Below are 69371 nucleotides of genomic sequence, written 5' to 3'. Positions count from 1 at the left end.
GCTAATACCATTATAAACTATAAAATTAAACATCATACCTATATGCCGTCTGGAGATGTTCCATCGCTGTCCAGTCCCCAAAATGACCTCAGAATTCCGTACGAGAAAAACAAACACTGGAAATCCATATAAATCCGAAACGGAAATCCGAAACATAACCATATCGAAAATCGAAATGCCCATTGACTCGCAAACACTGCTAACCCAAATATCCGTAATACCAAAAGGTGTATCCATAATCGCCTCGATACCAATAAATTGGTATCGGATAAACTCAAAATCCAAAACACAAAATCCAACAAGTATCGCTAAACTTGGCGCTCGATACCATATCAATTGGTATCGTTATACCAACTATGCAAAATACGAAACAAAGATCGTAAAAATCAACCACAGAAGTATCGTATACCTGCTCCGATACCACTAAATTGTCACGCCCCAAGAGTCCTGTCAGAAAATTTTGACAGTCTCCATATGGACAATCAAAATTTTCTACAAGCACTAAATACTCAGCCACATACGGAATAATAACAATAATGAAAATCAATCACCACGCTTATATATATATATTCACCGTCATTAAACAGAAGAATAATACTCGACTGAAATCAACCCTACTCAACTACACTCAGAAAGCCCAATCCGATTTTTTCTTACCTCTTCTGCGCATGCATGTAGTAGAGTAAATCCAAATCATACGAAAAGTTCATCCAACGGAAAGATTCCATACAATATCCATATGTAAGTCCAAAACAAAACTAAAATAAAGTCCGAGAAAAGCTAAAATGAAACAACTCAAAACCGAGCGGAGTAGCACTACGTGCAGTGGGGACTAGCGATGGAACTCCCTCCGACAGCATCAACCCGAAAATAACAACAATGGAGGCGGGTGAGTCCAACACTCAGCAGTACTGATATGCAAAGTAAAGAAACAACACCTAGCACTAATCATGCGTACAGTCTCCTGAAAATAAGAATGCATCTGAAATAAACAGGAGAATACTGTACTAACCAGGTCCCGAGTATAAGGTCAAACGGTCCGAGGGATAGAAATCTCGTATGCATGTCAAACATAGATATCCAAACAATATGCAGAATATAAATGCAAACACAAACACAGCAATAAATGCATCATGCATATGATGCCAATGATGCGCCCTGGTCACCCCGACGCCAGTCGATCATCTCATACAAAAGTGAGGCCGAGTGGGTAGGGCTGTCATACACTCTGTCGTCACTACTCCCGATGAGTGACCGAGTGGACGGATCTTGTTTGAGTACACCTATCCTCCTACCCCAAATCATAGATGGGGAGCGCAATGCTCTCAACTCCCGGTACTCAAAGACGGGGAGGAATCCCTGCCGGATAACACGTTGTGTCACACTACCCATGAGCGGACCAACGGTGCCTAACAGAGTCCCTGCTGCAACACACTCAGCCTGAATCGACCACTAACCCATGAGTGGTGGTGTGTGCAGATCCATGTAACTGGCGATGTGCTCAACAATAATGGAGCGGACTATCGCACAGCATGCAATCATGCAAATGATGCATGGCAATAACCATATAAACATCCTGACCTAATCCATATATATAGAAAAGTGCACCCTAGGTCAACGAATCATATCGAATCAAAGGTACACAGAAGGTATAAAAACCTAGGTCCTGAACATGGTCAAGCATGGCATATCACTACCCCTATAAGCATATATAAACAGGTAAAATATACCTGAGATGCAAAACCAATCAATCAATCAAGCATGTAAGATTTGGGTAGTGATTAACCGAAAACAGATAAGAAACACAATTAATGCAGCATGTTAATTTAATTACTAAGCATATCAAATGACATAAGTCAAAAGTACCCGCCTCCAAAAGAAGATCCAATCCGAAATAGATCCCTCGTCGAGACACTGCCTCGAATCAAAGTCCTGCAGACAACGTGATATACAATTTAGCTAATTTTATAAACAACAACTAGCTAAATCCAACCCAACTTAATTAGGAAAACCCTAATCGATCCATCATTAATTAATCCTAATTAATGATTAACTTGAATTAATCTCTTAAATCAATAATCCTCAATCAACACAATCATTTCCTATCGCTGATCAACTTATGATTAGCAATGTGATCATCTTTAATAAATCCAAGGATTAAATCTAATCCAACATAAATCAACTGTACTTAATTCATCACAACTACAATAGACTAAGCCTTCCATAATCACATTAGGTTAAATTAAACATGAATCCATCATAACTTACCTAATTCATCAATAATACAAACCAATTTCCCTACTTCTTACCTTAATCCACAGCCCAACAAATCCATAGCAAAGACAACTTGTTGTCGGAACAGAGGTAGCTGTTGGAAATCAAGAAACAGAGATAACAATTTCCAGAAATGACCCAAATTTTCCAACTCACCTTACCTTCTTCCTCTCCACTGGTCGGAGGTGATCCAAGACTCCAGCGAAGGAAAACTCCAACCCATAGTGTCGTGGTGGCTGTAATCTTGCTAAACTTTTATCTTCGGACACAAAAGCTTCCAAATCAATACCACACAGAACTCAAATGCCCATAGTCCACAATTAGGGCACGGTAGAAAGAAAGGATACCTGAGCCAGACCGGAAAGACAAGTTGCTGCCGGTGGTTTCTCTGTGGCGATCAGCGTCGAGGATAACTAAGGTTCGACTGACCGGCGCTAGGGCTGAGGTGCGGTTCTACTCAATGATCGGAGGAAGGGTCCTGCCAGCGGCACTGCAGGTGGTGACGCCGTCGGGTGGAGAAGACGCGGGACCAAGAAGATAGCTAGGGCTCGCGGTGGCCAGCGCTCAAGTGTCGACGAGGTCGGCGGGGCGGGGCGGCGTAGCAAGGTGGTCCGGCGTCGCAGGAAGGGAAAGAGTAGGAAATGAAGTGGCTTCGAAGGAAATAGGCATGAGGAAGGAACCGCTCGTGCGATTTTTGGGGAGAAACGACATCAGTGGAAGGAGTTTAGGGCACGCGGGTTTTCGGCGAGGAAGATAAAGAAAAAGAATTTAAAAAGGAAAAGGAAAATCAACTTTTCCTCACTTAAATGGGGTAGCCTAAACAGGCTTTTCCGGCCCCGTATTTATCCCCGTCAACTCGTCCGTACGAGCTCCGAAAAATTTCCAAAAATTCCGAAAAAATCCCTTATTCGTATTCGCCTATTTTCCGATATTTTACAGCCTCTTCCTTTTTAATTAGCTTTTTAATTTTGTTTATGCAAGTGTTTATTAATGTAACGATCACCCTTCTTACTACTACTACTATTCTCTAAGAGTGACCGTTACTTAACTACTAACTCTACTTAACCGGTATAATTAAAAACCACGAGAAATCTCTATCGAAAAATTTCGACAGAGTCTCCACTGTACCGATGACTAAATCATCAATACAAACAAACTATACTCAGCCACAGGCGGCTGGAACATATATCTTCACAACCACGCAGTATAATATCACAAATAAATGAAGGAAACTACCCTAATAATAGCAAACAACAATATCACTCCATCAATAGAACCCAACTACAAATGTGGAATAAACTTAATTACAATCTTGACTCATAATAGCATTTAAAGAAAACTAAAGAACTCTAAACAGAAAAGTCTTAACAATTCCTTAGCAAACTCTTGATCTCCCCATAGTCCAGTCATCACACACCTTCATCACCACCACCTTGTCGCCTTCCTTCCTAAATCTTTTCCTTTCCTTTATCTGCAGTAGGAGGAAGTGCAGTCTATAAGCATAAAGCTTAGTGAGCGCTATCTACTCACAAAAACTCGATATGCATGTATGTAAATAAAAACATGCTAAAACTGAATGCTAACATGTAAAGCTACTCATGCTCATAAATAGCAAAGGAATCATACTATCTGAAATACTAAACATGTATAGCTAATCATGCTCATAATCCAATGAAGGAATCATACTAACTGAAATACTAACATGTATAGCTAATCATGCTCATAATACAATAAAGGAATCATACTAACCGAAATACTAAACATGTATAGCTAATCATGCTCATAAACCAATAAAACTATAACTGCATGCTGAAAGCAAATAAAGCTAAACATGCTGAATAATCTAATAGCAAGAAACAAATAAAACTACTACTGCATGCTTCAAATAACAAGAAACTAAACTTTCTAATTCTAAACATATTTGAAGCTTGTTTCATTTGTTTCAAAACTTATACTTTAATACTTTAAAATAATAATCAACTTCTCTTGGGACCGACATTGTATCACTTTGCGCGCATTCTTAGTAAGAATCGAGGTAGCTAATCCCGAAACTACTAAGATACTTCTAGGCCTTGTGCCTAGGGGCATCTTGGAGCCCATCCCTTGGACCTTGTGTCCGGTACATGCCCTTTAAAAGTAAAATACTTATTATCTTAATTACTTCTTCTTTAAATGCCTTGGCATTTTAATAAGCACCTTGTGTGCCAAAAATCCCTAAAGTCTTGACTTTGGGATCTACTTAAGGCCTTGGCTTTTTTCTTTCTTTTCTTTATCTTTCTTATACTTGTTAATACTTCTAACAGAATACTTCTTTAAAGAGAAACTGAAATGTTTAAGCAAATTCTATCTTTGAAATGCTTAAACCAAAAACGCCTACTATGCTAATAAAATTCTGCATATTAAGCTTAATAAAAATCTGTCCTAAAATTGAAGTTCTGCATACAATACTTATCAAAATCTGCAAGCAATGCTTCTGAAAATCTGCTTATTAAAAATCTGCATACTATACTTATAAAAATCTGCATGCTATACTTATAAAAATCTGCTTATTAAAAGTCTGCATACTATACTCAACAAATCTGCTCATGCACATCTATTAGCAAAGGAAAAGAAATCTGCTCATGCTCGAATATTAGCAAAATGGTAAACTGATCATGCTTAATTATTAGCAAATGGATAATTGCTCATGCTTTACTAACAGCAAGGAAAAAATCTAAACGGCATAGAAAACTTTTAAAACATGTTGTGATAAGAGCAAAGAAAGCTAATCTAATCTTACTAATCATGCTACAAAATAGAGCAAAAAGAAAACTAATTTGATCTTGCTAAATGACACAAACATAACGAAAATGCTAATGTTTGCATGCTGGAACTTACGGCTGTTCATGCTCTTGAAATGCCAAGAACTGAATCTGTTCATTAATAAGGAACATAAGGAGACATGCTTGAAGATGTAATTAATCAGGCTCTTCAATGGCAAGGAAATTCAAGCACAAAACATAACTCAAAGAACTAAAACAGCAAGCCAAATGAATGCCTAGTGTTGTCTTGAATCTAATCCGAAGGCTTTTAAGTAAAGATTTCTCTCACAGCAGTATCATAATTCTAAGTGCTACACTTAGGTTCAAAACTGAACAGCAAGGGCTGTTCTTGCCCACTAACAAACTAACAGATCCAAGGATCTCCTAGAACAAGCAAAGCCTCTTTAAACATACTACAACAGAACATAAAGGAGCAAATAAAACTCGAAACTACTAGCAGATTCTATATAGCTTATTCCGAAAACAAAGAAGGATACTAAAGCCCTAAGAATCATCTTGTACAACATGTTCCGGACTATTAAAGAATCTGTTCATGCTCGGCAAGGAAAAGAAGAAGGCAAAAATCGCGGAACAACTCCTACTGCAGGTGAGTAGCAACTCACATCGTTGTTCTTGGACTTACAACCGAAAAGGAGGAGCTTCTAATGCTGCTAGGGTTTCGGATAGCTTGGATTTCGGCTATTCTTCGTGCTCACAAGCTCTCCTCGACGATGGTGGTCGCACACGGGTGAAGACCGGCTGGAAAAAGCCTAGCTCCGTCGCCCTTTTCGCCCGAACAGCGAAGTCGCAGCCGCCGTTCGCGAGAGAGGAGGAGAGGTTCGGGTGAGAAAAATTTAGGGTTCGGGAAAAACTTAAACCTCTTCTTATAACTAAGATTTTTATTAATTACTATACCTTAAATATAATACATTCTTTCCTTAATTAACAAAACTCGCTGGCACAGCTGGTCAAAAGAGTTTTAACCGAAACAAGGGGTCTCGGCTTCAATCCCTCAGCCGCCCATTTTTTTTTCCAATTAATTCCCTAATCATTAACTATGCTATAATTTTAATTCTCACCATATAAGGTTAACAAGACCGTGTAGCTCAGTTGGTTGGGGCGGTTTTGCTTGGGTTAGTCCGACCCGAGGTCGTGGGTTCGAATCTCACCTTCAACGTTTTTTTTTTTAAACTTCTTTCTTTTTGTAACCCTACTAAACGACCTCCAAAAATTACGTAAAAATTCCTAAAAATCTCTAGAATATTTTAAAAGTATTTCTAAATGTTTTTATGGACTTTTAGAACTTGAAATAGGGAAAATTGGATCGTTACAATTAAATTAGCTTGAAAAGTCGAGAAATATTTTTATTTTTATTTTCAGACAATTCACCCCCTCTTGTCAATCACAAGGGACCAACAATTTGAATTAACAATTTACAATCTATTCAACACCTTCTCGTCGGTCCGCCTGATCTAATAAGTGGTATCAGAGCTCAACCGCCTTAGAAAGACTAATCGTTGACTAAAATAACAAGAAAGATGGTCAGTTTAAGCATCCACCCACCAAAGTTTCAGGAAGAGTTCACGCTTTATAAATGTAAAATTGAGGTATTTTTAAAAATATTTTGAAATATTGTTAATTATTAAATATGGTTTTGAAGTACTGAAGGACGAGAACGAAGAAGAAAAGGAAGAGCACCAATGGAACAAGAAGCACCAAATCAAATTCATGGCAAACAGAAAGGTCGAGTTCCATCTTATAAGCATGTTACTGTCCCAAGAAGACACTGGATCAGCGCCTACGAGTCTGCCAAATAACTCTGGGAGAAGTTCTTAGAGCTGCATGAAGAAACCTTAGAGGCCAAGCTACCAAAAAGATATTTGCTCATAAATCAACTAAGCAACCTTTGGATGGAAAATGGAAAATGGAAAAAAAAAAAAGGTGACACAACTATGTGCCGGATTGAAGGAGATAGTCAACAGACTCAACAACCTTGGAGAAATGGTAATAAATAGGGATTCGCTAAGGTATTCATAAAATGCATTTCCAAGACTCTCGAAATGGATATCGATTATAAACTTCTATTATATCTCCAAGGACCTCGAGATAAATAAATTAAAAAATTTGTTGTTGACTTTATAACTTCATGAATCTCAATGTACAAATCTAAGAAAAGAACAAGACTCGAATCAGAACCTAGCACTTAAAGCTAAGAAGAACCAGATTCAAAGTTATCTCTCAATGAAGATCAGAAGGCTTATATGGTAAGAAAAATGAATCAATTTTTTAAAACTAATGGTTTTGAAAAGAAACAAGTGATAAAGCTACTTCGGAGGAAAAAGAATAGAAAATAAGATGCTACAATTGTGACTAAAAAGGACACGTCAAGGACAATTACCCTAATTGAAGAATAAAGGAAAAGAAAGGACAAAGGGTTTAAAAGGTCCAAGCAAAAGAATCTCAAAGTAATATGGAGCGAGTCATCATCAGAAGCGTCCAAGATCGAGGAATGCACCGGACTAGTACTAATGGCCAACTACCAAGAAGTAGACGATGAAGGTGCTTCGAAAGAAAGCAACGATAAAGGGGGAGTCTCAAACGACAAATCCGACATGGTAAGTGATGTAAAAAATTTACCCTCGGAATAAATATATGATGCAATAAAAATATTATCTAGATCTTTATGCAAATCTAAAGCAAGTTGCTTGAATTAAGAAAAGAAAAATTAATAGCAGAAACAAAATTGGAAAATGCATGACTAGGACTAGAAATGGTCAAAAAAAAATTTAAAAAAAAATTAAAAGATCAAATAGAAATGTTTAAAAAGGATTTTGCATAGTCAAATTCAATTTTTTTTATCAATTTCAAATTTTAGATATTCTAAAGGACTAAATTAGCATTTGAGAAACCATAAGGGTTAAATTATAAATATTTTAATAAATAATATTCCAAGAAAATTCTTGATAAATTTAGTAAATAGAAAGCTATATTGGGTTTTAAAATCATGTTTAACCTATTAAATTATCATTATTTGCATGCTCAAAATTAATTTGTTTGAATTATTATTATTTTTGACAAAATTAATTTTTGTAAACTTTCTATTTAATTTTCTTTCAGTTTAATTTTTTGTGATAAATAAATATGTTAGCAGAATTTTTTTAAAAAAAAATTCGACCATTACATAATTTTTTATGATTTTTTTACCAAAAATTAAAAATTTTCAGAGAATGATTTTTGATAAACTTGTTTTTTCTGTAGATAATAGTTATATTTTGGATGTTTAGAAAAAATTAGTAAGTTGTTTGAATGTAGAGTTCTATTTTTAAGAATTTAATTTCAAACATAACTATTTTTTTTAAAAAATATTTATTTTAAACATAAGAAAAATAATTTTATCATGATTTTTTTTATAATCAATTTGATTATATGATTATGTTTGCCAATAACATATTTTTTTTTAGTATTTTTCAACAAATATTTTTTAAAAAAATTATTTGTGATAAATGTGATGTTTAATTCTTAAAATATATTTTATTAATAAATTAATTACAGTAAAAATACACAACCTTAGGTACATCCCCTGGAAAAATTTTCTTTTTCAAATCATTCTCTGCTAATTTTCATTTGTTTTATATTTTTTTATGTGATTAAAAAAAAAAGGAGAGTAGTGTTATAAATTAAGGGAAGGACTTAATTACAAAACACTTATGTTATATAATTGTTTTTAATTATTTTTTTCATATACAACTTCTTGTTTGTTTAACCTTATCTTTAACTCGGGTTGATGTATATAAAAAAAAAAGATTGTAAATATCTCGGATTAATTTTGATGTTGATGAATCGAGTTAAGTTAGGTTATGTGTATTTGATGTCTTGTGTCTAAGTGTGCATGAACTTAGGAATACAAGAAGTCGAGCAGAAGATGCAGCGAGTGAGAAAGATTGCTCGGGAAGGGAGCCAATGAGCTCGGTGCATCCAAGGGACGAGGAATTACGGAAGAATACACTAGTCGAGTAAAAAGGACTCGCACGATGTATTTGAGAAGCCAAGAGGAAATCTGCTCGAGGATAAAGTAGGAGTTTGTTGGTTGCTACTCGGAAAACCTAATGGTTGCACTGTACAAAAATTTTATACAAAGGTTTGAACCTTTTCCTAGCTACCATGTGTTCTTTTAAATTAAACTTGGATCGCCTGCGGAACTTAACACGTTTGATCCAAAGTTTAATCTATTTGTTCTTTTAGGTTTTGACTTGGATCTCCTGCGGAACTTAACACGTTCGATCCAAATCTCCTAGGTTATTAATTCCATTAAATATTAATTTCCAAAATTGGCTTCCAGTACTGACGTGGCGAGGCACATGACCTTCTTGGATATGGGAGCAACCACCACCGACTAGGCAAAGCCTTTTAAGGAAAACTAATATTTAATTTCCTTAAATAACTTTAGGTCAACCGAAAAGAACAATCAAATCACAAGGAAAAAAAAATAAAAGAACACAACATCGAAAATAAATTCGAAATACTAGAATCGCATGCCTCTTGTATTTGGTATTATTTCCAAAAATAACTAGTATGATGCGGAAAAGAAAAATACTAGTTATACCTTTTAGAAAGACCTATTGATCTTCTACCGTATTCCTCTTCTAACCTCGGACGTTGTGTGGGCAACGATCTTCCAAGATGAGGACCACCTAGCACCTTCTTCTTCTTCCTTCAAGTTTTGGCCAAGCACCAAAATCCAAGGATGAAGAACTTTTTCCACCAACTAAGCTCCAAGGGATGCAAGTTTTCTCTCCTTCTTCTTCTTCTTCTCCAAGTAGTATTCGGCCACCACAAAAGCTCCAAGCAAGGAAGAGTTTCGGCCACCACAAAGAGGAAGAGAGGGAGAGAGGATGGCCGGCCACAACACCAAGGAAAAAGAGGGAGAGAATAATAGAGGTTGTATCTCATGAAGACACCCCAACTCCCTCTTTTATATTCCTTAGCTTTGGTAAATAAGGAAATTTAATTACAATAAAATTTCCTTAACTTTCATTGACAACAATTAATTAAGAAAAATTAAATAAAATTTCCTAATCAATTTCATCATGGCCAGCCACCTCAATAGGAGCAAACAAGGCAATTTCAATCAACAATTAAAATTCCTTATTTGTCTTCTGAAATTTTAAAAAAAAAAATTTCCCTTTAAAATCCCTTCATGGTTGATAAAAAGAAATTTCTATAATTTTAATTTTTCTACATGTGAATGATTTATAAAGAATAAAAATAAAATATCTTTCCAATCTACAAATAAGGAAAGAGATCTAATCTCTTTCTTTAATCTTTTGTAGATCCTTTTAAAAGAGATATTTTAATTTTTAATCTCTCCAACAAATTATATCTTTCACATAAGAAATATTTAAAATTAAAATTCTTTTTAATTTAATGGGGGCCGGCCACCTAAGCTTGGGTTCAAGCTAGGGCCGGCCACCCATGAACCAAGGCTTGGCCGCCCCTAGCTTGATCCTCAAGCTAGCTTGGCCGGCCCCTATATCATGGGTATGAAGGTGGGTATAGGTGGATATAGTACTCTATAAATAAGAGGCTACGATAAGGACCGAGAGGAGGAATTGATTTTGGTCTCCCGATAAAATTAAGCATCCCGTGTTCGCCCCCAACACACAACTTAATTTTATCAATAATAATTCATTCCACTAGAGAACTATTATTGAACTACCGCACCAATCCCAAATTACATTTTTGGGCTCCTTATTATGAGTGTGTTAGTCTCCCTGTGTTTAAGATGTCAAATGTCCACTAATTAAGTGAGTTACTAACAACTCATTTAATTAATATCTTAATCCAAGAATAGTACCACTCAACCTTATCGTCATGTCGGACTAAGTCCACTTGCAGGGTTTAACATGACAATCCTTATGAGCTCTTCTTGGGGACATTATCAACCTAGATTACTAGGACACAGTTTCCTTCTATAATCAATAACACACACTATAAGTGATATCATTTCCCAACTTATCGGGCTTATTGATTTATCGAACTAAATCTCACCCATTGATAAATTAAAGAAATAAATATCAAACATATGTGCTTGTTATTATATTAGGATTAAGAGCACACACTTCCATAATAACTGAGGTCTTTGTTCCTTTATAAAGTCAGTATAAAAGGAACGACCTCTAATGGTCCTACTCAATACACTCTGAGTGTACTAGTGTAATTATATAGTTAAGATAAACTAATACCTAATTACACTACGACCTTCCAATGGTTTGTTCCTTTCCATTTTGGTCGAGAGCTACTGTTTATAATTTATAAGGTACTGATAACATCATATTCTGTATGTGACACCACATACTATGTTATCTACAATATAAATTAATTGAACAACTACAAACAAATGTAGATAATTTGACCAAATGTGATTCTTTATTTAAAATAAATATTTACAAAAGCTTAGGCTTTCAGTATACATTCCAACAGAGTTGAGTTCAGGTGAGCTCAACTTCGGACGACCACATCATCATCTAGGCGAGCAAACCAAAGAGTCGAAGAATGGTCAACTATTGTGGCTAACCATTCAAGGCGCCTCCATTGACTGGAGGTGCCCTAATGACTTAAAGCGCCTCAATTATCTTGAGACACTTCAGAATCCAAACACTAGAGGCGCCTCAGATGGCCATGAGTCGTTGTGGTCTTATGGAGCGGATAAACAGTGGAGTTCATAGCATGCTAGAACAATTGAACATTGGTCATGATAAGGATAAAGTTTATCGAATTGGAGGCGTCTCCAAGCGTTTAAGGTCCTTCAAAGTGCCACGTTAGCAACAATCACTTTCGACCAGGAGATTATAAATAACGTCCTTAAGCTAGCTGTTAAGTAACACACTTTGTATTAACTTCTGTAATCTTGATTTGAGCTTCCAACTGCTGTACGGGGCTACTCGATCCGCCTTCAACCCCGTCAAAGAAGAATCTTGATAATGCTTTCCAAAGTCTTGGATTAACAACCATCCAAGTTGTAACAAGTAAACCTCCGCTTCTTATTTTAATTTATGTTATTGTTGTTTTTAATTAATTAGTGTGCTCTTGCTAAATAGAAAGCAAGAGAAATTTGAATTAACAATTTATAAGCTATTTGCCCCCTCTAGCTGATTCATCCGATTCAACACTAACAACTAGCTTATACAATTATAAAAGCTAGATGCTAGCTTCTACAACGTGTAGAATCTAACAACTAGCTTTTATAACATGTAGAAGCTAGTTGCTAGCTTCTATGACAATGACTTTATATTATTTTGATTTTACTTATTTGAGTGATGATGTGGTTAAAATAACATTTTAACAAGCAAAGAAATGATTGGGATTCCATGACATTTATTACATTTCAAATAAATATTATTTAATTACGATAGTCCGTGTAGAAGTTAGCATTTAACTTCTACAACATGCAGAAACTAGTTGATGACTTCTATAATATGTAGAAACTAGTTGATGATTTTTATAATGTGTAGAAATGGGTTGCTAGCTTCTACAATGATGACTTTATATTATTTTGATTTTATTTTTCTAAGTAATAACTTAATTAAAATAATATTTTAACAAGCAAACCAAACGACAGGGGACTCTATGACACTCACTATATTTCAAATGAATATAATTTAATCATAATCGAGTGTGTAGAAGTTAGCATGTAACTTCTACAATGTGTAGCAACTACCTGTCAACTTCTGCACATTGTAGAAGTTAGCCGGTAGTTTCTAAATTTAGGGATATTTTTGAAATAAAATCATAAAAGATATAGAAGGGTGCTCATTTGACTTTTTATAAAAGGGATATTAATTTAATATTTTTATTTATTTGGGACATCTTTGGATTTTTGTGCATGGACATTTTTTAATTTTCGACCCTTTTATTTTTTTAAAATATATGTATATATATGGGAAAATTTGCGTACAGTCCTCAATCAGAAACAAAATTTTACATGCAGTCCTCATTGATGAAATTCTTTATTTCCACTCCCTAGTCAAACATGATGAACACTAATTTACCTAATTATCCCTAATATTTTTAAGTATAAAAAGTCAAAAAATAAGTATAATTATTCTTAAATTCAGCAAATTAAACTATAATCTAGTATATTTTCTATCAAATTAAGCACAATTATTTTCCCACCTAATTAGATAAAAAATATACTAGATTTTTTTAAAATGATGCTTAATTGGATAGAAAATATACTATATATTTTTTAAACGATGCTAAATTTAGGAGGAATTATATTAAGTAGAAAAAAATAGTGCTCAATTTGATAGAAAATATACTCGATTATAATTTAAAGTGTTGAATTTAATAGAAATTATACCCATTTTTGGACTTTTTGTACCTAAAAAATATGAGGGACAATTTTGATAGAAAATATACTCGATTCTAGTTTAAAGTGATGAATTTAAAAGAAATTATACTTAGTTTTCAATTTTCTGTATTTAAAAAATCTAAGGGATAATTAAAAAGTCGTGCTCAATTTGATAGAAAATATACTCGATTCTAGTTTAAAGTGCTGAATTTAATAGGAATTATAGCTACTTTTAGACTTTTATACCTAAAAAATATGAGAGACAATGTTGATAAAAAATATACTCGATTCTAGTTTTAAGTGCTGAATTTAAGAGGAATTATACTCATTTTTTGATTTTTTTATACCTGAAAAAAATCCGATGGGTAATTAGATAATATATTTGCATAAAAAAGTTAAAGCAAATAAAACTTTACAAATAGAGAGTGGAAATAATTTTTTTTTAAATATAGAAATTACGTGCAAAGTTAAAATTATAATAGAAAATTTTTCTCTAATCTATATCTATATAAATTCAATAAAAAGTAATTTAATAAATACTTTTTAGAAATTAAATGTATTTTATTATTATTTTTAAAATAAAAATAGAGTATAACATCATCACTCTCGCTTCCACAGTTCAACCTCTCGTGCCTTGTGGCTATAAAACGATCAATGGCGTCCGCCGCCTTCGCTCTCTCTTCCCTCCGTCTTCGACCTATCTCCGCTGCCGGAGCTCGACCAAACGACAGAAACTCTAGGAGAACTTCTCGGCACAACCCTAACCTCAAGTACCGCAAGCCCCCCGACACGCCTCCCTCCTACCTCTCCGCTGGCGGCGCTGGGGAAGCTACCACTTACACTCGGCTCCCTCCCAAGGACGATTTCTCCGGGGATACTTCCGTCTCTGGGATCTCCTCGATTGGGGAGATCAGGTTGCGAGAGTCGCCGGTTCCAGCCTTGGACTCCGGTAAGAAGCAGCATTCCGATCGCAATCGCCGTGGAAGGCAAGAGAAGAAGGACAGAGGTTCCAACTTTGTGGAAGACATCGACGAAGACGAAGAAGAAGAAGAAGAAGAAGAAGAAGAAGAAGAAGAAGAAGGGCAAGAGCTTGAGGAGTTTGGGGGGTTCGATTTCAATCCCAATTCCGTCTTCGATCCATCCCTCGGTCCGCCCCAATTAATTTCGAGAGAGACGAAGGGTCAACGGGAAAAGAATCGTGCGCAGAATTCGACCTCCAATTCAAGCAGGAACGTCTATGGTGTGGGTGTTACGGAAGAGACTGACGATGAAGATTTTTTGGATTTTGAGTCGCCGGATGATGAAGTGATTTTGGCATATGAATCCAGTCCTCCCGAAATTGAGGCATCGGGGTTGGAGTTGGACTCGCAAGCCGATGGAGAAATGCAGGATTTTTTTGACGGGGAGGAAGAGTTTGGAGAGGAGGAAGTGAAGGAGAAGGGGATTCCTGCGATTATGAGGTGCTTTGATCGGGCAAAAATATATGTTAAGGCCGGGGATGGAGGGAATGGAGTTGTGGCATTCCGGCGTGAGAAATTCGTCCCTCTTGGTGGTCCATCTGGAGGAGATGGAGGGAAGGGAGGAAACGTGTATGTGGAGGTTGATGGCGCAATGAATTCCTTGTTGCCATTTCGTAAAAATGTGCACTTTAGGGCTGGGAGAGGTGGGCATGGGAAGGGAAGCAAGCAGGTTGGAGCAAAGGGGGAGGATGTCGTTGTGAAGGTGGCACCTGGAACAGTGATCAGAGAGGCCTTCAAAGGCGGCATGCAAGGTGAGGTTTTGCTCGAGCTAATGCTTCCTGGGCAGCGGGCACTTCTGTTGCCTGGGGGGAGGGGTGGGAGAGGTAATGCATCATTCAAATCAGGAACTAATAAAGTACCCAAGATTGCTGAAAATGGAGAAGAGGGTGCTGAAATGTGAGTGCCTTCTTTTCCTCTCATGTTTTATATATATATATATATTTTTAATTTTGGACTTCAATTAAATATATTGCTCCATCTCTGAATAAGAAAAAATTCTCAGTGATAGACTCTCAAATAAGTCGACCTAGCATTTTTCAACTGTGGGTTGGATAAAATCTTGAATAGATTGCAAGTTAAATTCTGTGCAGCTTCTAGTTCTTTTGTTTGAAAAAAATACACCTTACTTAAGTCAGTTCCAACATATCTTGGCCTATTCATGAGATGGTTAATTATGCACTGCAAGTGTTTTTCATAGTATTCAGTATTCCTTTGTTGTGGTCAAATACTTATAGATGTGATATTTGTCTTTATTTGTGAAAAAATTTGGAAGGGTCTTAATTTTTTGAAGGAATTAGATCGTTATGATGATTCTTAGGAATTAGGATGCACTTTCTTTCACTATGATTGATCGTCTTGAAGTAACATGGTCAAATAAAGAGACAGCATTCTGTTTTGACAATTATTCTTATTTGCCTATTAGGATTTAGGTGTGAGGTAAATATCAACGTGAATGGTTCTATTATAATATCATTACTTGTATTAAATAAAAGATGATCTATCTACTATAGCCGCACTCTAGCATAGAATATTGGATAAATCAATTCTGACTTATAATCTAATTCTTATTTTTAGATGTGCTGAAACAAATCACTTGGTGTCATTGACTTATACCAGGAATCAGTCATGTGGGTATTAGATGAGGCTTGCAACTCCACTAAGATACTAAAATTACTTGGACAAAATTGTGAGGGACTCAAATAACTGATAAATCCCTGCACTGATCTAATCGCCAAAGTAGGTTTTCGTCTAGGCTGTTGATATGGCCATCAAGACTTGTGATATAACATATATTATTGAGAAAGAAAAGTCTTTCCATTTCATGTATTAGATGAATGACTTCAACTTGGCAAATCAAATGAATAGTTATAATCAAACTAAGAAAAATTGAACAATGATAATACATGATCTTCATTGTAAAATTATGTTCTAAAATAAATAGGTTGATATAACTGTTTGAACCAGATGAAAAAACTCAAAAAACAGATCGTGTCGGACTACTTGTATTACAACTCCTTGCTTGGTTATGGGCTATCTATCATGTGAATAAGCTCCCACTCTTGAAGAATTGATGTGAGGCAATAAACTACTAGAGCAGATTAGATTTTCTTTTTTAAAAACATAGGTTAGGCATCTTCCTTTAGAAACCAGTTTAATGAAGTTCGTTTCCTTCTTTGTGTGATTTTTTTTGTTCCGCCGAGATTCTTAAATTGGTCAGGTAACAAAATATCCTTCAGGTGGTTGGATCTGGAACTAAAGCTGGTAGCTGATGTTGGAATTGTGGGTGCTCCAAATGCTGGAAAAAGCACACTTTTAAGTGCTATAAGTGCTGCTCAGCCAACCATTGCTAATTATCCCTTCACAACTTTGCTTCCAAATTTGGGAGTGGTTTCATTAGATTTTGATGCCACCATGATTGTTGCTGATCTACCTGGTTTGCTTGAAGGTGCTCACAGGGGCTTTGGCTTAGGCCATGAATTCCTAAGACACACTGAAAGGTGTTCTGTCCTGGTAAGAATTCAAAGTTTAGCCACCCAGTTACTGTCACATGAACTTGGAGATGAATTCTATTTAGGGGATTTTGTAACTTGCATATTGTTGGGTCATTCATTCTTTTTTTGCTTTCTACAAGATAATATGCTTCACCGCATGATCTACAATTTTATTACATTGAAGCATCAATGAATATGTGAAATTTCCTTGTAATGCAATATTGACATGTATAATGTGTTCTACTCTATCCTTTTAATCCATTTCTAGAAAAGTGATGGCCATATATTATACATTCTCAATATTTCATTTTTTGCTGAGAAAAGTTGGTTATGCTGTCAGACAGTTTTTCTGACTCTCCTTTGTGCATAACTACGGAAGATTGAATATATCTCTTTTAGTCTTTTCAATCTTGTGTCTCTTATGATTCCTTTCCCTTAAGTTTCAGTTATGCAGTATGATGCAGTATGGTGCACTGAACCTTTTCATTTTCAGTAAACAAAGGGTGCCCAAATGTGTTAATAGGGTGATTTCTTGTAAGGTGGTTGACTTTTTGGATATGTCTCAGTAGTTAATTCTTGGAAGCTCTTTGTGATAGTTGAGTTGGTAGCTGGTTAGTTATTTGTGCTTCAATTAAGATTCCTTTTGTTAATCATCCTATAGTCCTTCACGTCTGATTTTTTTTTCCATAGATATAAAAGTTAGTAAGAATTTAATTTGTAGTTTCACTGACCAATTTAGCGTATTAACTGTTGCTTCTAGAAGTATATGTATAATCTACTTTTATGAGTACCTAAGAAACTTCTGTGTTTTCTGGATCCTCAGGTGCATGTTGTTGATGGTTCAGGGCAGCAGCCTGTGTATGAATTTGAGGCAGTTAGATTGGAACTGGAATTATTTAGCCCAGAACTTGCCGATAAGCCATACATTGTCGTGTATAATAAAATGGATCTTCCAGAAGCATATGAGAGATGGGGCACATTCAAAGAACACCTACAAGCTCATGGTATCCTACCTTTATCTATGAGTGCAATGAATAGGCAAGGGACACAAGATGTTATCAATGATGCCTATGGTCTTCTACAAAAAGAAAGGAAACGAAAGGAGGAACTTGAAGGTGATTATTTTACCATAGTTTTACTTTCTAGTTCATACTTTGGCATTTTGTGGTGCCGTGCATTTTTTAAGTTGTATGTTAATTAGACACGCATCATTTAGAAAAGTTCACACTCGCATTGCCTTTGTTTCTTCAATAAGAAGCCTGTCGCTAACTTATGTGTTTCTATGTGTATATTGTTTTTTCATTTCCATTGTGAGACTTTTCTTCATCATAAAATTACTGGCACTGAGTGATGCAATAATGATTTAGGTAGTCATTAGGATAATGCATAGTTTCTTGTAGTAATGCCAATGTATAAGTACATAATGTGTAATGGTCCTAATTATGTCTAGAGCAGATGAGTTCATCGGCCAAGTGTTTCTATTTTCATGTTGTTGTTTTTGTTCTTCAGCCAGCTGATGCTGTTATTGAGCCCTCTGTTTTGTAGATTTTTATTTGCAAGGTGAAGCTCACTTTTACATTGTCTACCTTTTTTGTTGCGACTTGATGCTGCAGATTGGACTGGTCCATTTAATCTAAATCATGTTGCGGATACAATACAAAAGGAAAGAAGCTCTTCCATGAACGACTTCCAAATTGTTCATGATAGCAGCTCCAATATATGGCATGTTGAAGGAGCTGGATTAAGACGTTTTGTTCAAATGACAAATTGGCAGTATGTCTTCTTGGATACATTATTATCTTATGGTATAACAAAATTATCTTCTGGTTATATAAAGTATTCTTCTTGGATAGAAGAATCCAAGAATGAATAGAACAGCTCTGTTTGACCAAAGAAACATTCAAATATTTCCTCAACTGGTAAGTTTCATAATAAAATCTTGTTAACCAGGCAGGATTGCAGATTGCAAGAAGATTCAAACAGCATTAACAAGTTTCATAATTCATTGTGCATTATAAGCGAAAGTCCACTTTCCTATGTTTGGGCATAAATATTTTTATCCTTTTGAAACAATGCAGAAAATTAGACAAATAATGAAAGGTCTTTAGATTCAAATTAGCAAAAAAGCTAAAAGAGACTAGATAAGCACACCTCGAGAATTTTTTAAGAGGATACAATAAATAATGCACATGCGTCTCAGAAAGAAAATTAGCCATTGCATTGCATTGTTGAAGCTGACTATGAGTTCCTTAATAAGGTTTATGATACTGCTTATTTGTATAGACATTCTTAGTTGGTCATGGTGCATCATCAAGGTTTTCATATCAGCCTGGGGAATATAACATTATATATTTGATACCACCTTACCTTCTGTGGAAGAATGCTTCACGTTGAGATTTTTTATTTTTCATTTATTTTGGATGGGGAGGTTACAAGAATTACATAAATAATAGATCGCACTGTTGGATATCTGACAATTTTCAACATGATGGGGACAGATATTCTGAATCTTTGAGAAGATTCCGGCACGTTTTGGAGGCATGTGGTGTTTACAAATCTTTACTCAAACAAGGTGTCAAAGAAGGCGACACAGTTATTGTGTCCGAGGTATGGTTTTAAATCCTTCCAGTCATTTTACTTTTACTTTGGTAATGGTGATACGTCCAAAACTCAGCAAGTAGTAAAATCTAAAAAAAAAATCCTTTCAATTTGAACTTGATTACATGCTTCATGGAATTGTGTAATTTCATTAATTGATTTAACCTAATACTTCTTCAATTTTTGTTGGTGATCTGTTTTTTTCCCACAAATTTGCCCCTTTCAAAGATGGAGATGGTATGGCATAATGAGGCCGAGAAGAATAATCTGCCAGGCACGAGAAAACATGCAACTGGTTCTGTAAAATGGCCGCTTTGTTAGTGGAGTATGCAATATGGTATGCCGAAGATTCAATTTCTAATTAAATCACCAAATTTTTCTTTATTACAAAACTTGTTCATTGTTTGAATCTTTGATTGACAGGCTTTCTATAAATTCAGTTTGGTTTCTAAGAAATGCTTGATTGGTTACACATACTTTATAATTGGACTTCTTCGATGGAATCAAAATCTAAGAAACCCAAATTTGTTGTTTATTTTATGTTTCCTCATGACTTATCTTTGTAGAATCCATACAGTTTGTACTAAGTATTCTAGATAAATAATATCTCCCAATTTCATTATCAGTTTGCATTTCACTCAATTTGAGAGATGTAATCTGGTCATGTTCTAGATATTATTCTTCGGTAATTGCCTGAATATGTCTCCTATAGTTCCCAAATGCCCAGTTAAGAGTTTGCAAATGCTATGACAGTATTTTAAGACAAATTTATCTGTCAGTAGAAATTCTTCCACCCCAGCCCTAAACCCTAAAACCCTAAATCACGGCCGAAGTGCAATTTGCCACCTCAGCCCTTGTAAGTAAGATGACATTGTGAAAGCTGAGAAAACATAAATGACAAACTAGAGCTTGTATTAGCACTCTGAGGCGGAATTGCCAGTGTAGAATGGTCTTGATTATCACTAATGGAGATTGTACATAGTATATAACTAGGAAGTGGAGCTGTGACTGAATTACAATGATTGTCTTGGCTTGCCAAGATTTTTGATGGGGTCGGCTCCGAGTGGTTATTGACTCTACTCTCAAGGGAGGACATGCACTATGCGTGCCTGATTCAATTCAAATCTTGAGAATCTTACTTGAAGTGTGATCAAGTCCCAAGAGATGATGATTAATTATGGAGAAATTTACGACAAAGATTAATTCATGATTAAAGTGTAAACTAGAAATGTTTTGCAAGCAAGAGGAAGAATAAAATAATGTAAACTAGATCTTTTTAGTGATTACAACCCGGTTGTCTATTTTACTTTATAATTAGTTTACTAAATCCTCTTTGCCAAATTTAGGATATAATACAAGATATGCTCCTTCTTCGAAGGGCCACATTTCTAGTATGAAAGAAGGATTGGATATTCTAACCTTGGCTTTAGTCTAAGAGGGTGTTTGGTTGGTGAGTTTGGGAATGAGAAAATGGAATGATAGTAAAAAATAGTGTTTGGATTGTCGGTTTGGGAATGATAATTTGGGTATACTTTCCAGACTTATGGAATCAACCAAACCCATATAAGTGTGTGTTTCCTATTAAGGAAAAAAATAAAAATAAAAGTGCAAGAAAGATTTCTCCAGCAACACTTTTCCTTTGATTTCTTTGGAGGAAATAAGAGAAGGAAGAAAAAAATTAGAGAAATCTTTCTTCAGTTTTTTTTCCTATTTTGTTTCTATCTAATTTGGGTGTAAACACTAATTTTCACATGCAATAGAGCTCAAATTCAATATTAAACTAGTTAAAATTATTTTATCTTTGCAAATCTATTTTTGATTAATATTTTTAATAAATAAAGTTTAAAATTTTAAGTTATTTTTTGAAAAAAAATCCTAGCTATTTCCTTCCTTTATAAGAAACAGAGCCTAAGAGATCTTTATACTCTTAGCAAAGGAATACTTAAGAAAAAAGGGAAAAAATGAGTCTGCTGCTTTTCATGCTTAAAAAAGGATGCAGCCCTGCCCTCACTAATGCCTTCACTTGTATTTCACCAAGACTCTTACAACGTATGGTGTGAGAACTCTTACCTGTTTAACACTACACCCAAATTCTCATGGAGATATAGCGGTCTTTGCTGATATGTTACAGTCGGATCTTATAACGCGAACTCTTGTATATTTAACACTACACTCGAGTTTTGGAGATGTAGTGGTTCTTGTCGAGACGTTACAGTCGGACTCTGCAATGTGTTCCTTCCGAGGACCTTGTAATGCTGGCTGGCAACTTAACGCAACCCTCTTCTTTTATCCGAGCTTGGGACTGACCATGGCTGATCGTCATGGGCGGAGTTACAAATTCAAATTTAAATAAAGTAATTAATAAAAATTTAATCAATTTAAACCTTAAGATAAACTTAAAACCTAAAAATGACGAAGTCAATATAGATCTAGATAAGATTAATATATTTCTTGATAAAGTATTTTGTAATCTAGATCTAGAAATTTCTACCCAAAATAACAATTTAAATATTAAAGATAAGATCTTAAATAAAGATAATTCAATTAATTAAAAATTAATAAAAATTTAAATCTTAAGGATAAATCTATAGATAGAACTAATTTGATAAAACCAAACTAAATCATACTAATTCGAATAATAAAAAGTCAAATATTAAAGATACACCTTCATAAAAAAAAATAATAAATTGAAAATAAAAATTACTAAAAACTTAAATATTAAATATAGTCGATTAAACAAAGATAATTCAAACAATTTAATAAGTTTAAAATTAAAAGAAATTTTAAATTTTAAGGACAATTTAATCAACTTAATTAATTCAAAATTAAAAACTTAAATTGAATGTAAATTACAAATAATTAAACCTAATTTACCCGACTAGATAATTAAGGACTACTTTAATTAAGGACAAAAGTCTAATTTGGCAAACAACATTGGAGAAGTTTTGGATGATAATAGGTTAGGGAAACCATTGTCTATGCATGTCTAGGAAGATATGCTTCGACTAGGTGCATTTGGTTTAATGGAATTAACTGAAGCTGCCCCTCACTAATCCTAGCTAGTTAGATCAAAGTTTTGTACTAAATTCAGTTGAAAGGACTATTTGGAAAATTTCAAAGGCGTGTCCAGGTGATTCACTACAGCTTAGAAGTTTATCCAAAGAATGTTTTATTATTGAACCCAAAGCTAAATTGAAATCTAATACAAGTTAAATCAAATCCTGAAATTCAAATTAACTTATCTTAAAAAATTTTATGATTTTTTTGATTAAAAATATAGATTGGGTAACATAAATAAGGTAAAAATTAAAATAAAATAAAGTAAAGTAAAATAAATTAACGAATTATAAAAAATTATTTTATAAATCTCTTTAAAAATTATTTTAAAAAAATTATAAATTCATTTTAAAATTCTTTTAAAAATCCTTTAAAAAGGATTTACCTTTTAAAAATCCTTTTAAAAATACTGTTAAAAAATATTTTAAATTCTTTAAAAATTTCTTTAAAAATATTTTTAAATCCTTTTAAAAATTATTTTAAAATTATTTTATTTTTTTAAAAAAAATTATTTAAAAAATCCTTTTAAAAATTATTTTAAAAATCCTTTTAAAAAATCCTTTTAAAAAATTATTTTAAAATTCTTTCAAAATATTATTTAAACACTTAACAAAAACTTAAAATTTTTAATTAAAACTTATACTAAAACATAAATTAAATCTAACTTAAAATAAAAGAAAATCTAAAACACTAAATAAACTTACATTAATTAAATAAAATTAAACTTAAAGTTTTCTTAAATAAATTAAATTAATTAACTTTAATTGATATTTTAACTTAAGTTAAATCTAGTACTTAAAGATGAATTAAAATAAAATTAAAACTAATAATCTCTTTAATCAATTAACTCAGTTAATTAAATAGAAATTTAAGTTGATTAATCAAATAAGTGAATTAAGTGTTAATCAATGGACTATTATTAAGTTAGTAACAAATGATTTCAATTAACTTGAAACTTAATTTTAACTTAATTAACTTAATTTGAGATTATTTTTTGAATAATTGATTAATTTAAATAATCTTATTTTAATCAAACTTAAATAAGCAATTATAATAGATATATAGAATATACTTATGTAAATAATATATTTACTGAACATAAGTGTTATCCACACTAATTCTCCTAAACACTTAGGTAAAACATCTTATAGCTATCAAAGATAATCAAAAAGTGCTAGGCTAAGACATTGAAATTTAACATACTCAAAGAAATTAAGGCGGAGTGTTAAATTAAGGGGGAGTGCTAATTTAAAGAGAAAAAAAATCAAATATTTTGAAAAACATTTTCACTTTGTTCTGAAAATTATTTTACTTTGAACAACATACCTTTAAGACTTGAAAAATTATTATGAATATGTACTCTTAAAAATATTTTGAAAATATTTCTAACCTGAAAATTTTGAAAATATTTACTAAAGTTTTTTTTTGGGAACATTTACCTAAAAACTTTTGAAAGCATTTTTCTTAGAATTGTTTTCTTTAAAATTACTTTAAAAATCTTTCTTAGAAAATTATTTCTTTAAAAATCTTTTTTAGCAAATTATTTCATTGAAATTAATTTGAAAATCTTTCTTAGAATTTTTTTTCTTTAAAATTACTTTGAAAATTTTGGTTAGAAAATTTTTCTTTGAAATAACTTTGCAAATATTTACTTAGAATTTTTTTTAAAAAGTATACTGGCAACTTTTGAAAAAGCTTACTCATAAATGTTTTGAAAAAGTTTACTAAGAAAATTTTCGAAACGGTTTACTTAGAAAATTTTGAAAAAGACTACTTTAAAATTTTTGAAAATTTTGGAACACAATTTTGATTTTGAAAATGCTCTTAAAAATATTTGTAAAATTTTTCTAAACTAAACTTTTGTTCAAAACCTCTCCCTAAGTCTGAGATATACAAAGTATTTATTTTCAACTATTTTCTGTATCACTGTCCGACATTACTTCCTTATGCTTGTATTTCCTTTACCTTAGTATTTTTTTAATGAATGCCAAAGGGGGTAGATAAGGGTTAATGTAGAAAAACAACAAATGCAAACCTAACTTACATCATTTGGTTGCATTTTTAATATTATCTTTCAATATTGTTTTTTCTCTCTAACTTGAACTCAGGTTACCATTGCATCAAAAAAGAGATTGTTGATGCAATTTGCACTAATGATCTAACTTATGTTTTGATGAATGATATAGTGATTAAAGTTAGAGTGTTTTGTGATTTAATTGCTTTACCAAGTGTGCAGGAGTTGACGGGTCCGACGAACCTGATATCAGGCTGAAATCTAGCTAGGTCCATGGGACTCGATAGTTGGTGGGAAGTCCAGATAGGTTTGCGGGGCCCGATATCTGGCGGGAAGTCCGGTTGGGTCCGTGGGACCTACAATCAACCGAAGTCCAGTTGAGTCTGCGGGACCTGACAACTGGCGGGAAGACCTGGTGGGTCAAAGGTAAGTCAAGCGACTGTAAGTGGTAAGTAAAAGGAAGGTTTGAAATTTTGACCTGTGCCGAGGTTTCGATCTCAGACCAGAATGATACGATTTCGGTATCGTATCGTGCCGTGCCGACACGGTTTCATTATTTTTGTATTTATATATGGTAATTATAAGATAAATATGTTTATGATGCGTATAAAAATAAGTTATATATTGATTTTATATAAGTTCTCAATTAATGAGCAACTTAATATTGTTAGAAAAAATAATTAAATATAATTTTTATTAAATAAAATTGATCTATTAATAACTTAATTAAATATAATTTTCATTAAATAAAATTGGTCTATCTCTAATAATAAGTATATAAATTAATACAAAGATATATAATAATTATATAAATTAACTATTTATTCATTTAATTAATTATTAATTAAATAATATATATTTTAAATAATAAAAAATATCAAATAATAAAAAATTATCAGAACATAAATCTAAGTTATTCAAATTTTAAAAAAAAAATTAGAATTTTTTAGAATTTTTGAAAAAAAATTATTTTTTTTTTTAAAAAATAATTTTTTTAAAAAAAATTATAGAATTTTTTAAATGAAATTTAAAATAATACAAAATAACAAAAAAAATATTAGAATATAAATAGAATTATAATATTTTTTAAAATTTTTAAATAAAATTTAAAATATTTTTAAAAAATAGAATATTAATTAATAAAATTTATTAAATTTATTTTAATTTTCAATATATTTTTTATATATTTTATTAGGATAAGTTAATTAGGGTTTATAAAAGCATGTTTGAAATATCACACTTACTTTAGGAATTGTTTAAATTAATTAAATAAATAAAAAAGAAAAAAAAATCGACGCGAGGCGAGACGCGACGAATCGCGAGGGAGGACGAGGATGCTTCTGGTGGCGCCGGAAACGTCGCTGGATGCGTTCGGCGGCACCGGAGGTGTCGCTGGGCGCTTTCGCCGGTGCCGGAGGCATCCTGCGACGCCTTCGGCACTGCGGGAGGCGTCCTGCGCTGAAGGCATCGCGGTACGCTTCCGATGCCTTAGGAAGCGTTGCGACTCTTCGAGCGTCGTCGAAGGCGTCTCGCAACTCCTTCGGCGCCGCTTGCGACGACGTTGAGACAGGGACGCCTCTAGTGCCGATTTCGACAGTCCGGCGGAACCGTAAAAATAGTCCGTGCCGGGCGACACGGAACGACATTTCATTTCTTGAGTGAAGGTAAGCAACTAGAGGAGAGATCCAGTGAGGACGTGTTCCCGGTTGAGGGAATTGTAGGCGTCAGTCCAACTTAGGTTCATTTGGGAAACGTAAGTTGAGGTCTTGACTAGATCCTAGTGTCGAGGAGACATGATCTAATTGCTACTATTTAATTAATGTTGTGCTAACTCTGTTTTGCAAGATAAATATATTTTTATTTGCCTGAACTAACTCCTTTTTGCAGGAATTCAAAAGTTGAAAAAAAGGAGTCCGGGCGCTCGGAAGGGATTTGGGCACTCGAAAGGGATTCGAGTGCTCGGAGCTTATATGGGCGCCCGACCAGTGTCGCCCAAGCAAGTGTTGCAGGCACCTGGGCAGTCCGGGCACCCAGAGTTGATCCAGGCACCTGGACTAGAAAAGTTATATCGAAGCTGAGTTGGAACCCACGTCAACGGTCCAGGTGCTCGGAAGGGGTCTAGGCGCTCGGAAGTGGATAGACTTCGCGGATGAAGTTTCGACGAGAGATCGTCATGTTAGTAACGGACTAGGCGCCTGGAGGGGTTCCAGGCGATTGGAATGGGCCTATATAAGGGCTTTCGACCAACAACTTCATAACATCAACTACTACAAGTTTCATTCTTGTGTGTTGCTCCGAAAAGACTCCGACGACACCGAAAGGTTGCTCCGAAGTTTGAAGAATGAGTGATTCCAATTTCCTTTCTGTTTGTCGGTAACGACTAATTTCAGTTCCTGTACACAATATTCGTAACTAATTATTCGAATTGATAGTGATTGCCTAACGAAAACGATCGACCATCACGAGTCTTGAAGCAGGAGTCGTCACATGCTTCGAACCAAGTAAAACCATGTGTTAGCGTTGTTTTCTGTTTTCTTTATTCCCTTGCGTAACTCATTTTAATTTTGCAATTTTTGAAAAACGCTATTCACCCCCACCCCCTTCCTCCCTAACGTATTTACGATCTTGACTAGTGGAAAACTCTTGTGTGGCAGGCCGATCACCTAGGATTAGTCGGGCCGAAGGCTTGGATACCTAGTGCCAACTAAAAAAAAACCAAGAGGAAAAAATATTAGATTTTATACTGCGATCATAACTATGCAAACCTTGATTTGGCCAAATTGATTGAAAATTTATCTGGACCTAAATTCTTGGTGCATATTTCTCACATAAATCTTCCCCTTTCATTTGAACTTTTAGACATTGTTAAAGGAAAATTTTATATGTGGTATGACAAAACGTTTGATCTTGTTGGCCACAGTGTGCCGACTTATGAATAAGCGAAAATTGGTGACATTAGCTACATTCATCCTCAACGTGTGACAGTAAATTTCATCTCATCATCTATATCATGAATAATGTCGCCGAGTTGCTCTTGCTATTGGAATGAACAGTAGACTATTTTGAATGCAATTTGCTTGAATGTTGAAATAGAACCACTATAGAAGAAGCTGAGCAAAGAGCAACATCACATTTGGTGTATGACAACACCAAAATTCATTGTACTTCTCATGACACTACGATATTGTTATTTGAATAATGTCTGTGTAAATAGAAAGAAAGCTCATGTATACCAAACATTTGCTCCCATCTAAACTTATCTTCCTTTCGTTTTTGTCTTCTTAGGGTTCTTTCTGATTTAATAGTGTCATTGTAAATGGAAAGAAAGTTCATGTATACCAAACATTTGCTCTCATCTAAACTTATCTTCCTTTCGTTTTTGTCTTCTTAGGGTTCTTTCTGATTTAATAGTGTCATCTTATATGTTCGGTTAATGTGTATGCCTAGTGTGACCCCATACTAGATTTAGTTTAGGTATCGGGTATGCACACTAAGATTCACATCCATCCAATGTCTATGATCCATTTGCAGCAAACACAATAGCTGGAAAACTTGTCTCTTTATCTTATATCTTATAAATCCTTGGATTTATACAATTCTCAACTGTTTCAGTGAAGGTGTATGTATCAGAAGAACATTGGCAGGCTCAAAAAAGATAGTCGATCGCCATCATCTAATTTTCTAACTATTTTCTTTTTATTTTTGGACTAAAGTATCTGTAGATGAGCCTTATCTCATGAACACTACCGAGGTTAACTTGGCAATCATGAGTAGGCCGGAGGAAAGTTGTGCTCTTCTTATCCAATCAAATCATAGTTTTTCTCTTGTGTGCTGCTATTAGGTCTACCTCTCATGATTAGAGTAGAATAACATGGATAAAAGGTAGACAATGTATATTAAGTTGATCTTCAAACTCTAATTTAGAATTGATTCACCTTTGTAGCCCACTTCTTATTTCTTTTTTCGCTGTGTGTTGTATGTTAAAGTGTCACCTGAAAGATAAGTGCTTGAAGCTACTTGTTTAAGAGTTCATGGCCTTTGAGAACACTCCTTGTGGCAGCTGAGCTCATCACTTGGGGTTCTTAGTGTGACAGGTAACATTTCATCAACCACAATCCCTAACTAGTGCTTCTTACACTTCAATATCGACATGATAAGTCACATACATGTATTTTTATGCGCCGTAGATATTTTTTACTGTATGACAGCTTCGCTCCTACATGGAAACTGATATAGCAAAATTTCGTCGGAGAAGAAGGGAAAGAAGAATAGTTGGTATAATGTTCATAGCAAATTTTAATTTAAGCTCTTGTGTTAATGGCCATTTAAATTACATCAAACTATTTTTCTATTGGATTTTTGAGAGATTGATCAAACTTAATTAGCATGGAGATTGAGATGAAATTGAAGAAAAATATTGATCCTTCCATCAAATATAAATCAAAGTTAATTGCTTTGGTCTCACTTACTTTTAGACTTTCAGTTCTTTAGTGTTGATGATGTTTGAGGTGGATCTATTGAAACTGTTCTTTGTGTTCGAAGCTTTTTGTATTAATAATAATATTAATCTTTTGTTTTTTTAGCTTTATCTTGACAAGTGGCATGGCTCTAGTCCTTCTTTCACAACTAGTGCACTTATGAAGAGCATTCATTGTTTCAATATTTAGATAATAATTGTTGGCCCCATTAAGTATGAACCACTTGGCCCCATTAAGTATGAACCACTTCATGGTTTGAGCACGAAATTAGACTCCTAACTTGATCGATAAGTCACCTTAACCTTGAAGAGTTAAGTCTCTTTTCTTCGCATGTGTGCGTCTTAAACAACCATGCCAATCCCTATAAATAAGGCCCCCGAGAAGCTAAGTAGACGCACCACAAACTAACTCGACTGTTTTGGGCTTCTTCCCTTCTCTGTTCCTAACTCCAAAGGAAAGAGAGGAAGAGAGAAGCTCTTAGTGGATCGAAGATGTTGGTCATCACCATCGAAAACCCTGCTCTTACAGCGGCAGGCCTTCTAGGTGATGCATCTTCTTCTTCTTCCTCGATCCGTCGTCGAAGTAGATTGGATAATGTCATTTTTGAATCTCTTCGTGCAGGCAATTTTCTATCTGCAATGGTGGTGCTGGCCCCTGTGTCGACCTTCTATAGGATCTGCAAGAAGAAGTCTACCGAATCTTTCCAATCAGTGCCATATGTGGTCGGGCTATTCAGCGCGACGATGTGGGTCTACTATGGTCTCCTCACTTCAGATGTGCTGCTGCTCACCATCAACATTGCCGTTTGCTTCATCGAAGTCATCTACCTCTTCATCTTCCTTCTTTATGCTCCACCAAAGTCCAGGGTAACTAGTCTGAACAAATTGTTGTTCATAGCTCATGAACAGCTCGGTTTCGTTCGGCATAAGATTTCTCATTTCGTATTCGATTCAGATATATACGACGAAGCTGATAGCATTGATCAATGTGGGGGTCTTCGGTTGCCTAATTCTCGTAAGCAACCTCTTCATCAAGGAGAGCAAAAGAGCTCGTATTACGGGAGGGATATGTGCTTCGTTCGCAGTCAGTGTCTTCGGGGCTCCTCTCAGTATCATAGTAAGAAAAGATATAATTTAGGTGTCCAAGTAAACGGCCTTCTTTCTTTTGAAACTGAAAAGTCATTGCCACAATTCTCCTCTAACTCACGAATTTTCCATCTGCACTACTCATTGAAACTCAACACTGTCTCATTTTGAAAACATCCAAAGCTAAACAACCGATAGATAGCACACGATAGTAAATAGAAACCGAAAAATTGTTATTCCTTAACTTGGTCTCATCCTTTTCAGAGGCATGTAATAAGAACCAAAAGCGTGGAGTACATGCCATTCTCGCTGTCCTTCTTCCTCACACTGTCCGCGATTGCATGGCTCAGCTATGGGGTCCTTCTCAAGGACCCATTTGTCGCGGTATGTATCGACTGAGCTGACCTAAACTGATGAAAAATTCTGAACGCTAACTCTCCTCGTCTCGTGGCAGGTGCCAAATGTGTTTGGGTTCCTGTTGGGGATCACCCAAATCATCGTATACTTGATCTACATGAACTATAATAAGAAGGATGATATTGATGCAAAGATAGGGAGCCAGGAGCTCACCGAGAAGAAGAGCAACCCGGAAGGCGAGGCGTGTGAGTGTGGCCAAATGGCAGAAGTCTAGGACCGAGGAGGAAGAAGAAGAAGGTTCAAATGTCATTCAATCCAACGACGATGATCATGAACTCTCTATAGTTTAACTTTTAATTTACGAATCGAATTTAGGGAATGATATTTACCTATTACCTATGTGTTGTCGTTCTAATAACAGGCACTCTGTTGTTGCCTGATAGATTGGGGGGGAGTATATAGGATGAGTGCTATTTTATTATGTATTGTGGTGTTATTGTATCCATGTGGTTATCGATCATCGATCGACTTTAACTTTTATCACTCGCGGTGCGTTTGGTTCATACTAATGGTCTCTTTTTTTAAAATTATCAAAATAACATTTCATCTATAATTTTCTATATAAAATACCTTCTCTTTTACATTCTGTTTTACAATATCACTAGTTGATTTATACAAAATAGCTTTAAGATTGTATAATTAGTTTTAACCAACACTAGGTCAAAGAGCTCTAAGTTGGAGCAATCCAATTGAGTAGAAAAATTATAGACAAGACACTATTTTGATTGAGAAGACAACAGTAATTATGACAAATTGAGGGGCGCCTTTAAAATTTTGACCGAAGAAATTGAGCAATGAAATTAATTTTTAATTTGATAAAAATTAGATAAATCCAAAAATGGAAAGATCCACTTAATTTCTTAGCAAGATCACGACCGTCCATCCCTTTTCCGGGCGCGGGAGACACGAATTTTAAAAATCCCTCCTCTCTTTCAGTCGCCTCTTCTTCGTTCACCGAAACAATCGCCTCAATTTCATACCCACCATAACACATCTTCTAATAGATCGAGGAGACGCGTAGACAATCGGGTGATCGATAGGTTGGTGGTAAATTTATTTCGGGAAAACGAAAGGAAGCCCGCTTATCCCACCCGCCTCGCCCACTCCCTGCGGATTCACTGCAAGCTTATTTTCAGCGAAATCCGTTATCTAAATTATCACTACCGTTTATTTTTAATTTGGACGGTTTATAATAATTCTATGGAGACCGCCTTGCAACGATAGCTGGAGGAGATCCTTCCGTTCTAATTAATCGCGCGCGAGGCACAGTTTTGTGTGCGCCCAATAATAATCCCTTTAAATATCCATTTATGGTTGCAATAAATGGGAAAAAAATAGCCCTCGTGTAGGTCTCTCTCTCTCTCTCTCTCTGTCTCGCCCTACCTCCCAGTCGCTGCTTTCTCTTCGTACTATCTGGTTGAGTTCGGATCGATCCGATGGAGGCGGAGCATCAGCGGCAGCGGAGGAAGGGGCAGAAGCGGAAGCTGGAGGAGGATGGCAGCAACGGCGCCGTCGCCGCCGACGCCTCTCCGTCCTCGATGGAGGTGGAGACGGAGGAGATCGGAGTCGAGGAGATCTGCTGCCATCGCTCGCATCAATCGCTCGCCCGCGAGGTCCGGGCCCAGGTCGAGGTCCTGGAGCGAGCTTTCTCATGGCGCCTCGTAGATCGAACCGCTGCCAAGCGCGCTACCCACGTCCTCGCCGAGCTCGCTAAAAACGGTCTGACCGAAGCTCTTGTTCCCGTAGAACTTAGGTCTTTCGCGTGTAGGGTTTATATTTGTTGTCGGCGAGGCTATTTTGAGTGGCGCTGATGGATCTGGGTGTTGATTTGTTGTGCAGAGGATGTTGTGAACGCGATCGTTGAAGGAGGGGCCGTGCCGGCGCTGGTAAAGCATCTGCAAGAGCCTCCGCCTCTGCTGGTAAGGGATGTCGGTTCGGGCGGAGGAGATCGCCCTTTTGAGCACGAGGTCGAGAAGGGGAGCGCGTTTGCTCTCGGTCTGCTTGCCGTCAAGGTATTGTAGTAGCTGGTTTTTATCCGATCTCCGAAATGTTTGTGATTTTGTTTACTGTTGTTACTTAGAAACGGAATGTTTTTCCCCTGTGCCTCCGGGTAAATTTGTAAATGGATTTTTTTTTTTAATAAAGGAGAAGCAAGAAAGCTGCAGGAATATGGACTTTTAACAAAGAGCAATTTCAAATGTTCCACCACTCTTAACAATCGTTGAATACTATCTTCTTTGCGAAGATTGGATTCCAAGAATTTCTGCAGTCTACTCAGTGTTATTCATTTTATGATTTTACATTTATTGGTTTCTTATGAAGCCCTTATATAGGTTTATTGGACCTCAATGTTGTTTGTGGATAAAGAGTAAGGTTCTGGCATTGACTCCATTACAAGAGAAATAGGAGTTAGAAAATATTGAATTTTGAATAGAAAGTTAGGAAAAAGGCATGGTAAAAAGTGAAATTTGGAGTTCAACATCAATTTGATCAAGCAGAAGAGTGTTTGATAGAGAAGAGGAGAACGTGTTAGGACTGAAAGAGAAAAAAAAATTCAACTAGTCTCTTTAATTATTCAATTGATAAATAAAATTTGGTATGTAAAGGCTAAAGATACAACAAAACTTGTGCCCCCATGTTTGTTGCATGAAGCAACAAAGTTTTAGTACAAATTCTCCATCCCAATTGTCCAAAGTCATCTTTAATGGAATGCTACCTACCAGATGTTTCTCTGAGTGTCATTTTATACAGGGAGAACTGCTATACATTACTTGGTCTGATTACACAGTGAATCAGTGATGATGTGTATATATTGTGTTTTGACATAATTCATATTTAGTTGTGTTATTTTTGACTCTTTACATGATGTTCCTTAAGGTGTGCTTTTTTATTTAACAGCCTGAACATCAGCAACTCATAGTTGATGCTGGTGCCTTGCCTCTGCTTGTAAATCTCTTAAAAAGGCATAAGAAAGGTTCCAACTGCCGAGCAGTTAATGGTGTTGTTAGGCGAGCAGCTGATGCAATTACTAATCTTGCTCATGAAAATAGCAATATCAAAACATACGTCAGGTTCTTGCAAACAAAACTGATCATCAATTTTCAACATTTACCCTATATAACTTTCTGTTTATATTTGTCTTTGATACCTTCCAGGTATGAAGGTGGGATTCCACCCCTTGTGCAACTGTTGGAATCTACAGATCTGAAGGTACAGAGAGCTGTTGCAGGTGCTTTGCGGACTTTGGCGTTTAAGAATGACAGTAACAAAAATCAGGTAATATATATATATATATATATTCATTTTTGATGTTGAAATACCTTTTCTGTTATATAAACCTTTGTTTTGCTCTAAATCATTGTTGCAGATTGTGGAATGTAAGGCTCTTCCCACATTGATTCTCATGCTTTGCTCAGAAGATCCTGCCATCCATTATGAAGCGGTAATCTAATGCAGAGAAACATATATTGCTTAATAACTTTAACATGGAGTGCTTGTTTGAATTACTGATTGGAGTGTCAGTTAATATGACATGTATTGGTCCTTACTCCTTGAGATAATAGGCCATTTTGATACTTGAGATGTATTGAGATGGACCTTGATACTTCTTTATGCTGTCTCTTGAGGTTGTTGTGCCAATCTGCAGTGGTGAAGAAGTCTGTTATAGGAGTGGTAAGGGAGTGAATTAAAGGCCCTTTTTACCTCTCAGCTTATGGTAGATGGATGTGGATAATGCAAATTATAATTTAATTTTTAAGAGTTTTAGATTCTAATTTTTTATTATAAGTTTTTATTTTATTTTTCATTTTTGTTTGAGTTGGAGTCTTTCGCCCTCACCCTTTCATATAATCATATCCTTTATTATAAAATATCAGTTTGAAATTCTGATTTTGGTGTGTATTAGTTGGTATCAGAGCTAAATTTTGATTCAGTATTTAACACACTACTTTCCATGTGCTCTCTTTCTGTTGTCAAGCCATCCCTTTCTTTTCTTGCTTATTGCATTTTGTGTGGGTCCTCTCATTCCATGTTGGCCTTGTGCCCACCATCATTAGGAGCTTTTCTTCTATCTCCATTAGGTAATGCCACTTGAGTACTTCATTGTTCCCTAGCTGTTTTCCTTGGGAGAAGGCTGAAGCTGTCTTGCCAGAAACTATCCCACAACATGCGACATAGCCTTCTATTAATTTCACCACTTTCCCAGAGGCTGCTTTTGTTGCCTGCTACCAAGCTTGTTGCCAAGAACTCTTTTTTGTGGGTCTGACTTGATTGGGGATTATCTCTTACCAACTGGAAGGCTTGCCTTGTGTAATTCCATCTCCACCAGGGCCTCAATTCTTCTTATGAACAATGAACCCTGGGTTTGGGATGTGTAAAATCAAAATCTATTGACTCAGAACAATATACAACCAGTGAAATCTGGCCCCTTGATAATTATCTAAGGGTTGTAGATTATTTTTATACTATCTCAGTTCCTACTGTAGCTTTAATTTACATAGTTATCATCATATCCGTTGAGGCTTTCTAACAAGAAATATGTGAAATTTCATGTAAGGTGTTGGTGTAAATTCTGGAGTTGAAATGCAAACTGTTACTGTTGTAGGCTGTAGAGAATATTTCTATTTTTGAATGAAACGTATGAAGCAGTATTATTTTTATCTTGTATTTTTTAAGTAAATATGCACAATAAGTTGAAGATACTAGTGATCACTGTACTTGTTAAGATTAATACTATTTGTTTCCTTTTGCTCACCAGATCATATGATTATTTATGATATTTAGGTTGGCGTTATTGGAAATCTTGTTCATTCATCCCCTAACATAAAGAAAGAAGTTCTCACTGAAGGAGCATTGCAACCAGTGATTGGCTTATTAAGGTATCCTCATCATCACATAATTTGTTTGATCATGTATTAATGTTTTGTTGTAAATCTAAATTTCAAATTCTCTGTTACTGCTCTCTAAAGTGAAATATTTAGTTCAAAGCACTTTACTATAGAATATCGGCGTTCATTAATTTCAAATAACTTTGTGATTACTGATCATCTTTGAGGCTTTGACCTGTTTGCATGTCAACTAATTTCTTAATTGATTTAAAATAACTTTTCATTTGTGCATTGACTTTTATTTACTGTTGAGTTTTGAACTAGATCTCAGTCTTATTCTACACTTGAAATGTTGAATTTCACATAGGCAAGTTTTGAGGTTATTAGACATTTGTCACACACTACCTAAATCAAGCATTCTTGCTTGCAGTTCATGCTGCACTGAGAGCCAAAGGGAAGCAGCCTTGCTGTTGGGGCAGTTTGCTTCAGCTGATTCAGAATGCAAGGTACCGTCTTTCTCGCAATCTTTTTCTTTGGTTGCCTATCCTGGTGGGCAATGTTGTGATGCATTGGGTCAAGAATTCAATCCGTGTGAATGTTCTGCAACCTTTACTTTCCTGCAGGTGCACATTGTGCAAAGGGGTGCACTACGACCTCTAATTGAGATGCTTCAGTCATTAGATTTTCAACTAAAGGAGATGTCTGCATTTGCTCTTGGAAGATTGGCACAGGTTTGTAAGATACTTCACCATTTAATCTCTTTGCTTTTATGTGATAAGCACAACATCTCTTAGATTTCTATATTTTTTGTATTCTTTGCTTTAATTATGTGCTTTGATTATCATTGGTTTGCCATTAACTTGCTGTCTATATGTACATCAGTGTAAAATGCATTTAAATATCTCAGGATGTTACTTGATACTTAATACTGTTGTGCCACTTCTTCCATTGAAATTCTGATAGAGTACCTCCAAAGGGCTATTTAACAATCGTCTAGCATTCATGCTTTCATGATACTGTGGTATGGAGTTTTGGAGTTAGATTTTTGTTATTGATGTCCTGCTCATTTTATACTTTAGATATAACTACATTTTTGCATCTACTAAATGGAGAATATAGGAACTGATATTAAATTGTAATGATTAATTATCTTAAGGTGATTTCAATATTGCATTGGCTTACAGATATATGGCTCCTGTTTGATAATTAAACTTGGTCCCTTTATGTTATTTTTTCTTTCTATTTATATCTCATGGTTGAATTTGATTCATGTCAATAAATAAACAGTCATGTTTGCTTAATCTGAAAGATCTTTGTTGCATGTAGGACTCACACAACCAAGCTGGTATTGTTTTCAATGGTGGTTTGGTGCCTTTGCTAAAACTTCTTGACTCAAAAAATGGATCTCTGCAGCATAATGCTGCATTTGCTCTTTATGGAATTGCAGAGAATGAGGTGAATCAACATCTAATTTTTGTTATGTGATTTGTCTGTTTTATTGTATTCATGCATTTATGGGCAAATTGAGCAGAATCTGATGGTCTCTTTTTCAGGATAATGTTGTCGATTTTGTCAAAGTAGGAGGTGTTCAGAGACTACAAGACGGTGAATTCATTGTCCAGGTGTGTTTGCTTTCCATTGTGCACAAGTTTGTACTTTGTTTTGTTCAAAGTGGTCATAAGAGATGTAAACTGAGTTGCAGGCAACTAAAGATTGCATTGCAAAAACATTGAAAAGATTGGAGGAGAAAATCAATGGGCGAGTGAGTCTCTATTTGGTTTACTTCTTCAATCCTTTTATGTGTTGATGGACAATAATATCCATATTCCAAGTAATAAATTTAGTCTATATTTGTTATCAACATGAGTTGCTGTGTTTTTGTTTTTTCAGGTATTGAGGCATTTGTTATATTTGATGAGAGTTGGAGAGAAGTCTTTTCAAAGACGTGTAGCACTGGCTCTTGCTCACCTATGCCCACCTGAAGAACAAAGAAGAATTTTCATTGATAACAATGGTATTGATTTTGTTCAAATATGAGTATATTCATTTGCTCAAGACTGTTTTATTTTGTTTGTTCTCTTGTGATTTTTGCATGCATCAAAATTGTATTTCTTACCAGGGATGGATATTCTTCTAGAATTAGTAGGGTCTACTAATTTAAAGCAGCAGCAGGATGGTTCATTTGCTCTTTACAAAATGGCCAACAAAGCTAAGATGCTTTCTTCTGTGGATGCTGCTCCTCCTTCCCCTACCCCTCAGGTTTGTTACAATGACCTATATATATATATATATATATATTCCAAAATAGGGTAAAAAATACAAACATAAGTGAGGCTCTCATTACTTAAAAATTTTAAAGTCTCAAGTGTGACCATTTGCATATCGATTGTTTGAATCTCTTGGACAGTATTGTTTTAGGCTTTTCTGGTAACAGGACAAAAGATGTTGGCATGATAAGAGTAGATGTAAGCATGTGGAATTGATTACTGGGGTAGCTTTGCCATTGGTTATTGTTGTCTTCATAACTGATCTCCCTTGTGGCTTGCAAGGACATGGGGTCTGTCTACTATGTTTTCTCTGATGACATCAAACATTGTGAGAATTTATTCTCATTAATAATTACTTATGTTTGCTGAATCACTGAGCCTCATTTTGTAGGTTCAAATCTCGTGTTGTATCAATTGATACATGTGAGATGTATTGCTTACACACTGTTGAGAGAAGTGTTAGGTTAGGATGAGCTAATTTTTCCGGTGGTGTCTAATATGGGACTATATGAGTGATAGTGAGCCTGACATTGGAGCAGATGTGATACAAAATTCAAAGCACCAATATGTAATTATAACATCCTGCCTAACATATGTCAAAGATCAGGAGTTAAAGATTATGTTAAATTTTTAAAGATGCTTATATTCTTGTGATTTTGGGACGTTTCCATTTATTATTACCTTTTTTGTTTCTATGATGCATGTTTTACCAATTAATCCTTTGTGTAGGTTTATCTTGGTGAGCAATATGTGAACAATTCCACACTGTCAGATGTTACTTTTCTTGTTGAAGGTTGTGGAATACTCTTACTCATCTGATTTCTTTTACACTAACATGTACATACAATGATTAATAAAATTAAATAAATTTGAGTAAGCAATTAATTATTTGCTGAAATTTCTGAGTTCTGTTCTTCTAGGCAAATGCTTCTTTGCACATCGGATTGCTTTGCTTGCTTCATCCGATGCATTTCGAGCAATGTTTGATGGCGGATATAGGGTAATTAAGGAAGCTAGTGTATGAATTTTCATTTCCCTTCACAATTTGCTGCTTGGAAAGTTTCTGAACATGAGATGAGCAAATGCTTCTTCTCTATATCTGAGGATCACTGAATGATTGTTTCTTGAATTTTTCATAGGAGAAGGATGCAAGAGACATTGAGATTCCCAACATAAGATGGGAGATTTTTGAATTAATGATGAGGTGAATGTTCTGTCTGTTCTTCTTTCTCTAAGTTTCAAGTTTTCTAATATTTTGCTCATCTGCAGGTTCATATACACAGGATCAGTCGAGGTTACCAACATGGTGGCACAAGACCTCCTAAGAGCTGCCGATCAGTATCTTCTGGAGGGCCTCAAACGCCTGTGTGAATATAGCATTGCACAGGTGAACAAAATTATTTCCCATCGTGTTCTTAGCTTGCAATTATTCTTGTTTTGAATGTTCTGAATCCGTTATGCAGGATATTAGCATCGACAACATCTCCAGCATGTATGAATTATCTGAGGCATTCAACGCAATGTCCTTGAGGCAAAATTGTATCTTGTTTATTTTGGAGCAATTCGATAAACTAAGCATCGTACCTGGGTACGTTCTACTAAATTTGTGATGCATTGGGTTTCTATTTCTTCAGTCTTAACAATTCTTGTTTGAAATTTGCAGGTATTGTCATCTCATCCAACGAATCATCCCTGACATCCGCAGCTACTTTGATAAAGCTTTGAAGCCTAATCCGAGCATCACTCAATCCTAACTATTCTTTCTTGACGCTGTGTAGGGTAACTTGTGCTGATGGGGACTGTACAGTTTGAGCCTATTCGCACCATTGTTTTTTGTTCTTAGGGAGGGTGAGTTTGAGGGAAGAACATGCTGTCTGCATCGTCTTTTTTTGTTTGGTAGAAATGATTAGGAACGGGATCCCAGCTAATTACGCCTCCTGCAATTTACAATCATCTAATCTAAAAATGGGCTAACTTGTATTTTTAGAAGTATGGAGGCCTCTTATGAAATTCTTCTTTTATTCTGATTTTTTTGGGTTAAATCCCACTTTGAATTTGGTTGAGTTGGACTTTCGATTTTTTTTTTAATTCGAAGTACTATTTTAATTACTTATTAATTTTATTAAAAGATCAGTTAAATTGAATTAATTATTTGAATCATTCGAATTTTAAAGCTTAATTAATTTAAACTTTTATTTTTTAAAAAAATATATTAGTATTTATTGGGTTTTGAGTTTTATAAATTTTTTAAATCAATTAAATTAAAACAATAACTATTTAATTTGTAATTTGATTGATAAAAGTTTGAGTAATTTGATCATTGATTAAATTAATATTTTTTTTTATCATTTTATAATAAAGTTTGAATTTAATTTGTAATAAAATAATAATTTACTATTCGAACTACATCTAAATTTATTTATTTTTATTGGTTTAGTTCCTTATGTTATTAATTAAAATAAAATTTCAATACGGCTCAATTAATGTCAGTTAAATTAAATAAATTTTATGTAAAACAAAGTAAAGCATATATTTTTCAAAATCAAATTTCGTTTAAATTTTCAATTCAAATGAACACTCTCAAATGTAGACCGTGATTAGAGAATAAGTTGTCGATGCTGCCTCCGTGAGAGAATAATTCAAAGGAAAAGTTCTTGATGTCATGCCCATTTAAAATATCCAAAGATCACCGGGATTAATCAGCCGGATAACGGGTGTCAACTAGAAAAATCAAAACTCCACTGTTTCTCATCTCCTTCGACTTGAAGCTTCGTCTCCCATCTCCTTGTTGGTTCCATGGCGAAGAGAGCCGTGAGGTACGCCGTGGTGAGCTCCTCTCCTCTTCTGTCTTCCCTAACCCCATTTTAATGAGTTGTTAGTCATCCATCTGTATGGTGCTCAGATCGACGCGTTCACCAGCACGCCGTTCAAGGGCAACCCGGCGGCCGTGTGTCTGCTGGACGCTCCTGAAGACGCGGCGGCGGGAGACGACTGGATGCAGTCGGTCGCCAAAGAGTTCAACGCCCCGGTCACCGCTTTCCTCTCTCGCGCCGTCGATGTGGGATCCGATGGCCCGACCAATGGCGTTGCCGGCCCCCGATTCAATATCCGATGGTTCACTTCCGTCTTGGAGGTTAGTCTTTTTCCTTTTTTTTTAAGTTCCTTTCTCTGTTTGCTGGTCAGAACCCGAGGCTTGGAACACCCTTTGTTGACGAGTGGCTCATATTTGGATGAAGGGATGTCATGGAAGAAAAATCTGTTAAGATTTTTCGTAATAAAATTCTGTTAAGATTTTATATAACAGAATTTTGTTATGTTTTTCATAACAAATTCTGTTACGCTTTTACCGGTCCAGGGGTTAAGCAGTATTTATAGGGATCATTGTAAACCCATTATATAAACACAAGAATCATTAGATGTGATTAAACTGTGTAGAGAGAATTCTAATAAAGCGTAGTAGGCAAGCTGCCGAACCACGGTAACTCTTCTTCTTCTCCTTCCTCGTGTTTGCTCTCTTTGTGTGTCTTTGTATTGTTGTTCAGTGTGATCTCTTTCTCTCTTCCTCTTCTTCGGTCTCCCTTCTTTGCACAACAATTGGTATCAGAGTCAGGTTTTGGCGATTTCTTGAACATGTCGGGGACGACTTGCGAAGTTTGATATGGTGAAGTTTGACGGAACGGAAACTTTGGATTATGGCAAGAAGGGTCAAGGACTTGTTGGTGCAACAAGCATGGCGCTAGGAGAAAAGAAACGAAAGCATGGAGAAATCAGTTGGGAAGAACTTGGCGAAGGCGTAGCAACAATCAGGCTTTGTCTTACGGATGGCGTGATGTACCATGTCATGGACGAGAGTCACCGGTGACAGTTTGGCAAAAGTGGAAAGCCAGTACAAAATCATTGACAAACAAGTTGTATCTCAGCGAAAATTATTCGGGTGAAGATGGCAGAAGGAACCGATCCGAGCCAGCACATCAACGTATTCAACCAGTTGTAAGTGATCCGCGGATTGATGTGAAGATCGGAAAAAAAGGCGCTGATGTTGTTGAATTCTCTACCTTCATCTCCTACGTACGAGAATTTGGTTACTACTTTGATGTGGGGAGCTCTCAGGTTGGAAGATGTCACAAGTGCATTGCTAGGTTTTCACCATTGAAAGAAAACAAGCGATGAAATTTCTCAAGGAGAGGAACTTGTGGTAAGAGGTAACCAAGAGTGTGGTAGGAGAAATCTCGACATGGATTGGACAACAACAGAGACCGTTCTAAATTGAGAAAGAAGAAGATCACATGTTACAAGTGTGGGATAAAGGGGCATATTAAGCGGGATTATCCAAGGAAAAAAGAAAGTGAATGTAGAAAAACTGTCAATATTGTGGATGAAAAAAATTCAGATAGCGGTGATGGTGATATGCTTTCTATTTTATCTAGTTTAGAGCACATGACAGATACTTGGAAATCAGATTTAGCATGTTCCTATGATATGACACCCAACAAAGATTGGTTTGACATATACACGTGAGTGAATTGTAGTTCAATGTTGATGGGAAACGATGCATCGTGCAAGGTTATTGGAATAGGAAAATATCATAATTAAAATATTTGATGGTGTGATCAGAACTTTATGTGATGTTAGATATATACCGGACCGAAGGAAGAACTTGATCTCACTGGACACTTTGGATGGTATTGGTTGTAATTACAAATCGGTAGGTGAAGTAATGAAAGTGAGCTCGACGGTAATGAAAGGACAAAAGGTAGCAGGAAACATCTACAAGTTGATAGGGACTACAGTTGTAGGTGGAGCCACCTCGGTGGAGTCTGAATCAGACAGTACAGTCTTGTGGCATATGCGGCTCAGGTATTCGGGTGAACGTGAGATGCTAGAACTTTACAAGAGAGATTTGTTGAAGGGTGTCAAGACTTGCAAGCTTGAATTCTGCCAATTCTGTGCTCTTGGGCAACAACGCAAAGTGCAATTCAAGATGGAAACAAATAAGACGAAGGGGATTCTGGACTACATACATACAGATCTCTAGGGACCAGCCAATGTAGCATCACGTGGAGGGCACTTGTATTTTGTGAGTTTTACCGATGATTTCTCACGAAAGGTCTGGGTATACTTTATGCGTCACAAGTTGAAAACTTTTGCAAAGTTTAAATTGTTGAAAATTGAAGTAGAGAACCAGACAGGAAGGAAGATCAAATGCCTTAGGTCGAGATAATTCAAAGTTTCAGGAATTCTGTGAGCAGCATGGGATAATGAGGCACTTCTCGGTTCGCAGGACACCTCAGCAGAATGGGGTAGCGGAAAGGTTGAACAAGATAATCATTGAGAAGGCAAGATGTCTCAGGCTGAATGCAGGGCTTGCAAAGAATTTCTGGGCGGAAGCAGTTAACATGGCATGTTATCTCATTAATAGATCACCAAGGGCAGCACTAGAAGGAAAAGTATCAGAGGAAGTATGGACAGGGAATCAAGTAGATTACTCTCATCTTCGAGTTTTTGGATGTCCAGCCTATATGCATATATCTAGTGAGGAAAGATCAAAGCTGGATGCAAAGTCAAAGCAATGCATTTTTCTGGGCTATCATAAAGGAGTTAAAGGCTTCAAGCTTTGGGATCCTAAGGCAAACAAGGTGGTGATCAGCAGAGATGTGGTGTTTGACGAGAAAGCTATGTTACAACGTACTCAGGAAGATGGAAAGGAAACACCACAAAGCAACAAAGAGAAAGATATTGTGCAAGTGGAGCTAGAGACTCATGACTTCGATGATTCTAGCTCAGAGCACATGGAGCATCGCACTATAGCTAGTGGTAGGCAGGGCGAGTCGAAACCACCCACTAGATCTGGATTCGAAGACTTGGTATCTTATGCATTACCAATAGCGGAGACCCTACATCTTTCGGGAGGCAATACATAGCTCGAAGGACGGTGGACAAAGCATGGCAGAGGAGATGGAGTCGTTGCGTAAAAATCAAACGTGGGATCTAGTGGAACTTCAAGAAGAGAAAGCTATAGGTGCAAGTGGATATTCAAGAAGAAAGAAGCAATGTCGGAGGGAGAAGAAGTGAAGTTTAAGGCTCGGTTGGTAGCAAGAGGTATTCACAAAGAAAGGATTGACTATGAAGAAATTTTCTCTCCAAAGTGGTAAGACATACGTCGATTAGAGGTATTAGCTTTGGTGGCACATCACGATTTGTATTGGAGCAAATGGATGTGAAGACGGCATTTCTTCATGGAAATTTGGAGGAGCAGATTTTTATGTCACAACAGGGATTTAGTCGGTCCGGACAAGGCGGTTGGTTTATAAGTTGAAGAAATCGCTCATATGGATGAAACAATCTCTAGATGAAGGTACAAACGTTTTGATTCATACATGATTCAAACGGATATAGAAGATGCGGTACTACTGCGTATATGTGAAGGGCCTTGAAGATGAATCATCGATTTTCTTACTACTATCGTGATGACATGCTCGTTGTGCGAAGAAGATAGAGGTTGATAAATGAAGAGGCTCTTGAGTAAGAATTTGACATGAAAGATTTGGGAGAGGCCAAGAAGATTCTTGGGATGGAGATTCACAGGAATAGAGTTGCAGGGAGATTATGGTTGTCTCAGCGTAGCTATGTGGAGAAGGTGTTGGATAGGTTCAACATGAAGAATGCAAAGTCGGTGAGCACACGCGCATCACTTCAAGTTATCCATGCGGTGTCCAAAGCGGATGGCGAGATCCAAGAGATGTCAAAGGTTCCTTATGCCAGTGCAGTTGGTTATCCGATGTATGCCATGGTTTGCACGAGACTTGCGCAAGCGATTAGTATGGTAAGCAAGTTTCTCTCAATCACTGACCACATTGGGATGCGGTGAAATGGATTTTCGATATACTTGAAATACAACTAATTATGACATCGTATTCGGATGACAACGGAAGATCCTTTAGTTCTTTGAGTGCGTAGACGCAGACTACGCAGAGATTTAGATAACGGAGGTCTACTACGGGATACGTATTCACCGTGGGAGGACTATTTGTTGAAATCATGATACAATCTATTGTTGCATTGTCTCTCTACGGAATCCGAGTCATGGCGGCGACGGCAAAAAGGAAGCTTTACGGCTGGGGTGGTCGTGAGAACTGGTGTTCAAAGGGTGGAGTCAAGTTGTTATGCCGATAGTCAGTGCTATCTATTTGCGAAGAATCGGGTGTATCATGCGAGAACCAAACACATGATGTGAGGTTTCACAAGATCGAGAGTTGATTGCTTGGAAATTCAACTTGAGAGGTTCACTGCGAGACAATCATGGATATCTTGACAAAGCCCATGACCTGAGAGAAGTTTAAGCATTGCTTGAACTTGATCAATATCTCTAAATGCTAGAGGAAGGAAGCCGGCACCGGAGATCCGGATGGAGTTTTGTCAGGATATTCGTATTCTTGAAGGGTGAATATTCGCCAAGGTGGAGATTGTTGACGAGTGGCTCATATTTGGATGAAGGCGTGGAAGAAAAATGAAAATAAAATCTGTAAGATTTTATATAATGAATTTGATTTTTTCATGAACAAATTGCATTACGTTTATGCGGGGTTTAGCAGTATTTATAGGGATCATTGTAAACCCATTGTAGATCAGACAACACAAGAATCATTAGATGTGATTCTCTTGTGTAGAAGAGAATTCTAATAAAGCTTCGGCCGTTTTGTGGAGTAGGCAAGTCGCCGAACCACGGTAACTCTTTTTCTTTCTCTTCTTCTTCTCCTTCCTGGTGTTTGCTCTCTTTTGTGCGTCTTTGTATTGTTGTTCCGCGCGATCTCTTTTCTCTCTTCCTCTTCTTCCGCGGTTCTGAAAGGTTGAGAGGTATTGCCCCCTTCTTTACACAACACCCTTGTTCCAAGCAAAGATCAGCAGATGGCATAGAATGTGTTTTGGATCTGATGATTGTGGATCGTAGTGGATCTGACTTAATCTTAGACGGGATGGTGTAGCGGTGTCACATCACCTGCATCAATTAAGGTTAATTCCGGCCTATGAGTTGGGATTTTCGTTTTGATTGAATGCCAAGGGGTGAAATTTGACATTATATTCTAGTCTGACATGGTAGCTTATGAGCTAATAAAGAAGCCTCATAAACTTGGATAAGTGACTTACTGTTAATTTGAGCTTCAACATTCTGGACTCAGTGGTTAGGTCTGATGAGTTAACATGCTTATTCTCGTATTTAAGAGGGTTGTGACAATGCACATTTTACTAAATTTTCTCAAGCAATTGATAGTGTCAATAACCCTTGTATTATTGGTATGAGTTTTTCAGTTAATTTGTGGGGTTAATGACTCACTTTATAATTTTGAAAAAAAAAGTTCTTTGTTTAAATCACCATGTTCTTCTTGTGTGTTGTATTGGTATACTGATAATTATTCGCTATAATTATTTAGGTAGCTATAATGGTGGTCTTTGCCAGGTTTGGATTGACATAGTGGATGCCAAATTTAGTCCTCTCTGAGGCCGACCAGTGGAAGGGTAATGGTTAGGGAGATTTATTGATGGTTGACAGTGCAAGGAAAGTGCATGATAGTTTAATGCATGCTGCGGGTGAAGAACAATTTTGAGATTTACTGTGAAAATTGAAGGAGTCTCATGATACCATTGATTCATTGGATTTACAAACCTACGGTAGAGGCTTTTAGTATAGGATGGGGAGATGCTGAAGTCATGGAGATTGGATGTTGTAGGAGTGGGAATAATGTATAAATTAGGCAATCAAGGAACGATTGAAAGCCATTGGAAGGATCCAGCAACATCAAGGGATCTTGGTGGTGCTCAAGATTGGTAAGAAAAGAAGGGACTAAGAGGAAGGAATGATCAGAGGTGAGGAAAAGAATGATTGGTGGAGAGGGAGAGGAGGCCGTGCCAATGAGCAGTGGGGATCCTCTGGTCCCGAATTGTGGACCGGGGATGGTCCATTGCATGAGGATCCTTGATTTGGATAGACTCCACCTTTAAATGGTGTCCATCCAAATCAAGGATCTAAAAAAGTGGACCATCCTTTCTGCAATTATGCGGACCAGAGATCCGTCCTCGCCAATGAGCACCCCTCAAACAAGGATCTGTTAGACAAGGATCGAATAGATGACTTGATCAATTTTGCGTGGAAAATATTGTTTTGGATAATAATGATTATATGGTCATATCTCATAACATAATGATAATATTAAAAAAAAGGGCAGCCTTACCCTGTTTTTTTACAAGAGGTTGTTTCCAAGATTTGAACCCGTGACCTTTTGGTCACATAGCGCAACGGTAATTAGACAATCAAGGAATGATTGAAAGCCATTGGAAGGATCCAGCAACATCAAGGGATCTTGGTGGTGCTCAAGATTGGTAAGAAAAGAAGGGACTAAGAGGAAGGAATGATCTGAGGTGAGGAAAAGAATGATTGGTGGAGAGGGAGAGGAGGTCGTGCCAGTGAGCGGTAGGGATCCTCTGGTCCGCAAATTGTGGACCAGGGATGGTCCATTGCATGAGGATCCTTGATTTGGATAGACTCTACCTTTAAATAGGTGGGGTCCATCCAAATCAAGGATCTAAAAAAGTGGACCATCCTTTCTGCAATTTGCGGACCAGAGATCCGTCCTCGCCAATGAGCACCCCTCGAACAAGGATCTGTTAGACAAGGATCGAATAGATGACTTGATCAATTTTGCGTGGAAAATATTGTTTTGGATAATAATGATTATATGGTCATATCTCATAACATAATGATAATATTAAAAAAAAGGGATTTTGGATAATAATGATTATATGGTCATATCTCATAACATAATGATAATATTAAAAAAAAGGGCAGCCTTGGATCTTGGTGGTGCTCAAGATTGGTAAGAAAAGAAGGGACTAAGAGGAAGGAATGATCTGAGGTGAGGAAAAGAATGATTGGTGGAGAGGGAGAGGAGGTCGTGCCAATGAGCAGTAGGGATCCTCTGGTCCGCTTGAAAAGTTTCTGGAACATGATGAGTGCTTTCTCTATATCTGAGGATCACTGAATGATTGGTTCTTAAATTTTTCATAGGAGAAGGATGCAAGAGACATTGAGATTCCTAACATAAGATGGGAGATTTTTGAATTAATGATGAGGTGAATGTTGTTCTGTCTGTTCTTCTTTCTCTAAGTTTCAAATTTTCTAATATTTTGCTCATCTGCAGGTTCATATACACAGGATCAGTCGAGGTTACCAACATGGTGGCACAAGACCTCCTAAGAGCTGCCGATCAGTATCTTCTGGAGGGCCTCAAACGCCTGTGTGAATATAGCATTGCACAGGTGAACAAAATTATTTCCCATTGCGTTCTTAGCTTGCAATTATTCTTGTTTTGAATGTTCTGAATCCGTTATGCAGGATATTAGCATCGACAACATCTCCAGCATGTATGAATTATCTGAGGCATTCAACGCAATGTCCTTGAGGCAAAATTGTATCTTGTTTATTTTGGAGCAATTCGATAAACTAAGCATCGTACCTGGGTACGTTCTACTAAACTTGTGAGGCATTGGGTTTCTATTTCTTCAGTCTTAACAATTCTTGTTTGAAATCTGCAGGTATTGTCATCTCATCCAACGAATCATCCCTGACATCCGCAGCTACTTTGATAAAGCTTTGAAGCCTAATCCGAGCATCACTCAATCCTAACTATTCTTTCTTGACGCTGTGTAGGGTAACTTGTGCTGATAGGGACTGTACAGTTTGAGCCTATTTGCACCATTGTTTTTTGTTCTTAGGGAGGGTGAGTTTGAGGGAAGAACATGCTGTCTGCATCGTCTTTTTTTGTTTGGTAGAAATGATTAGGAACGGGATCCCAGCTAATTACGCCTCCTGCAATTTACAATCATCTAATCTAAAAATGGGCTAACTTGTATTTGTAGAAGTATGGAGGCCTCTTATGAAATTCTTCTTTTATTCTGATTTTTTTGGGTTAAATCCCAATTTGAATTAGGTTGAGTTAGACTTTCGATTTTTTTTTTTTAATTCGAAGTCTTATTTTAATTACTTATTAATTTTATTAAAAGATCAGTTAAATTGAATTAATTATTTGAATCATTCGAATTTTTAAAGCTTAATTAATTTAAACTTTTATTTAAAAAAAAATATATTAGTTTTTTAATTTATTGGGTTTTGAGTTTTATAAATTTTTTAAATCAATTAAATTAAAACAATAACTATTTAATTTGTAATTTGATTGATAAAAGTTTGAGTAATTTGATCATTGATTAAATTAATATTTTTTTTTATCATTTTATAATAAAGTTTGAATTTAATTTGTAATAAAATAATAATTTACTATTCGAACTACATCTAAATTTATTTATTTTTATTGGTTTAGTTCCTTATGTTATTAATTAAAATAAAATTTCAATACGGCTCAATTAATGTCAGTTAAATTAAATAAATTTTATGTAAAACAAAGTAAAGCATATATTTTTCAAAATCAAATTTCGTTTAAATTTTCAATTCAAATGAACACTCTCAAATGTAGACCGTGATTAGAGAATAAGTTGTCGATGCTGCCTCCGTGAGAGAATAATTCAAAGGAAAAGTTCTTGATGTCATGCCCATTTAAAATATCCAAAGATCACCGGGATTAATCAGCCGGATAACGGGTGTCAACTAGAAAAATCAAAACTCCACTGTTTCTCATCTCCTTCGACTTGAAGCTTCGTCTCCCATCTCCTTGTTGGTTCCATGGCGAAGAGAGCCGTGAGGTACGCCGTGGTGAGCTCCTCTCCTCTTCTGTCTTCCCTAACCCCATTTTAATGAGTTGTTAGTCATCCATCTGTATGGTGCTCAGATCGACGCGTTCACCAGCACGCCGTTCAAGGGCAACCCGGCGGCCGTGTGTCTGCTGGACGCTCCTGAAGACGCGGCGGCGGGAGACGACTGGATGCAGTCGGTCGCCAAAGAGTTCAACGCCCCGGTCACCGCTTTCCTCTCTCGCGCCGTCGATGTGGGATCCGATGGCCCGACCAATGGCGTTGCCGGCCCCCGATTCAATATCCGATGGTTCACTTCCGTCTTGGAGGTTAGTCTTTTTCCTTTTTTTTTAAGTTCCTTTCTCTGTTTGCTGGTCAGAACCCGAGGCTTGGAACACCTTTGTCGCAGAAGATAGCCATGGCATAAGAAGGATGTTTTATCGTTGATTTTTCGTAATAAAATTCATGTTAAGATTTATATGATTTGCCATGCTTTTCATAACAAATTCACATTTTTACCGGGTCCGGGGGTTTAGCAAGATTTATAGGGATCATTGTAAACCCATTGTAGATCAGACAACACAAGAATCATTAGATGTGATTCGCTTGTGTAGAAGAGAATTCTAATAAAGCTTCGGCCGTTTTGTGGAGTAGGCAAGTCGCCGAACCACGGTAACTCTTTTTCTTTCTCTTCTTCTTCTCCTTCCTGGTGTTTGCTCTCTTTTGTGCCTTTGTATTGTTGTTCCATGCGATCTCTTTCTCTCTTCCTCTTCTTCCGCGTTCGAAAGGTTGAGAGGTATCGCCTTCTTTGCACAACAACTGGTATCAGAGCTCCGGTTTTCTTCAACATGTGGGGGACGACTTGCGTTTGATATGGTGAAGTTCGACGGAACCGGAAACTTTGGATTATGGCAGAGAAGGGTCAAGGACTTGGTGAAGGCATGGCTAGGAGAAAGAAAACCGGAAAGCATGGAGAAATCAGACAAAGAACTTCAGCGCAGTAGTAACAATCAGCTTTGTCTTACTGATGACGTGATGTACCATGTCATGGACGAGGAGTCACCGTGACAACTGCAAAGTCGAGTACATGTCAAAATCATTGACAAACAAGTCAGTATCTCAGCGTAAATTATTCGTGAAGATGATGGAAGAACCGATCGAGCCGACATCAACGTATTCAACAGTTAAGTGATCCAGCGGATTGATGTGAAGATCGAAGACGAAGACAAGGTGATGTTGTTGAATTCTCTACCTTCATCTCCTACGTACGAGAATTTGGTTACTACTTTGATGTGGGGTAAGGAAACTCAAATTGGAGGAGATCACAAGTGCATTGCTAGGTTTCACCAAGGAAGAAAACAAGCGATGAAATTTCTCAGGAGAAGGACTTGTGGTAAATAGCAACCAAGAGCGTGGTAGGAGCAAATCTCGACATGGATATGACAACAACAACAAGACTCGTTCTAAGTCGAGAAGGAAGAAGGTGATCACGTGCTACAAATGTGGAGGTAAAGGTCATATCAAGAGAAATTGTCCAGAGATAAAGAAATATGTTGCAGAGAACAAAAGTAGTTCGGCAAAGTCTGCAAACATAGTTGAAGAAGAAAATTAAGAAAGCGGTGATGGAGATATGCTATCAGTTATGTCAAGTTCGGAGCAGCTGACAGATGCATGGATTTTAGACTCTGCATGTTCATATCACATGACTCCAAACAAGGATTGGTTTGACACCTATAGGGCAGTGGATTCTGGTTCAGTGTTGATGGGAAACGATGCATCATGCAAGGTTATCGGCATAGGGAATGTCAGAATCAAGATGTTTGATGGTGTGATCAGAACTTTATGTGATGTCAGATATATACCAGAGCTAAGGAAGAACTTGATCTCACTAGGCACACTGGATGGTATTGGTTGTAATTACAAATCAGTGAGCGGGGTGATGAAAGTCGAAGGGAGCTCACGGTAATGAAAGGACAAAAGGTAGCAGGAAACATCTACAAGTTGATAGGGACTACAGAGGTGGAGTCTGAGTCTCAATTAGATAGTACTGTCTTGTGGCATATGCGGCTAGGGCGTATGGGTGAACGTGGGATGCTAGAACTTCACAAGAGAGATTTGTTGAAGGGTGTCAAAACATGCAAGCTTGAATTCGCAAATTTTGTGTTCTTGGGAAACAAAGCAAAGTGCAATTTAAGACGGGAACAAACAAGACGGAGGATTCGACTACGAATACTAAGGGCACTTGTATTTTGAGTTTACTGATGATTTCAACGAAAGGTATGGGTATACTTTACGGTCATAAGTCGGAAACTTTTGCAAAGTTTAAATTGTGGAAAACTGAAGTAGAGAACTAGACCGGAAGAAAGATCAAATGTCTTAGGTCAGACATGTGACTGAGTACACAGATTCAAAGTTTCAGGAATTTTGTGAGTAGCATGGGATAATGAGACATTTCTTAGTTCGCAGGACACCTCAACAGAACGGAGTAGCGGAAAGGTTGAACAAGATAATCACCGAGAAGGCAAGATGTCTCAGGTAATGCAGGGCTTGCGAAGAATTTCTCAAGCGTTAATATGGCATGTTATCTCATTAATAGATCACCAAGGGCAGCACTAGAAGGAAAAGTATCGAGGAAGTATGACAGGGAATCAAGTAGATTACTCTCATCTTGAGTTTTTGGATGTCCATCCTATATGCATATATCTAGTGAGGAAAGATGAAAGCTGGATGCAAAGTCAAAGCAATCATTTTCCGGGCTATCATAAAGGAGTTAAAGGCTTCAAGCTTTGGGATCCTAAGGCAAACAAGGTGGTGATCAGCAGAGATGTGGTGTTTGACGAGAAAGCTATGTTACAACGTACTCAGGAAGAAGGAAAGGAAACACCACAAAGCAACAAAGAGAAAGATATTGTGCAAGTGGAGCTAGAGACTCATGACTTCGATGATTCTAGCTCAGAGCACATGGAGCATCGCACTATAGCTAGTGGTAGAACGAGACGAGTCGTAAAACCACCCACTAGATACGGATTCGAAGACTTGGTATCTTATGCACTTACCACTAGTAGCGGAGACCCTACATCTTTTCAGGAGGCAATACATAGCTCTGAGAAGGACAGGTGGACGGGTGCTATGGCAAAGGAGATGGAGTCGTTGCATAAGAACCAAACGTGTGATCTATTGGAACTTATTGAAGGAGAGAAAGCTATAGGGTGCAAGTGAATATTCAAGAAAAAAAAAAGCAATGTCAGAGGGAGAAGAAGTGAAGTTTAAGGTTCGGTTGGTAGCAAAGGGGTATTCACAGAAAAAGAGGATTGACTATGAAGAGATTTTCTCTCTGGTGGTAAGACATACGTCAATTAGAGCGGTGTTAGCTTTAGTGGCACATCACGATTTGCATCTTGAGCAAATGGATGTGAAGACGACATTTCTTCATGAATATTTGGAGGAGCAGATTTTTATGTCATAACCCGAGGGATTTAGTCAGCCCGGACAAGAGCGGTTGGTTTGCAAGTTGAAGAAATCGCTCTATGGATTAAAACAATCTCCTAGGCAATGATACAAACGTTTTGATTCATACATGATTCAAAACGGATATAGAATGTGAGTATGACTGCTGCATATATGCGAGGAGCTAATGACAATTCACTTACCTTCTTGTTATATGTTGTTTGATGCAAAAAGTATGACTAAGTTAATAAATTGAATAGGTTGCTAAGTAAGGAATTTGGCATGAAAGATTTAGGTGTAGCTAAGAAGATTTTTGGGATGAAGATACAGAGTCTCTAGAAGATTATGGCTATCTCAACGGAGTTATGTTAAGAAGGTATTGGACAAATTCAACATGGGTAATGAAAGTCTGTAAGTCCATCTCTGACACATCATTTCAAATTATCTCTTACACAGCGCCTAAGGACAGATAAAAAGATCCAAGATATGTTAAAGGTTTTATATGTCAGTGCAATTAGTTGTCCGATGTATATCATGACTTGCATAAGATTTGATTTGACACAAGCTGTTAGTAAGGTGAACAAGTTTCTTTCAAATCATGATTAGTGGCATTGACATGTGGTCAAGTGAATTTTCATATACTTGAGGAATACTACAGATTATGACATTGAATTCAGCAGACAACAAGGTCATCCTTCAGTTATAGGATATGTGGATGCATACTATGCAAGAGATATGGATGATAGAAAGTTTGTTCGAAGTCAATGATATAATCTATAGTTGCATTGTCCACTATTGAGTTAGAGTGCACGATAATAGCTGCAGCATCCAAGAAAGCATTGTGGCTTATAGACTTGGTCGAGAACTGGTGTTCAGCAAGGTGGAGTCAAGTTGTATTGTGATAGTCAGAGTGTTATCTATTTGGCGAAGAATCAGGTGTATCATACGAGAACCAAGCATATAGATATGAGGTTTCACAAGCTCATGGAGCTTTTTGCTTTTGGTGAAATATTACTTGAAAGGTTTCACACTTATGACAATCTTATAGACATGTTGATAATGTCGGTGACCACAGAGAAGTTCATGAACTTGATCGAATCTACAACCCCTCTATAGAGGGAACTTTGGATAGCCCCTTATGGAGGGATAGTTTGTCCATTCATCCGTCGTCTTCAAGCAACACTCTTCTACCATCTCAATTGTTGACGAGTGGCTCATATTTGGATGAAGGGATGTCATGGAAGAAAAATCTGTTAAGATTTTTCGTAATAAAATTCTGTTAAGATTTTATATAACAGAATTTTGTTATGTTTTTCATAACAAATTCTGTTACGTTTTTACCGGGTCTGGGGGGTTTAGCAGTATTTATAGGGATCATTGTAAACCCATTGTAGATCAGACAACACAAGAATCATTAGATGTGATTCTCTTGTGTAGAAGAGAATTCTAATAAAGCTTCGGCCGTTTTGTGGAGTAGGCAAGTCGCCGAACCACGGTAACTCTTTTTCTTTCTCTTCTTCTTCTCCTTCCTGGTGTTTGCTCTCTTTTGTGCGTCTTTGTATTGTTGTTCCGCGCGATCTCTTTTCTCTCTTCCTCTTCTTCCGCGGTTCTGAAAGGTTGAGAGGTATTGCCCCCTTCTTTACACAACACCCTTGTTCCAAGCAAAGATCAGCAGATGGCATAGAATGTGTTTTGGATCTGATGATTGTGGATCGTAGTGGATCTGACTTAATCTTAGACGGGATGGTGTAGCGGTGTCACATCACCTGCATCAATTAAGGTTAATTCCGGCCTATGAGTTGGGATTTTCGTTTTGATTGAATGCCAAGGGGTGAAATTTGACATTATATTCTAGTCTGACATGGTAGCTTATGAGCTAATAAAGAAGCCTCATAAACTTGGATAAGTGACTTACTGTTAATTTGAGCTTCAACATTCTGGACTCAGTGGTTAGGTCTGATGAGTTAACATGCTTATTCTCGTATTTAAGAGGGTTGTGACAATGCACATTTTACTAAATTTTCTCAAGCAATTGATAGTGTCAATAACCCTTGTATTATTGGTATGAGTTTTTCAGTTAATTTGTGGGGTTAATGACTCACTTTATAATTTTGAAAAAAAAAGTTCTTTGTTTAAATCACCATGTTCTTCTTGTGTGTTGTATTGGTATACTGATAATTATTCGCTATAATTATTTAGGTAGCTATAATGGTGGTCTTTGCCAGGTTTGGATTGACATAGTGGATGCCAAATTTAGTCCTCTCTGAGGCCGACCAGTGGAAGGGTAATGGTTAGGGAGATTTATTGATGGTTGACAGTGCAAGGAAAGTGCATGATAGTTTAATGCATGCTGCGGGTGAAGAACAATTTTGAGATTTACTGTGAAAATTGAAGGAGTCTCATGATACCATTGATTCACTGGATTTACAAACCTACGGTAGAGGCTTTTAGTATAGGATGGGGAGATGCTGAAGTCATGGAGATTGGATGTTGTAGGAGTGGGAATAATGTATAAATTAGGCAATCAAGGAACGATTGAAAGCCATTGGAAGGATCCAGCAACATCAAGGGATCTTGGTGGTGCTCAAGATTGGTAAGAAAAGAAGGGACTAAGAGGAAGGAATGATCTGAGGTGAGGAAAAGAATGATTGGTGGAGAGGGAGAGGAGGCCGTGCCAATGAGCAGTAGGGATCCTCTGGTCCGCAAATTGTGGACCAGGGATGGTCCATTGCATGAGGATCCTTGATTTGGATAGACTCCACCTTTAAATAGGCGGGGTCCATCCAAATCAAGGATCTAAAAAAGTGGACCATCCTTTCTGCAATTTGCGGACCAGAGATCCGTCCTCGCCAATGAGCACCCCTCAAACAAGGATCTGTTAGACAAGGATCGAATAGATGACTTGATCAATTTTGCGTGGAAAATATTGTTTTGGATAATAATGATTATATGGTCATATCTCATAACATAATGATAATATTAAAAAAAAGGGCAGCCTTACCCTGTTTTTTTACAAGAGGTTGTTTCCAAGATTTGAACCCGTGACCTTTTGGTCACATAGCGCAACGGTAATTAGACAATCAAGGAATGATTGAAAGCCATTGGAAGGATCCAGCAACATCAAGGGATCTTGGTGGTGCTCAAGATTGGTAAGAAAAGAAGGGACTAAGAGGAAGGAATGATCTGAGGTGAGGAAAAGAATGATTGGTGGAGAGGGAGAGGAGGTCGTGCCAATGAGCAGTAGGGATCCTCTGGTCCGCAAATTGTGGACCAGGGGATGGTCCATTGCATGAGGACCCTTGATTTGGATAGACTCTACCTTTAAATAGGTGGGGTCCATCCAAATCAAGGGTCTAAAAAAGTGGACCATCCTTTGGTCTGCAATTTGCGGACCAGAGATCCGTCCTCGCCAATGAGCACCCCTCAAACAAGGATCTGTTAGACAAGGATCGAATAGATGACTTGATCAATTTTGCGTGGAAAATATTGTTTTGGATAATAATGATTATATGGTCATATCTCATAACATAATGATAATATTAAAAAAAAGGGATTTTGGATAATAATGATTATATGGTCATATCTCATAACATAATGATAATATTAAAAAAAAGGGCAGCCTTGGATCTTGGTGGTGCTCAAGATTGGTAAGAAAAGAAGGGACTAAGAGGAAGGAATGATCTGAGGTGAGGAAAAGAATGATTGGTGGAGAGGGAGAGGAGGTCGTGCCAATGAGCAGTAGGGATCCTCTGGTCCGCAAATTGTGGACCAGGGGATGGTCCATTGCATGAGGACCCTTGATTTGGATAGACTCTACCTTTAAAATAGGTGGGGTCCATCCAAATCAAGGGTCTAAAAAAGTGGACCATCCTTTGGTCTGCAATTTGCGGACCAGAGATCCGTCCTCGCCAATGAGCACCCCTCAAACAAGGATCTGTTAGACAAGGATCGAATAGATGACTTGATCAATTTTGCGTGGAAAATATTGTTTTGGATAATAATGATTATATGGTCATATCTCATAACATAATGATAATATTAAAAAAAAGGGATTTTGGATAATAATGATTATATGGTCATATCTCATAACATAATGATAATATTAAAAAAAAGGGCAGCCTTACCCTGTTTTTTTGCAAGAGGCTATTTCCAAGATTCGAACCCGTGACCTTTTGGTCACATGGCAACAACTTTACCGTTGCACCAAGGCTCCCCTTCATAACATAATGATAATATAAATAAGAAAAAAAATCATATATGACAATTGTTAATGTAAAATATTTTCCTAGAAAATATGAAAAGGATCGGAAGGCAATCAGGCAAGAACTGATGAAAACAGAATGTTAATAACTTTTCCTTTAACAGGTTCTAAGGGCCCTGGTGGTTGATAATCGAACCGCATTGGTTGTTTAATCAATTGATAATATCTTATGATTCAAGCAAAAAATTGTTACTTGTTATGAATAAGAGAAAAGAACAATGAAACACTGTTTGGTTCTAAAAGGAAATTCTTTAGATCAACCTGCCACTGACGTGCCTCCTTTCTAATGGAGCTGTCTTAGACTATTGTTTAGATCCACTTCCATTGATGGGTTGTTTACTCTTCGACTATAGTGTAAGTTTAAAAGTGTTCTATCATCAAATCATTTATAAGTTTGAAAATTTTAGCCATATTTTGAGTTTGATGCTAGTTAATCACTGGGAGAGACAATTGCCTTCCTTGATGAACTTATTCACAACATTAACTTAGTCTTCTATTTTCCAGGTAAACATTTGTGGTCATGCAACTCTAGCAGCTGCACATTTTCTCTGGTCACTTGATCTAGTGAACGGTGAAGTAATTTATTTTTCAACAAAATCTGGATTACTGAAAGCTAGAAAAGCTATTTCATTGAATAATTCAGATACAACAAATATTTCATTAGCCAAAGCTGAGAAGTTCTTCATTGAGTTGGATTTTCCATTATTTCCAGTAGCAGAGTGTGATACTTCTGAGAAACCATTAATTCCAGATACTCTGAATGGTGCTTCTGTCATCAATGTTCTGAAATTTGGAGCTGATGAAGACCTCATTGTAGTCATCTTTTCTTCTCTCTTTAAAAAGTCTAAATAACTAGCATTCATTCTAAGAACTTGCAAAGTGTGCTTTGAAGTTTTACTGCCTCTTTACCTTATTGCAATTTGAAAAATAACTTGGAAAAGAATGTTAGCAATGAACTCTTCTCAGGTCGAGCTTTCTTCAACAAAGGAAATTCTCAATTTGCAACCAAACTTTGAAGAGATTCAAAAGTGTGCTGGTGGTTCCCTTGCCGTAACAGCACCTGCTCCTGCTGGTTCTGAATTCGACTTCTTTACTCGCTACTTCTGCCCAAAGTTTGGAGTCTATGAGGTATATTCTATACGCTTACTACCACTATAGAGATCAGCCAACTGCATATCAATAACATATGACTAATTGAGCTTGTTTCTCTTTACAAAGTCACAGGTCCATCAATACATGTATTTGCTATCTTTTCTTGTATAAAGTTTGAGAGAGTTGGAAGATACTTGATACTCTTTAGTTGAAAACTGAAGCCGACCAATCGTAGGAAACTGAGCCTTGAAACAGAAAGTCGACCAATTGTAGTCTCGAGTTTCATTTGAATGAATACATGATATTTTAGGAAAATTCTCTACCTCTATCGTTCTTTTACATGTACAAGATCTATCACAGGATCATGTTTGTGGAAGTGTGCACTGTGCTTTAGCACCATACTGGAGTAAAAAGCTGGGGAAGAACAGCCTTGTTGCTTACATGGTATCATTCATTCTTTAAACCAAAAATTATGTTCACAGCATTTTATTCACTAATTCTTTTTTGTTCTTGTCGACGTAGGCTTCGCCAAGAAGCGGGAGACTCGACCTTGAATTGATCGCTGAGGCGCGTAGAATATGCATTCGGGGAGAAGCTGTGACTGTGATGACTGGGACTTTATTAGTCTAATTCCATTTGAGACTAAGAGGTGAAGCTTCATCTTTTCCTCACTGTGTTGGTGTGGTTTCATTTGAGCAACATAAACTTCTGTTTACAAGATAATTAAGATTATGAAGTAAATTCAACTCTTTTTAAGTTGCTTGTTATACTTAATGATCTTTGAGTTAACTATTGTGTTTATGTAAACTTATCAACTAAGTGTGTTTATGGATCACGATCGCGCTTAAGTAGGACTAGAGCTTGGATTGGTCCGGTTAGTCTGAGGTTATTCTAGTCCGGGCCCGGCTGAGCTCTAGCTAGATCATTCAGAGGAAAAATTAATTATGAAAAAATATATAAAATGTAATACAAACTACTTATAAAAAAGAAGACTCAAATGAGATCCATCCAGTTGAGCTGTGGACTGTGTTTGGCTCGACACATTGGGTTTTGGCTCGATTCGTGTTAACCAATATGAAATAATTTTATTTTAGTTTTAATATATTAGCAGAGTAATAACAATATATGGATATTAGAGTAATTCTTTTTTTTTCAAAGTGCCTCTATAATTTTAATATAATTATTTTACCCTCTATATTTTATAACCATTATCAAATTTCTTTTATGTTTTTTATATGGAAATTGTGGAAGGTAAAACATTGAGTAAAGTGATGAATATTACAGTAATACACATAAAGTATAGGGGTTAAAATTGCTAATAATAAACACATATGGGCATTTTAAAAAACAGTAAGAGTTTGGGGTAAATTGTAATTATCTCAAAATAGTTAAAAAAAAAAAAAAAAGGAAATCGCGAATGGCATATGCTTTGACCGGTAGATGAGGCCGTGATCCCTAAGGATCGCCCTCCAACCCCGGCCAACAGAGAGAGAGAGAGAGAGAGAGGTTTGATCGATCGATCGATCGCGAACATGTGGTGTGCGTCTTGTGTTACCTCCTGCTGCGCCAGCTGCACCTGCGGCCTCTGCACCTCCGTCGCCGGCAGCATATCCCGCCGCTCCGCCCGCCTCGCCTATTGCGGCCTCTTCGCCCTCTCCCTCATCCTCTCCTGGATCCTCCGCGAGGTTGCGGCCCCTCTTCTCGAGAAGATTCCATGTATGTCTCCAAAAAAAAAAAATAAAGCTCTTTCCTTTTCCTTTATTCGACAAAAAATTCATTTTGATCGTTATTTTCTGTGATTGCTCGGACGATAAAAGTGGCTAGTTCGCTCTTGTCCGTTTTGATAATTTTTTTTCTTAGATTCGAATCTGATAGGATTGTTCATTCATGCAACATTATTTTTCAATCTTTTGCGAGGAGTGAATCCGCGGTTTGTAGGGCAATAGCGGTGTTACTCCATATGGGATTGGTTTGGCTTGTGGGCATATTGACTTGATGTTATTTCACTTTCGGGGATGATATTTACCTTTACCTTCGTTACCATATGCCCGGTGAATGACTCTAAGAGAATGAAAGGATGATTCTCAAAAATCGAACATTATGAATAGAGATCAGAGACACTGCCAGTGGTAGCTGTTGAAATATTAGTTATGTTGTAGTGTTTTTTTTAACCTTCCTCCAAGAAGGTTATAAGGATAATTCAGTAGTGCTGTGCTGAGATATGTCCAGAATTGTGGAAGATTCAGATTCTCAGTGCTGTCAATAGATTGTACTTATCCTTTTTATTTAATCACAAAACGAAGTTTACACTTTCTAGTGTTTATTTAGTTATGTTTGGAGCAGTGTGAACTTTTGCCTCAAAGCCAATATACCTAATTCAGTGAGAAGATCGCCTGATGTGAATGAAGTTAAAGGTCTATTTATTTTCTTTAGTTATTCGGTCAAACCAATTGATTTGAAAGTATCTAGAGAAAACTACAAGCTTGTTCATTGTAGCAGTAGATCAAGAGCAAATGAATGGTAATGGGTAATGGTTATTCTGTGTATTTCTTTGTTGTTTGTTTTTTGCCTGATGAGTTACTGCACTGTTACTTTGTTTCAGGTATGTGAGTCTTTATGATTTCCTTAGTCCCTTTCTAGTAAATTTATAAGGATGGAATATTAAGAGGCTATAAGCTGAAGATGTCATATATAAATCCAGGAACACCATTTGCTGATGAAGTACTACTATCTATAATGCAAATCTTATCCCTAAGATTGAATTATTGAGATCTGAGAGAGCTTGTTTTTCTAGCTGCTATGTTTTGCTAGAAATAAAGTTCCTAGCAATAGGCAGTTTAAATCTGCAGGAATGTTGCAGCCATTTTATGTCAAATGCTACTGTAAGAAAGATGAAGAAGAGCAAGATAGATAAATTGGATAACTACTTTTTCATTAGTCTGCCAGCTGAGTTGTATGTCTGGAGAGCTGAGTTAATTGTTTTCAAATTTATTTTTCCCTACTAGTTATTGATATGATTCTTATCATTTAAGAACATTTCTATCTTCTGTATTTTTTTAGTTGCCTAGTTTATCTTAGTAGACCATGCCCAATAATTTGTTTTTGGATAAGATACAACAAAATTAGATGCCTTTAACTGTTTCTTTTTGTCCAGGGATAAATACTTTCACCGATGCTCCATCAAAAGAATGGTTTCAGACCAATGCTGTCCTTCGTGTCAGTCTTGGAAATTTCTTGTTTTTCACAGTATTTGCTCTCTTGATGATTGGCGTCAAGGACCAGAATGATAGACGGGATTCATGGCACCATGGTGGATGGATAGCAAAAATAATTGTGTGGATAGTGCTCATTGTTCTTATGTTTTTTCTTCCAAACATAGTGATTACAATCTACGGTAAGCTGATTTGGTTGCTAAAACTTTTCCCCCCCTTAAAAAATTCCTGTCACTAGCAGAAAGAAAAAATTGAGTTTTTCTACGAAATTTTGGATTAGCAAGGTATTGAAAGATTCTTCTTTCCTTTGTTGACCACTCATTTTATTTTTGTTTTATGATATGTGTAAATTTCATTTTTGTTCATTTAAGTGAAATTTTAAAATCCTACTATTCTATTATGTTCCATGCAAACACAACATAAAAGTTAAATCTTGGAATTGAAAAATCAAATTAAAATTTTCCTGAGTTAATAAATTATTGTGAAGTTTATGTTAATCTAAAACATTCCCCTGGATTTACATAACTGGTACCTACTTGATGACCATGCATTGTTTATGATATTGTGAGTTGTAACATGATGCCATCAACAATTTGTTACCAGTTCTATTAGCCAGTTACAATTACTAATTTATTCTTTCATAATTTGATGTTTTGTTTTGGAAGTAAATTTGGTTCAGGCAGTAACTTCCTTTTCATTCCTTTGATGTTTTTTTTTTAAAAAAAAATTATTTCTTCTACAGAAACATTATCCAAATTTGGTTCTGGATTTTTCCTTCTGGTTCAAGTGGTTATACTTCTTGATTTCACACACTCATGGAATGACTCCTGGGTTGAAAAAGATGAGCAGAGATGGTAAGTTTGTAGCATCTACTATCACATTTTCGGAATTAAAACTCCAACATCGTGTTGATTTCTCGTCGTTCTAAATCGACTCTCCAGGTACGTGGCTTTACTGTCTGTAACAGCAGTATGCTACCTTGCTGCTTATGCACTCTCAGGATTGCTTTTCGTCTGGTTCAATCCCTCCGGTCATGATTGTGGCCTCAATATTTTCTTTATCGTCATGACAATGATACTTGGTTTCATCTTCGCCATTGTTGCTCTTCATCCTCAGGTATGTTGCATCGTAAACAACCTAATCAGTTTAAATCCAGGGAACCATGGGTTTAAGGAATCTCTTCATTCTCTCATGTATATTTTATAATTCCATGATATTATTTTTGATTTGAACGTAACTCCACATTCTTAGGTGAACGGGAGCCTGTTGCCTGCGGCTGTAATCTCGGTTTATTGCGCATATGTATGCTTCACTGGCCTCTCAAGTGAGCCGAGGAATTATGCGTGCAACGGTCTCCATAACCACGTCAAACAAGTTTCGACCGGTACACTTGTACTGGGAATGCTCACCACAGTTCTCTCTGTTGTCTACTCGGCAGTTAGGGCTGGATCATCTACTACATTTCTGTCACCTCCATCCTCTCCCAAATCAGGTATGTTGCTATTAATAGCCATGTCCGTGTCCTACATCGCCAACGATGGTTTCTCTTGTTAAAAATTTAGTGTTATCAAGCACAATTCTATTTCCAACCAGTTCTTTTTTCCTTAATATGATTTGGGATATTTGCTTGTGAGATGACCACCTTTAAACCAATATTCCTACACGCAACACATCATCGTAACACATTGCCATTGTTGTCGTGTGCCTTATCTATTTGGGATCTCTATACTATGTTTTAGGTTCGAGAATTCCACTGCTCGGAGGAAGTGATGCTGATGCAGAAACAGGAAAACAAGAGAAGAAAGACACTGAAGCGCGGCCAGTTAGCTACTCGTACACATTCTTCCACCTTATCTTTGCCCTGGCCAGTATGTACTCAGCCATGCTTCTCACTGGATGGTCCAGCTCAACTTCCGACAGCTCAGAGCTGATCGACATAGGTTGGACGTCAGTGTGGGTTCGGATCTGCACCGAGTGGGCCACAGCTGCTCTATATATCTGGACTTTAGTTGCTCCATTGGTCCTGCCTGACCGCGAATTCTACTAGTCAACTTGCCCTGAACAAAGCAGGTCACGTATCTCTACGTGATTTTAGTAATATTGTGCTATTAGTATGTAAATAGCAATATGGGTAATGAACAGCAGCAGAAGTTGAACACATTAAGCTATTTTCTTCTATCATTGTGAAAGTATTTGCTATTTTGTGATTGTCTAGATTCAGTAAGTTTGCCGCAGTTTGCCAAAAGTAGAATTCAGTTATCTTCATTCTCACTTTTACAGTTGTATTCTCGATGTCTTACAGACTAAAAATCTTATAAATAACTAACTAATCTTACCTCTGTCTCGCAGACAAGTTCGGTCTAAATTAATTACCAAAAGTCTGTACATGAACATGAGCCTTGTCGAAAGTGGTGAAATCGTTGTCGGTCTCTCACAATGATTTCGCGCTGAAAAGCTCGAGAGATGATCTTCGCTGCAGCATGGCAATCGCTGCATATCCGCAGGTTCTTCGTTATTCGAATTGGCATTGGTGGAAGTGTGTCGATGAGACCAAAGGCAATGGCAAGCTTCTCGCTATGCCGATAAACTGAAGTTTCCTTTTCTTCTTCTTCTATGTCGTAAGTAACATCAGCGGTGTCGGGCTGATAACCCTCAATTTTCAATCTCGATGCCATCTCGTCCAGCATTTTGTCAATTTTTACAATCTGAGGATGGTTTCTGTCACCTGCTAAGAATTCATGAACCACACCATTGGATTCTATCATGCTGCAGCCGGGTATCTTCGTGACCCCTCGTTCTTTCATCGTACATCTAAGCTTCATGACATCGTCCCATCTCCCTTTCGACGCATATATGTTCGCCAACAACACGTGGAACCCGTCGTGCTGGGGTTCAAGCTCAATGAGTTTTTTCCCAATCCGTTCTCCTACTTCAATGGCACTGTGCTTCTTGCAAGCGCCTAGAAGTGCACCCCAAGTAGCTACATCAGGGGTCATGGGCATGCTTTCCACAAGTTCTTCGGCCTCTTTAAGCAGACCTGCACGGCCAAAAAGATCGACCATACAACCGTAGTGTTTAACATTTGGTAAAATCCCGTACGTCTTCTGCATAGAGCAGAAATGTTTACGGCCCTCTTCCACTAGACCAGCATGTCGACAGGCACTGAGAACTCCCACAAAAGTTATTTCATTCGGTATCACTCTGCACTTCTCCATGTCTGCAAATTTCTCAAGCGACTCCTTAATGAGCCCATTCATTGCCAATCCTGATATCATCGCGTTCCATGTCGTAATGCCCCTATCTTTCAATGCATCAAAGACCTCGAGTGCGGTCCCTATGGAACCGCATTTCATGTACATATCGATCAAAGTTGTCCCGAGGAAAATGTTTATGTGAAAGCCATTCTTCTTGATGTATGCATGAACCCATTTGCCTTGTTCTAGAGCAGAAAGGTGTGCGCAAGCTGAAATAACACTCACCAAGGCACTCTCGTTCGGCATAATAGGTCCATTCAGCATCTTACCAAACAACTCTAGTGCCTCCATGAACCGATCGTGTTGAGCACAACCTGCGATCATAGTACCCCATGTAACTACATCCTTCACAGGTGCAGCATCAAATAACATTCTCGCTTCGCACAAAAGCCCACATTTTGAGTAGCCAAGTATCATAGAATTCCAAGATATTTGGTCTAGTAAACTACAACAATCGAACAATCTCCGAGCTGCAACTATATCACCATGATTTGAGTACAAGTGAATCAATGCATTTTGTGGATTAACATACGATTCAAACCCTTCCTCAATAACGATCGCATGAATGGCCTCCCCCATTTTTATCGCCTCTAATTTGTTGCAAGCAGAAATAGAACTTACCATAACAACCTCATCCAATGGAACTGCCTCTCTCTTCATTCTACAGAACATCTCCAATGCCTCGGTGAACAATTCATTCTGCTCATAACAAGAAATCATAGCGGTCCACGAAACAACATCCCTAACATCCATTCCATCAAAAAGCTTGCGGGCATCACTAACACAATTACTCCTACCAAACAAGGCAATCATGGAGTTTGAAGCAATGATGTTATGCTCTGGCATCTGTTCATATATTCGTACTGCTTCCGCGACATTCCCAGCCTGAACATGTGCTGCAAGAATTGAATTCCAAGAAACTGAATCCAGAACAGGACTTCTATCAAACAGAAGTTGCGCATCGTCCAAATTCCCGCATACAGAATACATGTTTATCAGAGTGTTCAAGGCATAGACATCAGTCTCAAAACCAAATTTTACGACATGGGAATGGATCTGCATCCCTTCAAGTTCTGAAGACCTAATACCGGCAGCACCGATAAGTATTGGATGGGTGTAATTGTCTGGCACCATATTCCTTCCGAGCATCAAACTATACAAAGGCAGGCAAAACTGTGGGGAGTGCCGCTGGATGTATCCCCGCATGAGGGTGTTCCAAGTAAATGCATTGGGGGTGTCGATTTGCATCAGGAGCTGGTAGGAGTAGTCGAGATTGAAGAATGGAGAGGCAACAGCAAAGGAAAGGAGGCGGCTGGCGGCAAAAGTGTCCTTTGTGAAGCCAGTGGTGACCATTTGGGCGTGGATCTGTAGGAATTCCTTTGGTTTTCGGCATTTTTGAAGTGAAGATTCAAGGATGGAGAGGGTAATGGTGGATTTTGTAGATTGCCCTGCATCTCTAGTAAAAATTTCGAGAGATCGGAAGAGAGATTTGCTCACCGTGTTCATAGACCGGAGTAAATGTCAACGATTGTTGGAGCAAAAAATCATCTTCATTTCTTACATCTAATCTCAAAATGGCGACGCTTGATGCTGAAGAATTAGGCACTGCGAATCAAATTTGAAAGAATGAATAACCGCAAGCCGAACAACTAAGTTGAGTTCGTCGTTGATCTTAATAACTGGTCGTGTCGATCGGAATATTCCAATAGAAGAGACGAGTGCCCTAGCTTGTGGGCGGCTCCTTCCGTCGTCCTAGCAATAGGATGCGTAAGTCCGGACCTAGCTGGCCTCCGAAAGCAAGATGATAAAGCGGTTAGGTCGTCGATAGGAACGAGAGAGCGTGGTGGAGCGCCGACCGTGATTGCCGCCGGCGGCGGCGGCGACGAGAGCGGGGCTGGGAACAAGCGGATGGACGCGGAAGAAACAGGGAAATGGGAAGTTTGAGAACAAGGGTTAATCTCAAAGGGCAAGTATACCCTTTCAAATAAAAGGTTTAATAATTGTTTTATAAAAAAGATCTTTTTAGTATCCGCTTTTTTACCAAACAGAATAGATAAAATCTCGAAATTATAAAATCACAAGGATAATTTTAAAACGACCAAATTAAGTTGTCACTTCACGATTTTATTCTCTAATAAATAAAACCAGTCAAATTAATTTCTATTTAAAATTCGATGGACTGATTTTTAATATGAAAGTTTAGTCATCAATCAATGATAAAAATGAGTCGACTAATTTATTTTGATATCAAAATTAATTTTAAATTAAATTGGTTGATGGACCAAATAATTTTAGATTGACATGAAACTAATTTATATATGTTCATTTAGTTTTCCTAATTATTTTCATACCCTCAAATATTAATTTGATCTAATATATTAAGAACAATGAATTTTTTTAACATAAATGTATTTAAAAAATCTAATTCGTATTAAAAAAAATCATTGCTCCTAATATATTAAATAAAATTGAGATTTGAGGGTATGGATAAATTGGTTGATGAATCAAACGAACTTGGATTAACATGAAACCAATTCCTGTGTATTCGGCTAGTTCTCCTAATTAAATTCATACCCTCAAACTTCAATCTAACTCAATATATTAAGAGTAATGAATTTTTAATATGAATTAGATTTTTTGAACATATTCGTGTTCAAAAATCACTACTCTCAATATATTGTGTTTAATTGACGTTTAAGCGCATTGATACAATTAAGAGAACTAGACAAATACATATAAATTAGTGTCATGTCAATTCGAGGATGTTTGGTCTATCAACAGGTTTTGAGCAAAATAGGCTGGCAAACATCCTCGGATTGATATAAAACTAGTTCCTATGTATTCGCCTAATTCTCCTAATTATATTCGCCCTCAAACATCAATTGAATTCAATATATCGAGACAATGATTTTTTGAACATGAATTAGATTTTTCAAACATATTCGTATTTAAAAAATCAATACTCTGAATATATTAGGTCAAATTGATATTTGAGGGTATAAATATAATTAGGAGAACTAGCCGGACATATAAAAGTTTATCTCATGTCAATCCGAGGTTGTTTGGTCTATCAGCCGGTGATACAAGTTATAGCAAACGAATCCAGAAGATGACGCCGTAGTCAAGGTGATGTGGCGGTCAAAGTCAGGATAGAGGGACATTCCACACTTGGTCTTGTTGATCACCCAACCTCAAAATTCCCGGGTCCTGCCTATGTGGCTCTAAAGCAAGGCATTAATATAAGGTTGGATGGGTACACACCCGATTGAGTATAAGGATGGTAGGGTTTTACTCTGAAATTAAAGAAATAATGCGCTCGGACGGTAAATAGCTGATCGGGTTCAAAGGAGCCGGCCAGATGAAAGGTTGTCCAAACTCTAGGCACTTGAGTCTTATAAAAATCTTAATATACACGATTGACCAGATAAAGGCCGGTCGAACATAGGGCTCTCTATGTACGCCCGGCCGGGCAAAGGCCGACCTAGCTCAGAAACACTTAGCTTCACAAAAATCTTAATATACGATAAAGGTCGATCAAACATAGGGCTCTCTGTGTACGTCCTACCAGGCAAAGACCAGTCGGCTCAGAAACACTTAGTCTCACAAAGATCTTAATGTACGATTGGTCAGATAAAGGTCGATCAAACATAGGGCTCTTTGTGTACGCTTGATCGGACAAAGTCTAACCGGGCTTAAAAACACTTAGCCACACCAAGATCTTAATATACAATTGGCTAGATAAAGGCCGATTGAACATAGGGCTCTCTATGTACGCCAGGCCGCGCAAAGTCCGGCCGAGCTTAAAGACATTTAGCCTCACAAAGACATTAATACACAATCGGCTGGATAAGGGCCGGTCGAATAGAAAGCTCTATGTGTACATCCGGTCGGGCAAAGATCGAGCGGACTTAAAGATACTTAGCATCATAAACTTCTTTATACTAGATTAACCGGATAAAGGTTGGTCGAACAGAAGGCTCTATGTGTACGCCCGGCCGGACAAAGACTGGGTGGGCTTAAAGATACTTATCCCTAGGAAACTGTACATATACATTCGACCGGGAAATGGTCGATCAGGTCTAAGTTACTTGATGTTATATTGTCTCTCAAATAAAGACTCTAACATGCATAACTTATCATATGGTTTCTTGGATAGATCTTTGGCATACTATGTGCATCATATTAGTCTTTGAACAGGTCTTTGCAGTACTTAGCACATGATAGAGCAGATCGATACCAATATAGATTAAAGGTGCTTCATTTTATAGGGCTTACTATAAATGCCCGGCCAAATGAAAGATTAGCCCGAAATATATTCAATGAAAGACATTTTAGTTAAACGACCAGCTTAAAGACCGACCAAGATATATTTAGTAGACAAGCAGCAGACAACATTCTGACAGGTTGTCAAAGTTGTCGAAGAATATTCCTTGAGGATTCCTCACTAATTGATCTGCTACAATAGTATATCTGAACAACCTTATCAAAGGCCTAAGACATAAGCGCCAAAAGAGGTACATCTATGGGTAAAAAAAGATTCCTCAGACTATCATTACTGATCACCCATACTATACTCTTTCCATCACCTAACAAACTTTGACGCAGGGGGCCGCCTCACGATCACGAAGGTTATAAGAGGTGGTATATAAAGGGGGATTTTCTCCGTTGGTGAGGTACGTAATTCGCATCAT

At 36.9% G+C, this 69371-nt stretch overlaps 8 protein-coding genes across 15 annotated transcripts; 7 read left to right on the top strand and 1 right to left on the bottom strand.

The window, feature by feature from the left end:
* The first annotated feature begins 14045 nt into the window (after window positions 1–14045).
* On the top strand, window positions 14046–29066 carry LOC122046104 (GTP-binding protein OBGC, chloroplastic-like). 3 transcript variants are annotated; one of them, XR_006130177.1, is made up of 8 exons: window positions 14046–15341; window positions 16682–16955; window positions 17760–18051; window positions 18550–18709; window positions 19435–19543; window positions 19763–19871; window positions 28592–28699; window positions 28814–29066. XR_006130177.1 is itself a non-coding variant. In XM_042606637.1 (7 exons), exons 1-6 carry the CDS (start codon window positions 14080–14082, stop codon window positions 19853–19855), a joined length of 2190 nt encoding a protein of 729 aa, XP_042462571.1. In that variant the 5' UTR covers window positions 14046–14079; the 3' UTR covers window positions 19856–19871; window positions 19958–21943. The 3 variants fall into 3 exon arrangements, 1 of the variants encoding a protein (XP_042462571.1); XR_006130178.1 differs by having other exon boundaries at window positions 28793–29066; XM_042606637.1 differs by lacking the exons at window positions 28592–28699; window positions 28814–29066 and adding an exon at window positions 19958–21943.
* LOC122046131 (bidirectional sugar transporter SWEET12-like) lies at window positions 28591–31065 on the top strand. Of its 2 annotated transcripts, none has more exons than XM_042606676.1 (5): window positions 28591–28699; window positions 29705–29949; window positions 30038–30199; window positions 30433–30552; window positions 30623–31065. In XM_042606676.1, the coding sequence occupies exons 2-5, from the start codon at window positions 29722–29724 to the stop codon at window positions 30797–30799; spliced, it is 687 nt and encodes a 228-aa protein (XP_042462610.1). In that variant the 5' UTR covers window positions 28591–28699; window positions 29705–29721; the 3' UTR covers window positions 30800–31065. The 2 variants fall into 2 exon arrangements, with proteins under 2 accessions (XP_042462610.1, XP_042462609.1); XM_042606675.1 differs by lacking the exon at window positions 28591–28699 and adding an exon at window positions 29207–29626.
* An 847-nt stretch (window positions 31066–31912) lies between these two features.
* On the top strand, window positions 31913–39667 carry LOC122046105 (ARM REPEAT PROTEIN INTERACTING WITH ABF2). Of its 2 annotated transcripts, none has more exons than XM_042606638.1 (19): window positions 31913–32304; window positions 32425–32597; window positions 33484–33656; window positions 33741–33861; window positions 33953–34027; window positions 35368–35462; window positions 35842–35917; window positions 36035–36142; window positions 36738–36866; window positions 36965–37033; window positions 37114–37173; window positions 37302–37425; window positions 37531–37670; window positions 38408–38471; window positions 38599–38696; window positions 38818–38882; window positions 38948–39065; window positions 39142–39266; window positions 39342–39667. In XM_042606638.1, exons 1-19 carry the CDS (start codon window positions 32022–32024, stop codon window positions 39430–39432), a joined length of 2187 nt encoding a protein of 728 aa, XP_042462572.1. In that variant the 5' UTR covers window positions 31913–32021; the 3' UTR covers window positions 39433–39667. The 2 variants fall into 2 exon arrangements, with proteins under 2 accessions (XP_042462572.1, XP_042462573.1); XM_042606639.1 differs by having other exon boundaries at window positions 31914–32304; window positions 38599–38678.
* Window positions 39668–40277: 610 nt separating this feature from the next.
* LOC122048397 (uncharacterized isomerase BH0283-like) lies at window positions 40278–41053 on the top strand. The gene is made up of 3 exons (XM_042609967.1): window positions 40278–40504; window positions 40581–40893; window positions 41034–41053. Exons 1-3 carry the CDS (start codon window positions 40475–40477, stop codon window positions 41051–41053), a joined length of 363 nt encoding a protein of 120 aa, XP_042465901.1. The 5' UTR covers window positions 40278–40474.
* Window positions 41054–47743: 6690 nt separating this feature from the next.
* LOC122046139 (ARM REPEAT PROTEIN INTERACTING WITH ABF2-like) lies at window positions 47744–48591 on the top strand. The gene is made up of 4 exons (XM_042606683.1): window positions 47744–47803; window positions 47872–47989; window positions 48066–48190; window positions 48266–48591. Exons 1-4 carry the CDS (start codon window positions 47796–47798, stop codon window positions 48354–48356), a joined length of 342 nt encoding a protein of 113 aa, XP_042462617.1. The 5' UTR covers window positions 47744–47795; the 3' UTR covers window positions 48357–48591.
* A 625-nt stretch (window positions 48592–49216) lies between these two features.
* LOC122046123 (uncharacterized isomerase BH0283-like) lies at window positions 49217–58970 on the top strand. Of its 4 annotated transcripts, XM_042606666.1 has the most exons (7): window positions 49219–49436; window positions 49513–49743; window positions 57627–57693; window positions 57835–57935; window positions 58089–58250; window positions 58575–58658; window positions 58737–58970. In XM_042606666.1, exons 1-7 carry the CDS (start codon window positions 49407–49409, stop codon window positions 58842–58844), a joined length of 783 nt encoding a protein of 260 aa, XP_042462600.1. In that variant the 5' UTR covers window positions 49219–49406; the 3' UTR covers window positions 58845–58970. The 4 variants fall into 4 exon arrangements, with proteins under 4 accessions (XP_042462601.1, XP_042462600.1, XP_042462599.1 ...); XM_042606665.1 differs by having other exon boundaries at window positions 49219–49426; window positions 57627–57935; XM_042606664.1 differs by having other exon boundaries at window positions 57627–57935.
* A 654-nt stretch (window positions 58971–59624) lies between these two features.
* LOC122046115 (serine incorporator 3-like) lies at window positions 59625–63607 on the top strand. Its single transcript, XM_042606650.1, has 6 exons — window positions 59625–59930; window positions 61369–61608; window positions 62169–62280; window positions 62368–62542; window positions 62678–62918; window positions 63166–63607. Exons 1-6 carry the CDS (start codon window positions 59747–59749, stop codon window positions 63471–63473), a joined length of 1260 nt encoding a protein of 419 aa, XP_042462584.1. The 5' UTR covers window positions 59625–59746; the 3' UTR covers window positions 63474–63607.
* Window positions 63608–63637: 30 nt separating this feature from the next.
* Window positions 63638–66642, bottom strand: LOC122046102 (pentatricopeptide repeat-containing protein At3g62890-like). Its single transcript, XM_042606633.1, has one exon. The coding sequence runs from the start codon at window positions 66184–66186 to the stop codon at window positions 63796–63798; it is 2391 nt and encodes a 796-aa protein (XP_042462567.1). The 5' UTR covers window positions 66187–66642; the 3' UTR covers window positions 63638–63795.
* Window positions 66643–69371: the final 2729 nt, after the last annotated feature.

The sequence above is a fragment of the Zingiber officinale genome, chromosome 2B, assembly GCF_018446385.1.
Source record: "Zingiber officinale cultivar Zhangliang chromosome 2B, Zo_v1.1, whole genome shotgun sequence".
In the NCBI taxonomy this organism is placed as follows: Eukaryota; Viridiplantae; Streptophyta; class Magnoliopsida; order Zingiberales; family Zingiberaceae; genus Zingiber; species Zingiber officinale.
Note: the sequence above shows the minus strand (reverse complement) of the source record. Positions and strands in the feature narration are given on the sequence as shown.

Excerpts from the sequence above, each read along its gene's own strand:
- LOC122046105 (XM_042606638.1), top strand. The coding sequence starts at position 32,022 with ATGGAGGCGGAGCATCAGCGGCAGCGGAGGAAGGGGCAGAAGCGGAAG. Across the intron at positions 37,034-37,113 it reads ACGGTGAATTCATTGTCCAG|GCAACTAAAGATTGCATTGC; the intron begins GTGTGTTTGCTT and ends ACTGAGTTGCAG. Across the intron at positions 39,066-39,141 it reads GTGAATATAGCATTGCACAG|GATATTAGCATCGACAACAT; the intron begins GTGAACAAAATT and ends TCCGTTATGCAG.
- LOC122046104 (XM_042606637.1), top strand. The coding sequence starts at position 14,080 with ATGGCGTCCGCCGCCTTCGCTCTCTCTTCCCTCCGTCTTCGACCTATC. Across the intron at positions 18,052-18,549 it reads ACGAAAGGAGGAACTTGAAG|ATTGGACTGGTCCATTTAAT; the intron begins GTGATTATTTTA and ends TTGATGCTGCAG. Across the intron at positions 19,544-19,762 it reads ACACAGTTATTGTGTCCGAG|ATGGAGATGGTATGGCATAA; the intron begins GTATGGTTTTAA and ends CCCCTTTCAAAG.
- LOC122046115 (XM_042606650.1), top strand. The coding sequence starts at position 59,747 with ATGTGGTGTGCGTCTTGTGTTACCTCCTGCTGCGCCAGCTGCACCTGC. Across the intron at positions 62,281-62,367 it reads GAAAAAGATGAGCAGAGATG|GTACGTGGCTTTACTGTCTG; the intron begins GTAAGTTTGTAG and ends TCGACTCTCCAG. Across the intron at positions 62,919-63,165 it reads TCCATCCTCTCCCAAATCAG|GTTCGAGAATTCCACTGCTC; the intron begins GTATGTTGCTAT and ends ACTATGTTTTAG.
- LOC122046102 (XM_042606633.1), bottom strand. The coding sequence starts at position 66,186 with ATGAACACGGTGAGCAAATCTCTCTTCCGATCTCTCGAAATTTTTACT.
- LOC122046131 (XM_042606675.1), top strand. The coding sequence starts at position 29,575 with ATGTTGGTCATCACCATCGAAAACCCTGCTCTTACAGCGGCAGGCCTT. Across the intron at positions 29,627-29,704 it reads TACAGCGGCAGGCCTTCTAG|GCAATTTTCTATCTGCAATG; the intron begins GTGATGCATCTT and ends CTCTTCGTGCAG. Across the intron at positions 30,200-30,432 it reads GGGCTCCTCTCAGTATCATA|AGGCATGTAATAAGAACCAA; the intron begins GTAAGAAAAGAT and ends CATCCTTTTCAG.
- LOC122046139 (XM_042606683.1), top strand. Across the intron at positions 47,990-48,065 it reads GTGAATATAGCATTGCACAG|GATATTAGCATCGACAACAT; the intron begins GTGAACAAAATT and ends TCCGTTATGCAG. Across the intron at positions 48,191-48,265 it reads AAACTAAGCATCGTACCTGG|GTATTGTCATCTCATCCAAC; the intron begins GTACGTTCTACT and ends TGAAATCTGCAG.
- LOC122048397 (XM_042609967.1), top strand. The coding sequence starts at position 40,475 with ATGGCGAAGAGAGCCGTGAGGTACGCCGTG. Across the intron at positions 40,505-40,580 it reads GAGCCGTGAGGTACGCCGTG|ATCGACGCGTTCACCAGCAC; the intron begins GTGAGCTCCTCT and ends TATGGTGCTCAG. Across the intron at positions 40,894-41,033 it reads GGAACACCCTTTGTTGACGA|GGGTTAAGCAGTATTTATAG; the intron begins GTGGCTCATATT and ends TTACCGGTCCAG.
- LOC122046123 (XM_042606664.1), top strand. The coding sequence starts at position 49,407 with ATGGCGAAGAGAGCCGTGAGGTACGCCGTG. Across the intron at positions 49,437-49,512 it reads GAGCCGTGAGGTACGCCGTG|ATCGACGCGTTCACCAGCAC; the intron begins GTGAGCTCCTCT and ends TATGGTGCTCAG. Across the intron at positions 58,659-58,736 it reads ACAGCCTTGTTGCTTACATG|GCTTCGCCAAGAAGCGGGAG; the intron begins GTATCATTCATT and ends TTGTCGACGTAG.